Below are 72089 nucleotides of genomic sequence, written 5' to 3'. Positions count from 1 at the left end.
ATACTGTGGAGAGGAAGGACCACCAACGTACCCGTTGTGCAGTGTGAAGCAACACACGCTCGGCGCAAACGCCAACGGGAGGGGTAGACACAACAGGGCTACAAAGAACACAAATGGTCATGGTCAAGTTCAAGACCAAGTTCAAGACCATACACTACGCAGTATAAGACAATAGCATAAACAGCAAGACGGAGAGACATACCTGCGCTGATGCGCGATGCAGACACACAGCCGAGCCCAACAGGCCAGCCTGGCATGAATAGTGTGACCAGGTGGAGACAGACAGACAGCTAACTGTGTTTGGAGGTGCGTTGCTTTAATACTGTTGCCAATCAGCCCACTGATGAGTGGGCGGAGGATAGGCCGTGAGCAGAGTGGGAACCAACGCCCATCCTGCTACACATAGCGTGTGTCGCATCGGTCTCACACTGTAAAGAAGTTCCACACCGTGGACATTTTCAAACCTGCGTGCAGCAGAGCAGTGCAGCGAGATCATAACAAACACTTCTTCCTTCTTTTAAGGCGGCTGTTATTCAGCCAGCGTTTCACCGCCACCTTCGGATCCGGAGTGATATCTAACTCTTGACATATATAAGTCATGATCGGATCGGTTAATTGACCTATTTATCGGAATGACCGATCAAATTATTTTCATTGATATCGGGCCTATCCGATCCATGGCCGATTGATCGGACAATCTCTAATTTGCTTTGGTTAAAATAAGTGTTAAATAGCTCTATATTGTGATAGTACTCATTGCTATAGAGTGTTTGTTCAGTATTAGGAGTCTCCTTGTATCTCCACCTCTTTATTAAACAGAAAATGCATTTTCTTTTCAGATTAATTTCCAATTTTATCCAACCAGGACAGAGAACTCAATCAGGATATAGATTAAAAAAGTGAAATTGGAAGTGATGACACTAAGAAATGAGCAGACAAAATTGGAACTGGAACACTATACAAATTAAGCTTAAAAATTGGTACTTTCTCCTGATTGGCTGAGATTTTGACACCTACCGAAAAATGTATTTTCTGTTTATTAAAGAGCTGGAGAGACAGGGAGACTCCTGTTACTGAACAAACACTCTATAGCAATGATTACTATCAGAATATAGAATTTTAACCTTTTACAAAATACTTTTTGTTTTAACCAAAAAATATCACTTACCCTACCTTTAAACTTTCAGGACAGCCTAAGTACAAATATAATTTAAAAGTAACCTTTTCATAAATGATATTTGTACTTAGGCTGTCCTGAAAGTTTATAATATTTAGAGAAGTTTAAAGTTTCAAATACAAAAGTAGTAGTAGTAGACAAGAATTAGCAAACTGGACATTTAGACTGAATGTTTCCCTTCTATAGCAATGATAACTATCAGCATATAGAGCTTTAACCTTTGAACAAAAAACGTTTAGTTTTAACCAGAACACATACCTTACCTTTATTAATAAGGACTTTGATGTGATGAAGGTTGAATATGAAACAGAGGGAACAGAGGTTGTGAACAAGTGAGACTGGACAGTGAAACCAGAAGTCTTTTTACCAGTACGTCACTTCATTAATGCTGGACAATATGGACTGCATTTGATATCAATATCTTTATGTTAATGTTGACATACCTGTGGACTACACCAGGTACAATTACTTTTTTTTTTTGCTGCTATCCCTCATGGAGCTACTTGCGGATTATACCAGGGTCAGTCCACCTTCAGGGACACGCACTGACCTTTTGCACCTTAATCCCATGTATAACGCACTGACTTTTTGTCTTTTTTATTGTGCTCTTTTTTTTTTCTCTCTAAGCACCTTAACGTCCATAAGTATATCATGCACAGTATACATACATTGCTGCTATGCTCAGGCACCTTAGTTTGTTTCTTATCTCAGGTACTTTTGTAAATGTGTAGAAAACTTGTTTGGCCTTTCTGTTGTTCTCTTGTTTGATCTCCTTCCCACTTACCCCCCCCCCCCCCCCCCTCTTCTTCTCCCCCCCCCCCCTCTTCTTTCGATGGAAATTAACGTTGTGATGGGAATGATTTAAAAAAACGAATTTGACCACTTTTTTTACCTTGTAAACCTGTGATGTGACAATAAACCTGATTCTGATTCTGTTCATATTTATTGTCTCTGCTTAGCTTAACACATTGGTTCTCAAAGTGGGGTCCGGGGACCCCCAGGGGTACTTGAGGGGGTTCCAGGGTGTCCCCAGTTAAATGATGGATAGGAACCAAATGGGTATACTGATGGGTATACCCATCAGTATATAAATGGGTATATGAGAGTGTACACATGGAACCAAATGGACCCGTTAGGGTCCATTTGGTTCCATTTGTACACTCTCAGAGTTAAGTTTACATTGATTTTACAACATGAATTGGGGTCCCAGAGATAGAAATGCCATTAAATGGGGGTCCGTAGCCCTAATGCATGTCAAACTGGGGGTCCTTAAAATGTATCTTTTCAAATGGGGATCCACGGGCTAATAAGTGTCCATTTGGGGGTCCTTGACATGAAAAAGTTTGAGAACCACTTAACTGGCTTAACACACACACACACACACACACACACACACACACACACACACACACACACACACACACACACACACACACACACACACACACACACACACACACACACACACACACACACACACACACACACACACACACACAGCTCGTGTTGAATAGAATGTGTTTACCAACCTGCAGTGTAAGGATGGATGTCCATATCAAAGTCAACGTCCAGCAGTTTGTTTTGTGTCTCCAGCAGAGTTTCTAGTGTCTCTATCTCTCTCTGGAAGAGGTTGCACATGAACTCTGCAGCCGCACTGAGGCGCTCCAACACAAACACTCTGACATTAAGCTTCACACTACAAAAATCAACACCACGCTGTTTTTCCAAAACACGCGATATCTCCTCTCCCACCACTGACGTCATGTGTTCATGTATCTTCAGCCGTACAGACTCCATTTGACTCGTTTTACCTCCTTTATCTTTATGAGACATTTTCAACAAGCTCTCTATAAGTCTATTCCTACGTTGAGGATCCCAAACAAATGAAACGATGACGATAGCTCGCGCTGCTGAAAATAAACGACACGCGTTTACTTCCGGGTCAACGACTTCACAAGCACGAGTAGCAAAGGATCCAGACACTGTTGCCTTTCGCCACCTGGTGGAGGGATCCCAATAAGAGAAGATTTTTACGGCTCTATAGCAGTGATTCTCAACCATTTTAATTTCAAGGACCCCCAGTTTGACATGCATTAGGGCTACGGACCCCCATTTAATGTCATTTATACCTCTGGGACCCCAATTCACATTGTAAAATCAATGTTAATGTAACTCTGAGAGTGTACAAATGGAACCAAATGGACCGGTCCATTTGGTTCCATTTGTACACTCTCAGAGTTACAGACCCACAAGGGTCCATTTGGTTCCTGTCCATCATTTAGCTGGGGACCCCCTGGAACCCCCTCAAGTACCCCTGGGGGTCCCCGGACCCCACTTTGAGAACCAATGGAGTAAAGGACAGATGGATGGATGGAGGGACTGCCTTCCACTTTCTTTTGAATAACATGAATGTTATACAAAAATGATACTAATATATCATTTACATATAGACGCAAAGTGAGGTTATTATATTCTTAATTAAAATGTTGATATTATCAAAAACAAGTACCAAACATATGTACGTGTCTACATATTTTGACGGCTTCAGTTACTAGTTATTATTGTGGAAATGTAACATTTCCTCTGTGAGAGAATGAATGAGTTTATACTAATATGCATATTCCCGTCCGTGTCACCATTATGTGAGAAATGTGAGTCCGGGGAGGAGACTCTGGCACACAGCTATATGCTATGTCCCATAATTCTAACATATTGGACTACTGTCTTCAATACCATCTCTACAATACTTACATTGCATATTACCCCAGACCCCGAAACTATCATTTTTAACAACTCTGTGATCTTGAGTGGCCTCCCCCCGGCCAATAGATGTTTTTTGAACTTTTGTCTTATGTCTGCAAAGAAATGCATCCTATTATGTTGGAAGGGTAAGGAAGGGTTAGTGTTAAAATGTGGCTGGCCGACCTTGTAAATTCACTCGAGGTAGAGAGGATCCGGTATCTTAGAATGGATCAGACAGATAGGTTTGACCTTATATGGCAACCTTTGGTCCAACACCTGGGGGAAAACGCCAATGTCAATAACCAATACAGAGCGTTCGAAAGTCTTCCCCCCCCCCCCCCCCCCCCCCCCCCGCCGCCGCCGCCCCCACCCCAGGAGCCCCGGGTTTGGTTTTGGTTTTTGTTTTCTTTTGTATATTTCAGTTTTATCCTGTACCTTATTTTTCCGTTGTTTTTCTTGATTTCCATTTATTATTTTTTTTTCACTTTCTGTATGTTTTTTGTCCTGTTTAATGTGTGGTGCCTTATTCGCTCCTACTGCTAATAATATGGTGGGAGAGCACATCGTGGCTCTGAGCATAAACAATTCTGCCAGTATGCTAAATTCACTACCGAATTGTGTAATGTGTAGTACTGTACACCCCCATGCTCCCTTCCAGTCCTTCTTCTTCTTCTTCACCATATGTCGTGTCATTTATGTATAAAAAAGAAAAAAAAAACAAGGTGTATTACAATAAATGTCACATAAAATATTCAATGTAAATGAGATGTAAAGCTGTAAAGTATATCACCTTAATAAAAAGAATACTAAAAAAAAAATACTACTATGCATTTTAGGAGATTGTTTCAATACAAAAGATGACAATAATATGACAATAATTATGTAATATAATAATGGGAAATATTATAATGAGAAAATGAGAGTAAAGAATAGAAAGGGAAAAGGAAAAGTGAAGAAAATGGAAGAAGAAAAGGTGGACAGGGTCCTGTTGTCTTGGAAAGCAACGGGAGTCTGACATCGATCTGGATGTTGGGGTTGGGGCAGCTTAAATACAGATTCTACAAGGATACATACACATTGTAATGATATTTATGATAATCTGGATGTTGGGGCAGCTTAAATACAGATTCTACACATTGTTATATTTCTGAGGACTGACATTCCTCTGTGTGACTAAAAGATGCGTCCTCAGCACCCACTCTGTTTACTTTGACTTGAATGAAACACAGTGTTGATTTGTTTAATTGAAAAGGTCTATTCCAGTCTAAGATTCAACTAGTATTATTACATTATTATGTCCAGTAATTTATCTTAAGGACATCCAGACAAACAGCGCCTCCAACTGGAGCTAAGTGGGGTGGTAGAAGTGAAACGTTATCTTATTGCTGCAGCCAATCGGTACTTTGAACCAGGACTCTGTGGCAGCAAATCAATGAAGGAACCCTTAAAAGCCCCCAACTCCCCATTGGCAGTTCTCTTTGTTCAGAAGGACAACAGAGGCAACAACCTGTATGTGTTATAGAGGCCATGGAACCATGGAACCATCTGGAAGATGATCTTTCTACAACATCACTTCCTTCAACGTAATGAAGCTGTTTTCTCCATCCTTGGTCTCTCTGCTCACTAAAAGGCCCTGTTCAGACTGGCAGCCCAAATCACATTGTTGTCCTATCCAGATTGGAACTAGATGAATTTGATCAGGTCTGAACAGCATAAAACCACATGGAAACTGATTCTTGTTTGAAATGTGATTCAAATCTGATTTCTAAAGATGTGTCTCAGTCTGGATATTCTGACACTGAAGCAGAGTATTTTCATACTTTGTTGTACAACGAGCAAGTGTCCCTTGCCGAAAATAGACGATATACAAGTTCACAATGTGACACGTTGTGAACTTGTAGATTGGCTGTTTTTGAGTGCACAAATCTGAGCTGATTCACTTGCAAATAACAGTGTGAACAGTCAGTCCTAAAGATCAGATTTGAGAAACAAATCAACAAAGGCCTTACTTTATTGTCAGGCCTGCCTCCATTCCCCCTGAGCTGCCACAACAAATAGCATGTTAAACCCTTAACACACAGCCTGTTGAACACTTACTGATTTAACCACTTGAACCCCAGCGTCCATATTCTAGGGGGAAACATTAGCCAAAATAGCAGATCTACAAGTTAACAATGCCTCACGTTTGCGAAACATTGTGATCTTGTAGATCTGCTATTTGTGGCGAAGATATTTGGAGTAGATGCTTACTCTATCCAGTTCTCTAATACTACAGGTGTTTAAGTGGTTAAAATCAACAAACCTTGTATTGGCCCATCATCACCTTTGAGTGTAATTGATCATAGTATGTTGTATAGCCTACATGTAGGTAGTGATCATAGTATGTTGTATAGCCTACATGTAGGTAGTGATCATAGTATGTTGTATAGCCTACATGTAGGTAGTGATCATAGTATGGTGTATAGCCTACATGTAGGTAGTGATCATAGTATGTTGTATAGCCTACATGTAGGTTGTGATCATAGTATGTTGTATAGCCTACATGTAGGTAGTGATCATAGTATGTTGTATAGCCCACATGTAGGTTGCAACGTGGATTTGTTTCTGAAAAGCTGAAGTGCTTATAGAATGTGTTATGAATCCAGAATGTTATTTAAAGGGGATACACCATGATTTTTTTTTTAACATTCAGTCATTCATTCTCATTTCAGAGATTTTCAGAATGGGCGTGTCTGAACAGGCCACCTCAGAATGGCATGGTTGCTCACATCACGAACCATTTCTGCCCATGTATTTTGACAGACAGAATTGCTCAGTAGCACCCCTCTGCCCAACAGGACGTTTTGGTATTGCAGCTGAAAGTGCTTTATAAGCCAGAGAGAAATTAGTTGGAATGAGTATATCTGGGCCTTGATTTAGGCTCAAACGTTTTGAAAAACGTTTGATGGACATACACCATATGATATTAAATATTATTATTTTTTAAATTCATGGTGTAGTCCCTTTAATTATCAAAACTGAACATGTGAATTAAAACAGAGATGTTGGTGCTTCATAATAACGGTGCCAGACCAGTGAATGTCTGAGCTGACAGCGGCTGCGCTAGGCTGAAATGTTAGGCATGTTTGTCCCCATTAGGGTAAAACTTGCTATGGATTCTTTGTCTATAAAGCTTTATAAATATACTTATAATACTGTATAATTATAAGAACCCATAAATACTAATGCTTAATAACAATAATCGTAACACATTATAAAGCATTCAGACCACAAGGTCATGGGTTCGATCCCGGGCACCGCCAACTCAGTGCATGAGTAGCACGGCTAGGGTGCGGTAAGTCGTGCGGTAAGTACTGGGAGCTGAGGATAGGTGTGGCGCTCCACCACCTCAGCAATCCATCTCCCAGGGGTCTAGCTCATTGTAACGGGGACAGACTCCTGCGTGTTACTCGGCTGATACCGAAAATAAGCCACCTCCCGACCTACTTATTTATAATGTATAAGGTCAAGTATCACACAGCTTCATAATTAAAGGTCACTCACAGACTTTTTATTTAGGCCACAATCTTGATTCATAATAATTCTCATAGTTGTAATACATTATAATAATTATACAATGCATTATCACTGCTCATTAATCGTAAATAATCGAGGCAAAAGCCATAAATAATGGTGATAGATCATATGTTTGTTTGATTTCATTTATTAACTCAGATTGATCCTTTGAAAAAAAAAAACAATTGTTTCCGTTTAACAAACGGCTTCTCTGTGTATGAATCTATGTGCATTTGGACCAAAGTGTTTGTCACAAACTGCAGCTAAAGGTTTTTCCTCCCTGTATGAGTCCTCCTCATGTGTGTTTTTAGATTACCGTTGCGACTAAAGCCTTTGTTACAGACTGCACAAGTAAATGGCTTTTCCCCTGTATGAGTCCTCAAGTGTCTTTCTAGATCACTGTTGTGACAAAAGCCTTTGCTACAAACAGTACAAGTGATTTTTTTCCCCCCTGTATGAGTCCTCATGTGTCTTTTTAGAGCACTGTTGTAACAAAAGCCTTTGCTACAAACATTACAAGTGAATGGCTTTTCCCCTGTATGAGTCCTCATGTGCGTCTTAAGATGTCCCTTACGATCAAACATTTTGCAACACACTGTACAACTAAATATTTTCTTCCCTGTGTGACTCAGCATGGAGTGAGTTTCTTTCGATAATTTCAGGTCCTGGGACATCTTGTTGCTCAAAGACAATCTCTGTCCTTCCACATGTTGTGTCTTGTGTGACTTCAGTGTGTTTAAAGGTGACTGATCTACACTGGGCTCCCACTCATCACTGTCTTCAGTGATGTCAGATTCAGAACAGTGTGAAGAGAGGAGCTGGTCATCACTAGTTGGATGTGATGTTCCACAGTCCTCTACATCAGCTTGTGTTTTCATGTGTTCAGTTGAGGTGCTGGCTACAGGCTCTGTGTCTCTGTTTTCACCATCATCACCTTCACTTTTCACTGCTAGTAACGTCAGCATTGGCCTATCAACCTCTTCTGGTCTTTGAAGAAGCTCCTCCTGCTCCTCTTTAATGTGTGGAGGCTCTGGTTCCTCCTGGACCAGACTGGGGCTCCTCTCATCATCAGGGGAAACCTCCTCTTTACACACAGGGAGGTGCAGGACGTCTGGGGAAAATATGCAATGAGAGACCGGTAAAGATTTGAACTTTAAGAGTAACAGTTTATCTTTGTCAAGCCTGGTGTTTTATTTTCATTTCTTAGGTATTTATATTTATATTGTTTTCGTATTGTTTTGTACAGTCCTCCCCTCACGTGTATTCCTCAGGTAACTACCCCTTACCTCCGAGTGGAAGGCACACCCACACTTTTCCCACAAGGGCATTTTCTTGCACCTATGGGTACTTGGACTGACATGCACAAGCGTGCACTTGAGTGGTCTAATAATATGCATGTACATCACATTATATTGATAACTCAATGGACACATTTAGGGTTTGTCTATTGACAATGTAACGTGAACGTGGCCACATTGTGCCAGCTGGAAAATAGGGCCTTAGGTCTCGTTAGAATAGAACTAATAAAGCAGAGATGCTCATAGGCCTGCGTCCTGCGTCGCTGACGCACAATATTGTGAAAGGACGCATTCATGACACCCTCGTGGCGTCCATGGGAAGCACTAGAGTTGTCACCAACAGAGAAAAATATAAAAATAATTTGTGGTAAAATTATTAGTGCACGATAAGTATCGCCCCGATAATTATTGGTCTGATATCAGGAATTATGACATCTTCCCGATAAAACCGATAACATTAATAATAGCTCCGATAATATATATATTTGTCAGCTGTGAATCAGCTGCATGGACTCTCTCGGTTAGACACCGTTGTTTGGAGAAGTATAACTCTCGGTTAGACACCGCTGTGTGGAGACTCGCACACGTTGTAGCAGCAGCAGCACCCCCCCCCCCCCCTCACACACACACACACACACACACACTGTTAGGCTACGCTACACATACGCTACACACAGAGAGAGAGAGAGAGAGAGAGAGAGCGAGAGAGACAGAGAGAGAGTGAGACGGCATGAGACCTGTATGAGACGTGTTAAAAGGTCTTGGATAGACCACTGTCTGGAATAATAACTGATCATTATACATACAGGTCTACTACTAACCTTTGTTGCTATTGTAATCTTAAATTGACCAGCCAAAGTAAAATCCCCGATTTTAGAGTGTTCTCCAACCTGCTTGGAGATCTGTGGTGGATGCATTTAACGCATGTTGCCAATCAGCTGTGTAAGATTAGCAGGTTAACGATGGCTCGTTGAGCCTATGCATTTGACCCTGATTTGACCACAAAGGCAATCAAAAGCACTAATTAATGGCAGCTGTAAGTAACCGGTTGTCTATCGTCTGTGTCTTGTGTATGTTTAATAGCCAACTGAATGTTTTCTGTAGCCTAGAGATATCATATCAAGTAATTCCTTGAAGAGGGTAGACTAGACCCTCTCCCTCATGCTAAACTTAAAGTGACTTATAAGGTTCCACTTCTCCTCAAAAAGACAACTTTATTTTCTCAATAACAAGCCTAATATTGTTATAATTGCATTTTGGCTTTGTGCAATAACTGCAAGCCAATGTTCATAGGCATTGTCAGTATTTGTCTTCATTATTTCTTGAATTCCTATTTCTTTATTTGCCAATAATTCCACTGTAAGCCAATGTTTTCAGTCTTTTATTGCTACACAATAAATAGTAAAAATAAAATTCTACATTAATAAATAATACAAAATAAAATAATAATAATGACTAAAAGATTCTATGATTAAATGTATTCTATTGGTCGAAGCTATGTTAAATCCACCTGTTGCCCACTACTAGTATTTCTTACCATAAGGTGTGCTAATACTACAGATTCATATACATTTGAAAAAATATATTTATGATTTTTTAATACATGTATATATATTTGTATTATCGGTATCGGTCTTGAGAAGCAGGAGCAGGTCCACACTGAACCCCCCCCCCCTTGACAAAACCGTCCTGGGGGGCACCGAACGGGTCCAAGCACCGTGACCAGGCACCACGTAGGGTGTGAATTTTTGTGGGACTCATAAAATGTCCCTGGGACCCATCTAAAAGACCACCCTTGGGTCCCAGGACCCATTACATTGAAAACCTAGCAACATCACTGATAAAGTGATTTTTCTTTTTGAGCGGTGCAACCGCTCCTATAAGAGGGTTTAGGACCCATCCGTGGTGAAAGCTTTTCTTTCCGTCGTGAAAATGTGTCTTTCGCTGTGGCGCCATGCTGTGGAAAACACGCCCATAGGCTAAGCTTTGCAGGACGTGCTGTGATTGGCTAGCGAGACACATGATGAAATTAACTTCAAACTTTGCAGACGCGCTGTGATTGGCTAGCGAGACGCATGATGAAATTAATAATAATGTAAAAAATGTAAGCACGTCACTTCGCAGGACATGCTGTGATTGGCTACCGAGATGCATGGTGAAATTAATTCATCTCATAAATAGCACCGCTCACTTCACACTGGGTGTGATTTTTCATTTTTACCTGAGAGTGTGTTACACCTGGTCTGCCCATGTAGTAATCTCCATGTTGACACATCAGCCTCTTCCTGTTCCTGTTTAATCTGTGGAGGTTGTGGTTCCTCCTGGACCAGACTGGGGCTCCTCTTCTCCTCATGTTCAGATGAAACCTCTTTACACACAGACAGAAGGAGGACAGAAGAGGTAGAATCAGCACGGCAACTCTGTGAAAACTGTGTTTTTTTTTTTCTTGGATGAGATTTATTCTCCTATTTATTGTTTTGTCAGTGTTTTTATATTGTGTCCCTCTTGTATGACAACAAGGGTCCTAGAAGGAGCACGCCGTCTAGAAGAGGGTCTGTCTCTCTGTGTGAGGGTGTATGTGCAATTCGGCTTTTGCTGAATTGACGCCATTGGAATCATTCTGAACGTAATGTAATGTAATGTAATGCATTGGTTCTCAAAGTGGGGTCCGGGGACCCCCAGGGGTACTTCAGGGGGTTCCAGGGGGTCCCCAGCTAAATGATGGATAGGAACCAAATGGACCCTTATGGGTCTGTAACTCTGAGAGTGTACAAATGGACACCATTTGTACACTCTCAGAGTTAAATTAACATTGATTTTACAATATGAATTGGGGTCCCAGAGATAGAAATGCCATTAAATGGGGGTCCGTAGCCTAATGTATGTCAAACTGGGGGTCCTTGAAATTAAAATGGTTGAGAATCACTTGCTAGAGCCGTAAAAATCTTCTCTTATGGGGAGTCCCTGGTTTATCTTTTCAAATGGGGGTCCGCGGGCTAATAAGTGTCAATTTGGGGGTCCTTGACATGAAAAAGTTTGAGAACCACTGATGTAATGTAATGTTATTCTGAACGAATCATTCACGTCTCTACTCCAAATGTAAAATCATCGTTCATGTGAATGTGCAATTCAGCTTTTGCTGAATTGACGCCATTGGAAGTCTCTACTCGTCTCTACTCCATATGTAAAATTGTAGGTCATGTGCACCAGCACAAATACAGGAGCACCGATATGTAATCAAACTTTTAATTAATGAATTAAAAGTCAACAACAACAATATAACAGCACAGTTTAACATACAATGGTGAAAGTAGCCTTACAAAACGCATGGTAGCCTACCACTGGGGCTTTATGCGATAATCTGGGGCCAGGATTTAACATGTAGCGTCCTGGCTGTCTGTCCCTCATCCATTCAGTTGCAAATTGTACCCCCTCAGTTTATGTTCTATAAAGTCTTATGAAAATAACAAAAATAATGGCTGAATATTATAACCATCATAGATATTACAATAACAGTATTGAAACACAGACTTTTCCCCTATAGGGCCTCTATAATATAATTATCTGAAGCTTGCTCCAGTGAGTCTAATTTACAATCACCTGCCGACCCAACGCAGAACGCACCGAGCGCAGTAGCGCTGTTATTTCAGCACCATGGACAGAGCAGCTGTTTAGTGATTTGACCCTAAACTCTTGCTGTTCCCGCGAGGGAAGTGGAAAAGGGCACAAAACAAATCAAAACAAAACAAAGTTTGCTCCGTTCCTAGCGTTATCATGTGCCATAGCTTGTAGAATGGACATCAGAAAGTGGTTTGGTAGTAAAAAAATGAAGAACACACTGTGACTACCCGTGCGGAGGCACGTAGCCCCAGTAGCGATGACAACAACACAGAGCCCGACCCTGACTCAGAGACCGAAGATCTGCCGTCTCCGCGGAAGAGCCCTGGACCTCGGCCGCGGTGAGGCCACCACACCCATGTCCTGATGGGTCTCCGCCGGTTGATCTAGGGACAGAGTAAGCCAGCCCAGGTGCGGCTACAATCCCACCCAACTCGGATCATATACAAAAAAACACGCTCGTTTAGCAGAAGCTGGTTTAATGAACGTGAGTGGCTGGAATATTCAGTTGTTGCTGATGCTGCCTTTTGCTTTCCATGTCGGAAATTTAGTATTGGTTCTGGCGCTAATGCCGACAAAGCCTTCACTGAAACTGGCTTAACTAACTGGAAAACAGCAACTGAGAAAAACCAAGGTTTAAGAAGACAGCGAGGAACATATGAACTGCACTTCCCTCTGGAAGGAATACAGTGCTTGTAGAGCAACAGGTGCAGAGGTCTCCGCGGTTATAAACGACCGCTTGTATATGAGCGCGATCGTGGACGTCATTGAGTTCCTTGTGACACACCAGCGACCGCTGAGAGGGACCTTATACACTTTGGAGTCAAAAGTGGAGGGGGGAAGAGGACTGTTTTTGTCTATGATGGATTACACGATAAGGAAAGACACAAAACTAGCGAAGGTATTTAACAACATCACCCAAAATGACACCTACACTTCACACAAAATTCACTAAATAATAGCTCTCATGAGTAACAATGTGGCCAGTGAAATAGTGGAAGAAATAGGGAATAGCTGGTACACGTCTATTGTTTTCTAAACGTGAATAATGAGGTGCGTGAGAGGTTGTTGGTAATGGCCACTACAAAGCACCGTGATGCGTTAAGTGTGACAAACCTGGTCCTTTCAGAGCTGAATAAAGCAGGCCTGGGCACAGGTAAGATCCTCAGTCAATGCTATGATGGTGGAAGCGTAATGTCTGGGAAAAGAGGGGACGTGCAGTCCCCTCCCCTGTGAGGCAATGTGTGCCCTTGACCCAGCCAGTGACCAGACTGACCACTTTTTGGATGTTATATACAGAAGGTAAAACCACTGTTGGAGCTCACCAACACAGCTTTGGTGGGGTCTCAATTTGATGTAGATCGAGTTTTTAAAATCTAAAATGGCCTCCTCTGCCTCTACCAAAGACAAATTGACCCCCAGCGGTGTCATCCTACAGCGCTATTCTGAGCCTCTCGCCGCCATGCCAAGCGTGCTTACTGCACTGAAACATGGGATTACGTTTGGAGCATCCTCAGCCACCTGTGAGAACACGCTCTCAATGTTAACCAACGTCTTCAGTCAGCACAAAGATAGCATGCTTCACCCAAGAGATGCCAACTTGATCCAATTGGCGTTTGAAGGGGACCTTACAAAGCGATTTCGGAACGACGACTGGAAGGATCGCTTACTCAGGAAGTTCAACAATGATATGAAGAGGCTGCAGCTCTACTGACTGGGTCAGTCGGAATTTAGCTGGCTTGTTTTTGTCTCCGCCGGGCCGAAAGGCATGGCCTAGACTATGTTTTGTTTCTGCTGGTTTTGTTGGGAGAGAGAGACAGACCTGCGTGACCCACAAGAGACTGAAGTATTTACTGTGTGGACACACCGTGGACGTGGAAGAGCGCTAGCCCTCAGATTTTATTTAATTTAAATTTTTATCCCACTATTTTGTAACCCCGTTTTTTACACCCAGTGCCAATTGTCTATGTAATCCTGGGCACTACCTTCCCTCTGCCAACCTAGGGAGGCCAGGGCCGAGCTCATGCCTCCTTCAATGCATGAGAGCCAACTGACCTTCTTATCACCTGACAGGGGAGAGTTTCCCTGGTTGGACGTAGCGCGTGGAAGGAAAACGTTATTCCAACCAGTTCCTTTCCCCTCCATCAGGCGCCCCGGCTGGCCAGGGAAAGGCGGTATAGTGACCAGGATTACTGCATGTTTTTGTGAGGGTATCTACCCTAGGAGACACGGGGAGAACATGCAAACTCCACACAGAGAGGCCGTTTCGCCAACCCCACCTAGGGTTTGGGCACTGATGACACGGAGGAGAGAACACGCCCCCAGCGCCCACAGCGTCCCCTGCGGGAATCGAACCCAGGACCTTCTAGCTGTGAGGCGACAGCGCTACCGACTGCTCCACCGTGCTAGCTGAGGGCTAGCGCTCTCACTAAGCGCTAGCCCTTAGTGAGAGTGCAGAACATAGAGAGAGAATCCGAGGGTGATAAGGTTTCTCCTGAGTCTTTTATTTGTAGACCAGGAACATCAAAAATGGTAACTGCAAAGGGTCCAGGAAATAGCAGCACCCAGCATCTCACATAAGTACACACATGTACAGGGGAGACTCAAAAAGCACTCCAAGTTTCAAAGCTCCTCCTACTCCTAATTTCAACCAATCAAGAGCTGATCCATCGTGGCCCGAGTGTACAGCGTGTCCTGTTCCATTTAGAACACACATTTGCATGGGAATAACTCTGACAATAACATCTGCTTTCAGGACCAAACCATGTTTCACAACGAAGTTTCGATGTGAGATTATTACTTTGCTCATTATACACTGTTATCAATTATTGATTAAATACATGATCTATAGGGATCAATATGTACCAATATGGACTAAAATATACTGCCCTGCCAAGGCAGAGTGCAGTAACTACGAAAAAAAAAATCACTGAAAAATGGGTTTAAAAGGGATTCAACTGGTCAGCCAAATGAGATATCTGCATATAAGTGATATTACACTAATTGTACATCTGTTCTTGAGGTAATTGTTTTATCCCCCAACATCACAAAGGATAATTTGACCTTTGGGATACCCAAATAAGACGGTGTGTCCAAAAACGTAGTTACTGCTCTTTGGCTTGGCAGGGCAGTATACATTAATGAGAATACGGGGTCAGTAAAGCTGACCCCTCACCCACTCTACCGCTCGGCCCAAGTTACAAGTCATAGCACACCTGGAGCTATTTAAAGACTCATTGCATCATGCCATTGACCACTACAGTAATAAGAGAAAAAACTGACCACACGAGTTGAAGTGCATGACTTGTGACACAGCACAAAATAGATTTGGACATAGGACATCCCAGCAAAGCCTAGACAACAACTAAAGGCAACAAAACTACTTTTAGAAGAGAACTGGCAAGATGAGACAGGGTTTCCCTGCTTGACCATTGATTGTGACATAGACTTGGAGAGGTCAAAACTCTCAAATGGGTAACCCGTTCTGCTAATAACGTTAATGAATGTACTTGGATTACACTGTGACGACATTCATCTCATGTATAAAGACACCCTGAATCCTGTAAAATCCTTAGCAGACCTGCTTGCGTTATTGGCTTATGCATGGCTGACTATTGGAATAAACTGACATAACACATCGTTGTTCTGTCGTAACTTGATTAATAAGTTAACAACACTTTAGAATGATACTAAAAATCATTCATCTGTAAACAATAGTTAATCCAATGAGGCTTTCAATGACACCGAAATCAGTTCAGAGTGAATACTTTTTCCTCACATGGCTTTTACTTTAGTTATAAAGACTTTGTTCATTTTAACGTTTTTACCAAAAGATAATACCATCTTTAAAAGTAACTTTGTGTTGTAACCCAATGATTTAAATAAGCTTGTATCTTGTGGAAAGTTTACACAACTACAGTCAAACCTGTTTTGCAGCTGTCTTAGAGAGGGGGTTGTGGAGTCAATGTCTGACACTCTGTTCCCCATGGGGCCAAGCTTCAAACAGACTGAATACAATAGGACAGGGGTCTTCAACGTTTTCAGGCCAAGGACCCCCTCGCTGAGAGAGAGATGAAGCAGGGACCCCCTCTATATTGTATAAAATTGTGTTTCAGATAAACTTTTGCTGCTCTTTTTTCCCTCTACACCTATAACTCTTTGCCAAAAATAGCAGATCTACACTGTGAGAAAAGGGATACTAGGGTTCAAGTGGTTAATGTAAAAACAAATAATCATATCACACAAAGATTTGGCGGACCCCCTGTAATAACTCTGAGGACCCCCTAGGGGTCCCGGACCCCTGTTGAAGACCCCTGCAATAGACTTCTTTGGTTAATCAAATCAAGGTGTTTTACCTGTGCTTTCCCATACCCCCACTATGTAGCTGTTACCAACCTTCCAGACCAAAAGGCCCGCTTTTCCTAGCAGGCCTGTATGGCCTATGTTTTATATCTTAGTTTTCATATATGACTGTCTGGGAGATACTTCAAGACAATAGTGATCTAAAAAATATTTTTGTTTTGCCTGGCTTCAGCCAAATGAACCCAGATACAGGATGTTATAATGTTGAATGATTTATGTTGGTTTAGAACATATTGTGTCCTGCAGTTCAGACACTCAGGTTTTTTGATTGAATGTTTACTTTAAAGGAGGAGTTCACCCAAAAATGATTTATTATCAATTGCACACCCTATGAAGCCTTGAATCCATGGATTCTTTTTTGTTTTGTGGCATTCCTAAGCTAATAATTTGATTCCCGTCTCCTACCGGCTAATGTATCCGGTAGGAGACACAAAGTAGATTATTTGTGTCTCCTACTGGAAATACACATGGTCATCAAATTATTGTCTTAGGAATGCCACAAAAACAAAAATAAATCCATGAAATCAAGGCTTCATGGGGTGTGTAATTGATAGAAAATAAGTCATTTTTTGGGTGAACTCCTCCTTTAAGTTTGCAGATTGTACACTTTAAGCTCCTATTTCATGGAATACCTTACAACTCAAGCTAAAAATTAACACCCCAATTTCCTACAGACAATTTAATAACTCACTCTTAAATCTACCTACCTCAACGCGTGATTATTTTTAAATTACACATTTACTATTAGGTCTTATCTTGTTGTTTCTGTGTTTTGTTGAATGGTAGAATGTACAGTTGATTTCTCGTGTGTGTAATCTTAATCTTGTTCTGTAATCTCGACAGCCTTGCATATGAGGGTGAACCTCAATGCTCATTTCGAGAATAAATAAAGGTTTCAATTCAATCAAAAATAAATGCTGCGCAGAGTGGGTGCAGTTCAGACACTCAGGTTTATGATTTATTGATTGAATTATTCATTAAGAGATTGCATATTGTACACTTAAGTTAAATAAATGCTATTTAGCGGCAGTATTATTTTATATCAGCTATTGCGAATTGTTGTTAAATCAATCAACATAATATGGCATAACAGGATAATAACCTACTGTTCACTTTTACTATATACATTTTTTTTGCACCCTCGTAATTTTCAACCGCACCCTTAGTCATTTCATCCTGGAGTCAGTCAGTCAGTCAGTCAGTCAGTCAGTCAGTCAGACAGACAGACAGACAGACAGACAGACAGACAGACAGACAGACAGACAGACAGACAGACAGACAGACAGACAGACAGACAGACAGACAGACAGACAGACACACACACACACACACACACACACACACACACACACACACACACACACACACACACACACACACACACACACACACACACACACACACACAGCTCGTGTTGAATAGAATGTGTTTACCAACCTGCAGTGTAAGGATGGATGTCCATATCAAAGTCAACGTCCAGCAGTTTGTTTTGTGTCTCCAGCAGAGTTTCTAGTGTCTCTATCTCTCTCTGGAAGAGGTTGCACATGAACTCTGCAGCCGCACTGAGGCGCTCCAACACAAACACTCTGACATTAAGCTTCACACTACAAACATCAACACCACGCTGTTTTTCCAAAACACACGATATCTCCTCTCCCACTGACGTCATGTGTTCATTTATCTTCAGCCGTACAGACTCCATTTGACTCATTTTACCTCCTTTATCTTTATGAGACATTTGCACCAAGCTCTCTATAAGTCTATTCCTACGTTGAGGATCCCAAACAAATGAAACGATAAGGATAGCCGCGCTCCTGAAAATAAACAACACGCATTTACTTCCGGGTCAACGTTTTACAAGCACGAGCAGCAAAGGATCCAGGCACTGTTGCCTTTCGCCACCTGGTGGACGAGGTGTGTAACTGAGTAAAGGACGGATGGATGGATGGACGGAGGGACTGCCTTCCACTTTCTTTTGAATAACATGAATGTTATACAAAAATGATACTAATATATCATTTACATATAGACGCAAAGTGTGGTTATTATATTCTTAATTAAAATGTTGATATTATCAAAAACAAGTAACAAACATATGTACGTGTCTACATATTTTGACAGCTTCAGTTACTAGTTATTATTGTGGAAATGTAACGTTTCCTCTGTGAGAGAATGAATGAGTTTATACTAATACGCATTTTAGGAGATTGTTTCAATACAAAATATGACAATAATATGACAATAATGATGTAATATAATAATGGGAAATATTATAATGAGAAAATGAGAGTAAAGAATAGAAAGGGAAAAGGAAAAGTGAAGAAAATGGAAGAAGAAAAGGTGGACAGGGTCCTGTTGTCTTGGAAGGCAACGGGAGTCTGACATCGATCTGGATGTTGGGGTTGGGGCAGCTAAAAATACAGATTCTACAAGGATACATACACATTGTAATGATATTTATGATAATCTGGATGTTGGGGTTGGGGCAGCTTAAATACAGATTCTACAAGGATACATACACATTGTTATATTTATGATAATCTGGACGTTGGGGCAGCTTAAATACAGTTTCTACACATTGTTATATTTCTGAGGACTGACATTCCTCTGTGTGACTAAAAGATGCGTCCTCAGCACCCACTCTGTTTACGTTGACTTGAATGAAACACAGTGTTAATTTGTTTAATTGAAAAGGTCTATTCCAGTCTAAGATTAAACTAGTATTATGACATTATGTCCAGTAATTTATCTTAAGGACATCCAGACAAACAGCGCCCCCAACTGGAGCTAGGTGGGGTGGTAGAAGTGAAACGTTATCTTATTGCTGCAGCCAATCGGTACTTCGAACCAGGACTCACCTGTGGCAGCAAATCAATGAAGGAACCCTTAAAAGCCCCCAACTCCCCACTGGCAGTTCTCTTTGTTCAGAAGGACAACAGAGGCAACAACCTGTATGTGTTGTAGAGGCAAGGAACCATGGAACCATCTGGAAGATGATCTTTCTACAACATCACTTCCTTCAACGTAATGAAGCTGTTCTGTTTTCTCCATCCTTGGTCTCTCTGCTCACTAAAAGGCCCTGTTCAGACTGGCAGCCCAAATCACATTGTTGTCCTATCCAGATTGGAACTAGATGTATTTGATCAGGTCTGAACAGCATAAAACCACATGGAAACTGATTCTTGTTTGAAATGTGATTCAAATCTGATTTCTAAAGATGTGTCTCAGGCTGGACATTCTGACACTGAAGCAGAGTATTTTCATACTTTGTTGTACAACGAGCAAGTGTCCCTTGCCGAAAATAGACGATATACAAGTTCACAATGTGACACGTTGTGAACTTGTAGATTGGCTGTTTTTGAGTGCACAAATCTGATCTGATTCACTTGCAAATAACAGTGTGAACAGTCAGTCCTAAAGATCAGATTTGAGAAACAAATCAACAAAGGCCTTACTTTATTGTCAGGCCTGCCTCCATTCCCCCTGAGCTGCCACAACAAATAGCATCTTTAACCCTTAACACACAGCCTGTTAAACACTTACTGATTTAACCACTTGAAACCCAGCGTCCATATTCCAGGGGGAAACAAACAGCCAAAATAGCAGATCTACAAGTTAACAATGCCTCACGTTTGCGACACATTGTGAACTTGTAGATCTGCTATTTGTGGCGAAGAGATTTGGAGTAGACGCTAACTCAATCCACTACAGGCGTTTAAGTGGTTAAAAACAACAAATCTTGTATTGGCCCATCATCGCCTTTGAGTGTAATTGATCATAGTATGTTGTATAGCCTAAATGTAGGTACTGATCATAGTACTGTATGTTGTATAGCCTACATGTAGGTAGTGATCATAATGTTGTGTATATATAGCCTACATGTACTGTAGGTCGTGATCATAGTATGTTGTATAGTCTACGTGTAGGTAGTGATCATAGTATGTTGTATAGTTGTATAGTCTACGTGTATAGTCTACGTGTAGGTAGTGATCATAGTATGTTGTATAGTCTACATGTAGGTAGTGATCATAGTATGTTGTATAGTCTACGTGTAGGTAGTGATCATAGTATGTTGTATAGTCTACGTGTAGGTAGTGATCATAGTATGTTGTATAGCCTACATGTAGGTAGTGATCATAGTATGTTGTATAGTCTACATGTAGATAGTGATCATAGTATGTTGTATAGTCTACATGTAGGTAGTGATCATAGTATGTTGTATAGCCTACATGTAGGTAGTGATCATAGTATGTTGTATAGACTACATGTAGGTAGTGATCATAGTATGTTGTATAGCCTACATGTAGGTAGTGATCATAGTATGTTGTATATCCTACATGTAGGTAGTGATCATAGTATGTTGTATAGCCTACATGTAGGTAGTGATCATAGTATGTTGTATAGACTACATGTAGGTAGTGATCATAGTATGTTGTATAGACTACATGTAGGTAGTGATCATAGTATGTTGTATATCCTACATGTAGGTAGTGATCATAGTATGTTGTATAGCCTACATGTAGGTAGTGATCATAGTATGTTGTATAGCCTACATGTAGGTAGTGATCATAGTAGTATAGCCTACATGTAGGTAGTGATCATAGTATGTTGTATAGCCTACATGTAGGTAGTGATCATAGTAGTATAGCCTACATGTAGGTAGCAACGTGGTGTTGTTTCTGAAAAGATGAGTGCTTAGAGAATTTGTTACGAATGCAGAATGTTATTTAATTATCAAAACTGAGCATGTGAATAACAACAGAGATGTTGGTGCTTCATAATAACGGTGCCAGACCAGTGAATGGCTGAGTTGACAGCGGCTGTGCTCAGCTGAAATGTTAGGCATGTTTGTCCCCACACTGTATAATTATAAGAACCCATAAATATGAATGCTTAATAACAATAATCATAACACAATATAAAGCCATTCATAATTTATAAGGTCAAGTATCACAGAGCTTCATAATTACAGGTCACTCACAGACTTTTTATTTTGGCCAGGATATTGTTTCATAATAATTATCATAGTTGTAATACATTACAATTATCATAAATATCACTGTTCATTAAACGTCCTAGATCATAGATCATACGTTTGTCTGATGTCATTCATCAACTCAGATTGATCCCTTGAAAAAAACATTTGTTTCTGTTTAACTAACAGCTTCTCTGCATATGAATCTATGTGTATTTGGACCAAAGCGTTTGTCACAAACTGCAGCTAAAGGTTTCCCCCCCTGTATGAGTCCTCATGTGTCTTTTTAGATTACTGATGTCACAAAAGCCTTCGTTACAAACTGTACAAGTCAATGGCTTTTCCCCTGTATGAGTCCTCATGTGTCTTTTGTGGTTAAAAACAACAAATCTTGTATTGGCCCATCATCGCCTTTGAGTGTAATTGATCATAGTATGTTGTATAGCCTAAATGTAGGTACTGATCATAGTACTGTATGTTGTATAGCCTACATGTAGGTAGTGATCATAATGTTGTGTATATATAGCCTACATGTACTGTAGGTCGTGATCATAGTATGTTGTATAGTCTACGTGTAGGTAGTGATCATAGTATGTTGTATAGTCTACGTGTAGGTAGTGATCATAGTATGTTGTATAGTCTACATGTAGGTAGTGATCATAGTATGTTGTATAGTCTACGTGTAGGTAGTGATCATAGTATGTTGTATAGTCTACGTGTAGGTAGTGATCATAGTATGTTGTATAGCCTACATGTAGGTAGTGATCATAGTATGTTGTATAGTCTACATGTAGATAGTGATCATAGTATGTTGTATAGTCTACATGTAGGTAGTGATCATAGTATGTTGTATAGCCTACATGTAGGTAGTGATCATAGTATGTTGTATAGACTACATGTAGGTAGTGATCATAGTATGTTGTATAGCCTACATGTAGGTAGTGATCATAGTATGTTGTATATCCTACATGTAGGTAGTGATCATAGTATGTTGTATAGCCTACATGTAGGTAGTGATCATAGTATGTTGTATAGACTACATGTAGGTAGTGATCATAGTATGTTGTATATCCTACATGTAGGTAGTGATCATAGTATGTTGTATAGCCTACATGTAGGTAGTGATCATAGTATGTTGTATAGCCTACATGTAGGTAGTGATCATAGTATGTTGTATAGCCTACATGTAGGTAGTGATCATAGTATGTTGTATAGCCTACATGTAGGTAGTGATCATAGTATGTTGTATAGCCTACATGTAGGTAGTGATCATAGTATGTTGTATAGCCTACATGTAGGTAGTGATCATAGTATGTTGTATAGCCTACATGTAGGTAGTGATCATAGTATGTTGTATATCCTACATGTAGGTAGTGATCATAGTATGTTGTATAGCCTACATGTAGGTAGTGATCATAGTATGTTGTATAGCCTACATGTAGGTAGTGATCATAGTATGTTGTATAGTCTACGTGTAGGTAGTGATCATAGTATGTTGTATAGTCTACATGTAGGTAGTGATCATAGTATGTTGTATAGTCTACGTGTAGGTAGTGATCATAGTATGTTGTATAGTCTACGTGTAGGTAGTGATCATAGTATGTTGTATAGCCTACATGTAGGTAGTGATCATAGTATGTTGTATAGTCTACATGTAGATAGTGATCATAGTATGTTGTATAGTCTACATGTAGGTAGTGATCATAGTATGTTGTATAGCCTACATGTAGGTAGTGATCATAGTATGTTGTATAGACTACATGTAGGTAGTGATCATAGTATGTTGTATAGCCTACATGTAGGTAGTGATCATAGTATGTTGTATATCCTACATGTAGGTAGTGATCATAGTATGTTGTATAGCCTACATGTAGGTAGTGATCATAGTATGTTGTATAGACTACATGTAGGTAGTGATCATAGTATGTTGTATATCCTACATGTAGGTAGTGATCATAGTATGTTGTATAGCCTACATGTAGGTAGTGATCATAGTATGTTGTATAGCCTACATGTAGGTAGTGATCATAGTATGTTGTATAGCCTACATGTAGGTAGTGATCATAGTATGTTGTATAGCCTACATGTAGGTAGTGATCATAGTATGTTGTATAGCCTACATGTAGGTAGTGATCATAGTATGTTGTATAGCCTACATGTAGGTAGTGATCATAGTATGTTGTATAGCCTACATGTAGGTAGTGATCATAGTATGTTGTATATCCTACATGTAGGTAGTGATCATAGTATGTTGTATAGCCTACATGTAGGTAGTGATCATAGTATGTTGTATAGCCTACATGTAGGTAGTGATCATAGTAGTATAGCCTACATGTAGGTAGTGATCATAGTATGTTGTATAGCCTACATGTAGGTAGTGATCATAGTAGTATAGCCTACATGTAGGTAGCAACGTGGTGTTGTTTCTGAAAAGATGAGTGCTTAGAGAATTTGTTACGAATGCAGAATGTTATTTAATTATCAAAACTGAGCATGTGAATAACAACAGAGATGTTGGTGCTTCATAATAACGGTGCCAGACCAGTGAATGGCTGAGTTGACAGCGGCTGTGCTCAGCTGAAATGTTAGGCATGTTTGTCCCCACACTGTATAATTATAAGAACCCATAAATATGAATGCTTAATAACAATAATCATAACACAATATAAAGCCATTCATAATTTATAAGGTCAAGTATCACAGAGCTTCATAATTACAGGTCACTCACAGACTTTTTATTTTGGCCAGGATATTGTTTCATAATAATTATCATAGTTGTAATACATTACAATTATCATAAATATCACTGTTCATTAAACGTCCTAGATCATAGATCATACGTTTGTCTGATGTCATTCATCAACTCAGATTGATCCCTTGAAAAAAACATTTGTTTCTGTTTAACTAACAGCTTCTCTGCATATGAATCTATGTGTATTTGGACCAAAGCGTTTGTCACAAACTGCAGCTAAAGGTTTCCCCCCCTGTATGAGTCCTCATGTGTCTTTTTAGATTACTGATGTCACAAAAGCCTTCGTTACAAACTGTACAAGTCAATGGCTTTTCCCCTGTATGAGTCCTCATGTGTCTTTTTAGTTCACTGTTGTCACGAAAGCCTTTGTTACAAACTGAACAAGTGAATGGCTTTTCCCCTGTATGAGTCATCATGTGTCTTTTTAGATCACCGTTGTGACGAAAGCCTTTGTTACAAACTGAACAAGTGACCGGCTTTTCCCCTGTATGCGTCATCATGTGTCTTTTTAGATCACCGCTGTCAGAAAAGCCTTTGTTACAAACTTTACAAGCAAATGGCTTTTCCCTTGTATGAGTCCTCATGTGTCTTTTTAGATCATCGTTGCGACCAAAGCCTTTGTTACAAACTGTACAAGTGAACGGCTTTTCTCCTGTACGTATATATTTTGTTTCTTTCGATGATTTCAGGTCCTGGGACATCTTGTTGCTCAAAGACAATCTCTGTCCTTCCACATGTTGTGTCTTGTGTGACTTCAGTGTGTTTAAAGGTAACTGATCTACACTGGGCTCCCACTCATCACTGTCTTCAGTGATGTCAGATTCAGAACAGTGTGAAGAGAGGAGCTGGTCATCACTAGTTGGATGTGATGTTCCACAGTCCTCTACATCAGCTTGTGTTTTCATGTGTTCAGTTGAGGTGCTGGCTACAGGCTCTGTGTCTCTGTTTTCACCATCATCACCTTCATTTTTCACTGCTAGTAATGTCAGCATTGGCCTATCAACCTCTTCTGGTCTATGAAGTAGCTCCTCCTGCTCCTCTTTAATGTGTGGAGGTTCTGGTTCCTCCTGGACCAGACTGGAGCTCCTCTCCTCTTCAGGGGAAACCTCCTCTTTACACACAGGGAGGCGCAGGACGTCTAGGAAAAAGATACAATGAGAGACCAGTAAAGGTTTGAACATTATTTTCATGCAGTGTTTCCTCTGTTTAATGAAAAGCTAGTGCACACACATCCACTTCAGTGCCCAGGTTGCAGTTCTCAACATAGGAAAATTAAGTAAACACATCTGTCGAAAAAGCTCTGCTGTTTTTATTGCGCTCTCAATTTCCTGATGAAGATCTGACACAGATTGATGTAATCACATTGTTAACGGGGAACAGAAGTATGATCTCCCCGATTCTTACCTCCTTATACTGGCTCCCTGTTCATTACAGGATTCAGTTGAAGAATTTAATGGTTGTCTTTAAGTCTTTAAATTGGTTGGCACAATTGTACATATCGGCGCTTCTACCTCCCAATAACTCTACAAGGGCCTTGAGGTCTACCGACCAGTCACTTCTTAAGGTCCCACCAACAAAACTGAAGACCCGGCGTAGCGTCCAAACTGTGGAACGAGCTTCCACCCCATGTTAGAGCGTCTCAAACTCTTCCTGTGTTTAAATCACATTTGAAAACTCACTTGTACTCCTTGGCGTTCGAACATTCTGACAGAGTTGCTGTTTCCACTAGGCATTGTCTATTGTTTTGCTCTTGTATATTTTAGTATTTTTTTGTTAGAGTGTGCAGCACTTTGGTTCAACACTGTTGTAAAGGGCTTGAAACTTACTGAGATCTATTTGGTCTTCAGGTTCCTGTTTAAGGTGGTCTTCAGGTTCCTGTTTGATAGAAACAGTCATGGCTGGAGAACTCATCTTCACCTGCAGACTGGACTCAACACACTGATCTGGAATGAAGGAATAGAAGAAAGGACTTTAACAATAAGGACTTTGATGTGACATGAATAAGGACTTCATATGATGTGACATGACTAATGACTTAAATAATAAGGATTTTGATGTGAAATGAATAAGGACTTTAAAAGGTAGGGTAAGTGATTTTCTTTGGTTAAAATAAGTGTTAAATAGCTCTATGAGTAGGAATATCAGCTGGACTTAACTGAGAGAAGCAGCTGCTGTATACTTCTCCATTCAACAGTGTTTTAACAATCGGATTGTGCTGTTTGTGTATTTCTTCTAAAGATTCGGTAATATTTATTCGGCCTGAAAATCATTTCGGCCGAAAACCGAATATGCATTTTGTTGCCTTATTCGGCCAAATGTATTCGGTGTATCCCTAGTTTAAACCACAGTAAATAAAATAATACAAAACTATCCTGTACAACTTTACAACAGGTTTACACCACAGTAAATAAAACACTACATACCTATTCTGTACAACTTTATTACAGGTTTAAACCACAGTAAATAAAACACCACATACCTATCCTGTACAACTTTATTACAGGTTTAAACCACAGTAAATAAAACACTACATACCTATCCTGTACAACTTTATTACAGGTTGCATCCTTGCATCAAACAGTCCACGTCTCTCGTCCGTCTCTCGCTGTTCCTCTGACGACGTTGAATATCTTTTGGAGGCCATCTCTCTAGATACTGTAGACCTCTCCCTGTGGCCTGTGGAAATCACCAGTAGAAACAACTTAGCAACCTTACATACAGAAGACATCAGTCCTGTTTTATTTGATTTTTACATACAGTAAATATCTTCTGTTGTCTGCTTGATATTCTGCCTCAAGTGTGTGTGTGTGTGTGTGTGTGTGTGTGTGTGTGTGTGTGTGTGTGTGTGTGTGTGTGTGTGTGTGTGTGTGTGTGTGTGGTGTGTGTGTGTGTGTGTGTGTGTGTGTGTGTGTGTGTGTGTGTGTGTGTGTGTGTGTGTGTGTTCGTGCAGATGTGTTTGCGTTCGGAGCATACAATGTGCGTTCCACTCACAACTAATCAAACAGGTAAATTCAAGCTTTCTCACCAGGAGAGAGTCTTAAACGAGTGAGTGACTAGTGACTAACCCTAACTAGTGCATCCAGAAACCAAATCATGGAAAAGAAGCAGAGGTTAAAATGTAATTTAGATAGCATGTTATTTAGATAGATGGCATAGGTCTGGCATTATAATGTCAGCCTATGGCTTTTCACCATCGAAGACAAATCTGTCAAATCAGAGTTGTAGGTGGGGGTGGTCTAACGACAAGCCAATCAGCGAATATCTGCTAAAACAAGCTGTGCGATGACGGCAGATGTAGGCGGATCCATCGATCTCTTGTGATTGGTTTAGGGCGATTTCAATCCCCTCCCCCTGGTAACGCGGACAATGCAGCCAATTTCAGACTGAAGCTCCACGCAGCTTCAGGCTGATAATCAGGCTAGTTTTACCTATGACCCTAGATTACTGAGGCACTACACTAGGCCCGACCTCGACTAAGTCGAATAGTCGACTAGTTAGTCGCGGGGGGTCTGAGTCGACTGCGTGTCTCTAAGTCGAATCTAGTCAAAAATGTTTTTAATATTTTTTTGGCCAAGTGTACACCTGCAACCACACGAAACTTCCACTTCATTCTTCTTATTCCTCGTCTTTGTATTGGTATTGTTTGTGTTGGAGCGCCTCACTGCGGCTGCAGAGTTCATGTGCAACCTCTTCCAGAGAGAGATAGACACTAGAAACTCTGCTGGAAATAAAACAAACTGTGTAGACTTGGCCCTTTGAAATAAAATGTATTTTTGCATTAGTCGACTGCCAGTCGACTATTGGCAATTAGTCGCCAATTAGATTCGACTAAACAAATCCTTAGTCGGGGACAGGCCTACACTACACTGTCTCTATACATTTGATGAATGTGTTTACCATGATTACTTTAAAGGATCTACACTATGCATTTAAAATATATATATTTAATATTTACTATCATATTGTTTATGTCCCTCAAACGTTTTTCAAAAGGTTTGATCCTAAATTGGCGCTATTGAGACAGTTTGTATGCATGTTATCTCCTGGTTCTGTGTGGAAAAAGTCAAACAAAAAAGTAATAAAAAAAGAAAAAAGGAACTGAAAAACGGGAGGGATTGTATCACTTGTGATGTCACGTGCGGGGGCAAATCAGTTTGGCCTGTTTTGAGACCAATTTACATGAAACCGAAGATATGCTGTGAAAGCCTGAGTGCTCAAACTGGGGTATTTTTGGGATGGAAGAGAGGTAGGGGAGAACAAAAACACACACAAAAATGGAAAAAGTGCTCCTCGGAGCATAGGTCTCCGCCAGGTCAGGTACGTTATTCTGGTGGCGCTATAATAGGCCAACGTGAAAAGGGTGCCATTTATTCTTAGGTCTTTCACGGCAATCAGACACTGCATTCGTGATTTGAGACATTTTGTTCCAAAAATGTGTTTTGCTAAATTATACCTGCTGGTGGCGCTATAACAGGCCAATGTGAAAAGGGTGGCATTTCTTTCTCGGCCTAGTGGGAATGTGCGTGTGAAATTTCACGGAAATCGCAAGCTGCGTGCATAGTTTGAGGCTTTTTGTTCAAAACGGACCAAGCCTATAAACTTTGGAAGCCAACCATAGGCAATGAGGATGGAATATGGGAAATTGGACAGATCCGGGTTGATCACATGACTATAGAGATACTGTGTACCGATTTGCATGACGTTTGGATAAAATCTGTAGGACTAATGTAAAAAAAATGGGTTTTGCACAAATTGGCCTCCTGGTGGCGCTATAACAGACCCATGTGAAAAAATTGGGGCAGAGGTTCTGAATTGGCATCCAGGGAGTGTGTGTGTACAGTTTCGGAGCGACCGGACCAACGGTGCCGGAGATTAGCTGGTAACACACAGACAGGACGGACGGACACACACACACACGGACGGACACACACACGGACGGACGGACGGAGGGTAAAACATACTCTCTCGCCATGCCTTCGGCCTGGCGGAGACAATAAGGAAAACTTCAAATTCATGGTGTAGTCCCTTTAAGTTGCTCTGGATAAAGTGCGTCTGCTAAATGCCTAAATAGAAAATTTAGAGCTTGAAACCTACTGAGATCCATGTGGTCTTCAGGTTCCTGTTTAAGGTGGTCTTCAGGTTCCTGTTCATTAGAAACAGTCCTGGCTGGAGAACTCATCTTCACCTGCAGACTGGACTCCACAAACTGGTCTGGAATGAAGGAATAGAATAAGGACTTTAACAATAAGGACTTTGATGTGACATGAATAAGGACTTTATATGATGTGACATGAATAATAACTTAAATAATAAGGACTTTGATGTGACATGAAAAAGGACTTTATATGATGTGACACGAATAATAACTTAAATAATAAGGACTTTGATGTGACATGAAAAAGGACTTTATATGATGTGACATGAATAATAACTTAAATAATAAGGACTTTGATGTGACATGAATAATGTGAATGGGGGAAGTCCATTTAGCTGACCGCACAGTATAGCACAACACTAGGCTATGATTCACTTGTATTTTTAATGCCACTAAATGAATTGTTTTTAGTGTTTTTTGCATTGTAGCACAACCGGGAGCAGTACTGGCAGCGGGCGAAGGGGGGTTTTCCGGGTTGAATGGGAAACATGGCCACAGGCTGACTAAATAAGCCATTTAAACGGGTTGTATCGTCCCCGACCTAAAATATTATGTGCCCAACCAAACCTTAAACATCCGTACGCTTTGGAATCTACCATTAGTTTTTGGATACGATGTGGCGAAAAGGGTAAACAGCGGACCCTTTGCGGCCGTTCAACCGATTCTGGGAGACCTCGGAGTCGGCATAGGACCTCATCTCGGAGCTGTATAGCGGAGTGAGAGGTTCTTAATGGGACTATCTATAGCAATGATACCTATCAGCATATAGAGCTTTAAAAGGTAGGGTAAGTGATTCTCTTTGGTTAAAATAAGTGTTAAATAGCTCTATATTGTGATAGTACTCATTGCTATAGAGTGTTTGTTCAGTAAAGGGAGTCTCCTTGTATCTCCAGCTCTTTATAAAACAGAAAGTGCATTTTCGTTTCAGTTTCATTTCCAATTTTATCCAATCAGGACAGAGAACTCAATCAAGATATAGATTAAACAAGTGAAATTGGAAGTAATGACACTAAGAAATGAGCAGGCAAAATTGGAACTGGAACACTATATAAATGAAGCTTAAAATGGGTACTTTCTCCTGATTGGCTGAGATTTTGACACCTACCGGAATGTATGTATGTTCTGTTTATTAAAGAGCTGGAGAGACGGGGAGACTCCTGTTACTGAACAAACACTATATAGCAATGATTACTATCAGAATATAGAGCTTTAACCTTTTAACAAAATACTTTTTGTTTTAACCAAAAAATATCACTTACCCTACGTTTAACCTTTTAACAGTTTTTTAATAGTTTTAACCAAAACACATCACGAACGGTACCTTACCTTTATTAATAAGGACTTTATGTGACATGGGTAAAGGTTGAATATGGAACAGAGGTTATGAATAAGTGAGACTGGACAATGAAACCAGATGTCTTTTAACCAGTACGTCACTTCACTTCATTAATTCTGGACAATAAGGACTGCATTTGATATCAATATCTTTATTTCAATATTTATTGTCTCTGCTTAGCTTAATAAGTGTTGTTAACTGTATAAAACAATACACATTATAACTGTTAAGTGGTGTGAAATAGGAGGAAACTGGCAAAGATAGGCGTCTCTACGCCTGCACGGACGGACGGACGGACGGGCGGACGGACGGACGCGCACGCACGCACACGCACACGCACACGCACACACACACACACACACACACACACACACACACACACACACACACACACACACACACACACACAGCTCGTGTTGAATAGAATGTGTTTACCAACCTGCAGTGTAAGGATGGATGTCCATATCAAAGTCAACGTCCAGCAGTTTGTTTTGTGTCTCCAGCAGAGTTTCTAGTGTCTCTATCTCTCTCTGGAAGAGGTTGCACATGAACTCTGCAGCCGCACTGAGGCGCTCCAACACAAACACTCTGACATTAAGCTTCACACTACAAACATCAACACGCTGTTTTTCCAAAACACACAATATCTCCTCTCCCACCACTGACGTCATGTGTTCATTTATCTTCAGCCGCACAGACTCCATTTGACTAATTTTACCTCCTTTAACTTTATGAGACATTTTCACCAAGCTCTCTATAAGTCTATTCCTACGTTGAGGATCCCAAACAAATGAAACGATAACGATAGCCGGGCTCCTGAAAATAAACAACACGCATTTACTTCCGGGTCAACGTTTTACAAGCAGCAAAGGATCCAGACACTGTTGCCTTTCGCCACCTGGTGGAGGAGGTGTGTAACTGAGTAAAGGACAGATGGATGGAAGGACTGCCTTCCACTTTCTTTTGAATAACATGAATGTTTTACAAAAATGACATTAATATATAATTTACATATAGACGCAAAGTGAGGTTATTATATTCTTAATTAAAATGTTGATATTATCGAAAACAAGTACCAAACATATGTACAAAACAAATAAAAGATGAGTGTTAAAATGTTTTAATTTGCTGCTTTCTATAGTTTTTGCATTCTGTCCGGTGGCTAAATATGCCTTTTTTTTTTACACAATAACCCGGTGTATTCTTTATTATTTACAGTAGCTCGTCTAGCCATCAATAACTCACATCTGGCCATCAAAGACCACAGGACCATCTTTTATTGTGTAAAAAAAGCATATTTAGCCACCGGACAGAATGCCCCCGCCCACAGTAAAAAATATTGCGAAAATTGCTAAAACTATAGAAAGCAGCAAATGCAAAAAAAACAAGGAGTGGATGGAGCTGTAAACTGTGATTCTATGAGTTGTGTGTCTTAATCTGAGTATGAAATAGAATCATGATGTTGACTTGATTTGTGTCTTAATCTGAGTATGAAATAGAATCATGATGTTGACTTGATTTGTGTCTTAATCTGAGTATGAAATAGATTCATGATGTTGACTTGATTTGTGTCTTAATCTGAGTATGAAATAGATTCATGATGTTGACTTGATTTGTGTCTTAATCTGAGTATGAAATAGATTCATGATGTTGACTTGATTTGTGTCTTAATCTGAGTATGAAATAGAATCATGATGTTGACTTGATTTGTGTCTTAATCTGAGTATGAAATAGAATCATGATGTTGACTTGATTTGTGTCTTAATCTGAGTATGAAATAGATTCATGATGTTGACTTGATTTGTGTCTTAATCTGAGTATGAAATAGAATCATGATGTTGACTGGATTTGTGTCTTAATCTGAGTATGAAATAGATTCATGATGTTGACTTGATTTGCTGAGGAATCTGCACACTTTAAAAACACTGAAAGTAAAGTGTTCCAGGTTAAGATGAAACATGGCTAAACCATTATAGAACGACATTTGACACAAGAGTGCCCTCTAGTGGAGTAAAGATGCTGTTAAAACGTGTGCTATCACAGAGGACAGAGTACAGCAACTTGCAATGGGCCTGGTCTGCAAGATACACTACACCACAAAGACTCCCTATAGAGTTATAATATATCGAGACACCCATGTACCTGTCAACAGAGGTGTAAAGTAACTAAGTACATTTACTCAAGTACTGTACTTAAGCACAATTTTGTGGTATTTTTTACTTTATTGGAGTATTTCCAATTTTCAGCACTTTTACTTCTACTCCACTACATCTAAGAGGAAAATATTGTACTTTTATTCCATTACAATAGTTACTTTGTAGATTTTGATTATTATTACAAAACATACATGTAATCACTTCAAGCCCTATACATTTCAGCCTTCTGAAAATAGCCGATCTACAAGCTCACAATGCGTCGAGATGCGACACATTGTGTGTGAGCTTGTAGATCGGCTATTTTCAAAAGATTTGTATACATATGAAAACTTTAAATGGGACATTCTGCATGATGAGTACTTTCTACTTTTGGTACGAGTACATTTTGATACCAATACTTTTGTACTTTTACTCAAGTACATTTTGAATTCCGGACTTTTACTTGTTTTTCTTGAATTGTGTACAGTATTTCTACATTGCAGTATTGATACTTTTACTTAAGTACAAAAGGTGAGTACTTTTTCCACTACTGCCTGTCTACTACTCCAAAAAACAGTCCACAAAGTCAACATGTCAACACCAGAGGGAGCTCCACAAATGTCGTTCAACTCAGATTCCCTGCCTTGTCTACTTGTTGTAGTTGTATGAGCTCTTGTTTTATTGGATCTTGTTTATTCGATACACTTATTTGTTTTAGCTCTTGCTCATTTGATTTTCCTATTTGTCTCATCTGTTTATGAAAGTAACTAGCTGATATATTGCACTTTTACCTTAGCTCTAGCCTAGAGCTAAGGTAAAAGTGCAATATATCAGCTACCTAGAGGCAGATGTGACTTATAAGCAGAACGCATTCCAAAGCTTATAAGTCACATCTGCTACCTAGAGCCTCTTGGTATACTCTTAAGGCCGGTACACACTATACGACCTTAAAGTGGTCGGGGAGTCATCTGATCGTTAAGCATAACACACTGCAGGAGTTTATTTCTTGAAATCGGCTGTCATAATGTCGTTGTGGTCTTCACAACATGATTGAGCCCCGACAAGGGCTGACACACTATAGGATAGTTCACTAGGATGCTATCTCCAGAGTCAGACCCAATACATACGTTTGTGTTTATTCCAATTCATTTTAATCGACGTATCCCGTGATATGCCTCTCTCTCTCTATCTCGCTCGCTCTCGCTCTCTCGCTCTCTCTCTCTCTCTCTCTCTGCAAGTGCGTTGATTCCGCTGTGACCGAGTTGCCATGTCCGCTTATTATAAGCGACTTTGGGATTGTTTTTCTGTAAAGTTGCTTGAAAGTGTAGTTTCTTTTTTGGCCTTGTTTCCTAATGTTGTTTGAACCAGTTGTTCTCAAACATTTTCATGGCAAGGACCCCCAAATTAATATTTGTCCGCAGAGACCTCCCCCTTCTGAAAATATATTGTGCCATAAACCCCCATACAAGATCTGTGAGGATTTGGAAAATACTCCACAAGCCGTAGAGGATCTGTCGGGGGAGCCTCTGGGTGGGCATGCGGATTACATGCCCCACCCAGCACAGATGTCTTTGCGCAAGGAACACTTGAATGCTGGGTGTTTGGGTCCGCCATAGATGTCCACATATGGGACCCTGTCCTCCCAGGTCACATGCACACACACACACACTCCCCACCATGAATCTCGCACAGGTGCAAGATCTCTATGATGAGCTGAGGGGTTGCCTATGCCAGGTGTCAATCATTGTCAATTAAGAGTCAAGGCAGTCACAACAGCACCCTGCCTCCACCAGACCTCACACTACAACAGAACCCTGCCTCCACCAGGCCTCACACTACAACAGCACCCTGCCTCCACCAGGCCTCACACTACAACAGCACCCTGCCTCCACCAGACCTCACACTACAACAGCACCCTGCCTCCACCAGGCCTCACACTACAACAGCACCCTGCCTCTACCAGACCTCACACTACAACAACACCCTGCCTCTACCAGACCTCACACTACAACAGCACCCTGCCTCTACCAGACCTCACACTACAACAGCACCCTGCCTCTACCAGACCTCACACTACAACATCACCCTGTCTCTACCAGGCCTCACACTACAACAGCACCCTGCCTCTACCAGACCTCACACTACAACATCACCCTGTCTCTACCAGACCTCACACTACAACATCACCCTGCCTCTACCAGACCTCACACTACAACAGCACCCTGCCTCCACCAGACCTCACACTACAACAGCACCCTGCCTCTACCAGACCTCACACTACAACAACACCCTGTCTCCACCAGACCTCACACTACAACATCACCCTGCCTCTACCAGACCTCACACTACAACAACATCCTGTCTCCACCAGACCTCACACTACAACAACACCCTGCCTCTACCAGACCTCACACTACAACAACACCCTGCCTCCACCAGACCTCACACTACAACAGCACCCTGCCTCTACCAGACCTCACACTACAACAACACCCTGTCTCCACCAGACCTCACACTACAACATCACCCTGCCTCTACCAGACCTCACACTACAACAACACCCTGTCTCCACCAGACCTCACACTACAACAACACCCTGCCTCTACCAGACCTCACACTACAACAACACCCTGCCTCCACCAGGCCTCACACTACAACAGCACCCTGCCTCCACCAGGCCTCCACCAGGCCTCACACTACAACAGCACCCACACCACAAACATATTAGTTAAAGACCACTTCCCTGTCTCTGTGTCTGCTTTTGGGTACCCACCCTGTCAGCTATGACAGATCACTTTTTGCCACTCACCTTGGAATGCATATGGCCCCACTGCTATATACCTGGCGCGTTATTATGATTCCCACACCGCGTCGTGGCAAACCCGCTGAGCGGGCGCTGTGATTGGTCAGTAGTCGCTGTGATTGACAGTTCTCGTTTTTGCTACTATGCCTATACCTAACCTTAACCCTAACCCTAACCTCAGTAAAACTATGCCTAAACCTAACCCTAACCCTAACCCTAACCTCAGTAAGACTATGCCTAAACCTAACCCTAACCCTAACCCTAACCTCAGTAAAACTATGCCTGCCGGGGAGCCAATCAGACACGTAAGGCGGGTCTAAATCCAGGACGCGGCGTGGGATTCATAATAACGCATACCTGGCACCACTTAACACCTGTGTGTGATCTGCTTCCAGTGGTGCTGTTCAGTAGCCTTCAAATGTATGTACAGGGATTTAACATTGTTTCTCTAGTTCATATATAACCCAATTAAATAAGCTCATCAAAGGCACCGCTTCCTTCACACAGGGTGTGATTTATTGTTTGCAAACTGCTCATAAAGTATTCAATCAATCAATAAAAGATATTAAAAAATAGGATCTAAGAGTTGCTTGCGGCTGGTAAACAATAAGGTAACCAGAACGATTTTAAATACATGTATTCATTTTATATTTTACATTCGATTTTATGTTTGCATTTAAGGCCAAATAGTTCTACAAATGCTACAAAACCTGTGAATCCATCCAGTCATTTTGAGACATGAACAAGAAGCTGCAGGATAAATATCGACCTGCTAATGATGTACCGTGCCTGTTCACATCATATTTATTTATTTCACACTGTTGTGACGATTTCAAACAAACATTTGGCCACTCGGCCGGGCGCAGTGCTACCAATGGGGTAGCACTTTACAATAATGACCCGTTATAAAGCATTTATAAACGTTTATAAGCAGTTTTTAGACTATTAACAAATCATTAACAACCTGTTTGTTGACATTTGTAAATTATTACTAAAGCCTTTATAACTACGGTTACAAATCATCTATAAAGGTATTAGTAAGTAGTAAAACTATTCTTGAATAAGCCATGTACATCTGTAAATGATTATTAAATCATTTGTAACTTATGTTACATAATATATACAAGCTATTGGTAGCTTGTTCATGTTTAACATGCTTTATTAAACATTCCTAAAGTATCTATAAATCCTTAGTACATGTTATTATGTGCCCTATAGTAAAGTGAAGACAGTTCATCATTTACAAATGTCTGTTAATGTGTTTGTTCATCTTTAACATATGCTTTGTAAAACATTCCTAAAGTATCTATAAATCCTTTGTACATGTTATTATGTGCCCTATAGTAAAGTGAAGACAGTTCATCATTTACAAATGTCTGTTAATGTGTTTGTTCATCTTTAACATATGCTTTGTAAAACATTCCTAAAGTATCTATAAATCCTTAGTACATGTTATTATGTGCCCTATAGTAAAGTGAAGACAGTTCATCCTTTACAACTGTCTGTTAATGTGACTTTCTCCTTACCTGTTGCAAACTACCTGGCTTTCATGAATGCAGACACCAAACAATTAGAATTATCTTTCATGTTTAATATATGTTCGTAAGACATTCGTAATGTTCACCATTTGCAAACGTTATCATGTGCCTTGTTGTAAAGTGAAGACTATGCATTATTATTTCATGTTTAACAATGATTAGTAAAACTTGTGACATCAAAAAGTGGCAGAAGTAACGTTATAGAGTATAAAAGTGTAAAACAATGTATTAAGATATAAAATGTAACAACTCTTGGACACAGCACACACACTGACATTTAAACAAAGAAATGAATCACAACAGAATCACAGAGTAGCAGCTTGGAGCCTCTGCAGTCACCACCTCCCAGTGCAAGTTAGCTTTAGCTGCTAAGCTAAACTGCTAAGCATGGAGCATATTACTAGCCTACACATCAAAACAAACATTGTGGATACAAACAGCCACCATCAAAATACCCCCTGGTCATAATGCTACTTCATGTGTGTAAGATTAGCCATTTTATGTTAGCTCGATCACCTGCAACAAGACAGTTAAAACACATAAAACATGAATTAGACATATTTCTGTCCAGTCTGCAACTGCATCACTGTTCATTTCCTCCCTAGTAAGCTACTGCAGCTGTAATGCAGGTAATCAGTGTGTTGCCAGATTTTGCAAAATAAACAAGCGGACAGGTCTATGAAAACAAGCCCAAAAGAAACAACTAGGCTCAGGCCCATGATAACGTCTGCAAATGGTTTACATACTCTTTACGAATGTCTTACGCATCATTTGCTTAACATGAAAGATAATTCAAGTAATTGTTTGGTGTCTGCATTCATGAAAGCCAGGTAGTTTGCAACAGGTAAGGAGAAAGTCCACATTAACAGACAGTCATAAATGATGAACTGTCTTCACTTTACTATAGGGTACATAATAACATGTACAAAGGATTTATAGATATTTTAGGAATGTTTTACAAAGCATATGTAAACATGAACAAACACATTAACAGACAGTCATAAATGATGAACTGTCTTCACTTTACTATAGGGCACATAATAACATGTACAAAGGATTTATAGATACTTTAGGAATATTATTATATAACATATATATTATGTAACATCAGTTACAAATGATTTAATAATTATTTACAGATGTATTATACATGGCTTATTCATGAATATTTTTTACTACTTACTAATACCTTTATAGATGATTTGTAACCGTAGTTATAAAGGTTTTAGTAATCATTTACAAATGTCAATAAATAGGTTGTTAATGATTTGTTAATAGTCTACAAACTGCTTATAAACGTTTATAAATGCTATAGAATGGCATCTCCCCAGTGTGCCCATACCGTGCCATCATTAACCCTTAAGACCTGGAATGCATCTGTGTCACTTTTTGTTTTGAGCTACAAAGCATTATTTTACACTTTGGCTGTTAAAAAATAGCCGATCTACAAGTATGAGTAAAACATATGAAAATGTGTGCAAATCTTTGAATATGTTTTGTTTTAAACATTTTTAACTAAAATCTTTGCTTCTGGGGGGTCCCTGGAACCGGCTTCTGGGGGCTCGTCCTGTTGGCCTGGACACACACACACACACACAGCCACTGACCGCCCCGGACCCACCACGGACCAGCCACTTATACTAATTAAGCACGTGGTCTGCTCTTTTTTTCTCCTCTACACCGATATCTCTCTGCCAAAAATAGCCGATCTACAAGCTCACAACGCGCTGCGAGGCGGTTTGAGCTTGTAGATCGGCTATTTTTGGTGTGAGTGAATGTGCTCCGACGGCCTGGGTCTGTCTAAAGTCTGCGGCCGTAACACACACACACACACACACACACACACACACACACACACACACACACACACACACACACACACACACACACACACACACACACACACACACACACACACACACACACACACACACACACACACACACACACACACACACACACACACACACACACACACACACAAGTGGCAGCGGTGGCCTAGTGGTTAGAGGGGCGGCCTTGATACCGGAAGGTCCCTAGTTCGATTCCCCAATTCATCACATCAATCATGAATCACCGCTGAATAGCCCTTGAGCAAGGCTTCCATGCAGGGTCCGGCTGGAAACAAGCTTCGTGCTTAGTCCGACACCCTGGGTAAACAACAAACTTTGCTTTACACACACACACACACACACACACACACACACACACGCCCAACACCGATCGCCACCTGCCGATTGCTATGCCCCCCCCCCCCCCCCCCCCCCCCAACTGGCCCAAAGGCACACAGGCAGAATGACTCCTTCACACACCATTTTCTAATGGAACTGGTAAGTGTACTTTTGGCTCCGCCCCCTCAGCCAAAAGTACACCTTGCGTATGTGATCACATGATCTCAATCATTGTGGTATTCCCCTTTAAGCCATATACACTTCATTCAGAGAGAACAGTGGAGGCCTGAGGGAGAAAACATACCTTCATTATTATAATTGTACTGGAACACAATGCTGATGGCTGCTGCATGCCCAAGAAAACTAACCTATGTATTTCATCAAGCTGTCATCTTAGGTTGATTTATTAACACATTCCCTGCCAGAGGGTTTTCTAGAACAGGCTGCTGTCACTGCCAGGAATTTTGACCATTCTGACTTAACTGTATAAAACAATATATTATAACTGTTGTTAACTGTATAAAACAATATATTATAACTATTGTTAACTGTATAAAGCAATATATTACAACTGTTGTTAACTGTATAAAACAATATATTATAACTGTTTTAACCGTATAAAACAATATATTATAACTGTTGTTAACTGTAGAAAACAATATATTATACCTGTTGTTAACTGTAGAAAACAATATATTGTTTTAGCCGTTGCATGTGCTTTGTGCAAGCATGTTTGCGTTTATACTTCACTGTACCGTGAAACTAATAAACCGGTTTCTGCACATATCTAGGATGTATGCAGCACTCCTTACATTCTGCCGGCGCGGCACGGGAGAGGAGGGGCTGCGGGGGCTAACCGGCCCTTCTCATCAAGAGCTCTCCGGGTTTGGATTCCGGGCTTGCCGGTACCTCACGAGAGGGGGTGCAGGGTCTGGTACCCCACGAGAGGGGGTGCAGGGTCTGGTACCCCACGAGAGGGGGTGCAGGGTCTGGTACCCCACGAGAGGGGGTGCAGGGTCAGGTACCTCACGAGAGGGGGTGCAGGGTCAGGTACCCCACGAGAGGGGGTGCAGGGTCAGGTACCCAACGAGAGGGGGTGCAGGGTCAGGTACCTCACGAGAGGGGGTGCAGGGTCCGGTACCCCACGAGAGGGGGTGCAGGGTCCGGTACCCCACGAGAGGGGGTGCAGGGTCAGGTACCTCACGAGAGGGGGTGCAGGGTCAGGTACCTCACGAGAGGGGGTGCAGGGTCTGGTACCCCACGAGAGGGGGTGCAGGGTCAGGTACCCCACGAGAGGGGGTGCAGGGTCAGGTACCTCACGAGAGGGGGTGCAGGGTCTGGCGGGTTCCTCTCAACAAGAGGACATGTTGTAACTAGTTCATTGCCACGTTCACAACTAAGTCCCCACAGTGGAGCGTTGTTGTGAAAGGACCCAAAAAGCAGAGCCAGTGCGACCCGAACCCCACAACAAGCAAGAACCCTAACCCTGCCGAGGTACACCTGCAGCTCTCTGTGTGTGTGTGTGTGTGTGTGTGTGTGTGTGTGTGTGTGTGTGTGTGTGTGTGTGTGTGTGTGTGTGTGTGTGTGTGTGTGTGTGTGTGTGTGTGTGTGTGTGTGTGTGTGTGTAATGTATAATATAATATAATGGTAAATGATGATATGAATGATAAACAAGTCACACTCTGTGTTCTTTGATCAGAGAGAACAGTGGAGGCCTGAGGGATTATTATAATTGTACTGGAACACAATGCTGATGCTGGCTGCATGCCAAAGAAAACTAACCTATGTATTTCATCAAGCACACACACACACACACACACACACACACACACACACACACACACACACACACACACACACACACACACACACACACACACACACACACACACCTATCTATATATATATATATATATATATATATATATATATATATATATATATATATATATATATATATATATATGTATCTGTCAATTCATCTATCATCTATATATCACAGGGGTCTTTAACGTTTTCAGCCCAAGGACCCCCTAGCTATTTTTGGCGTGGTCTTTTTGTGGGGATCGTATGTAGGCTATTGTATAAAATGTATAAAAATCCTTTGAAAATAGCCGATCTACAAGCTCACTTTGAAAGCTCACTTTGAAAGCTCACATAAAAGGGTAATTTTGTAGCTGCGCAGTGTAGAGAGTCAGGTATGACATTGGAGTTGTGTTAAGAGAGATAGAGTCAGGTATGACATTGGAGTTGTGTTAACACATTGACTGCCAAGATCGAATTAATTCGATATTAGCATCCCATCGCTTGCGTGCCTAGATCGAATTAACTCGATATTAGGTCTTTTCATTGGTATACGGTAGATTGCAATCTTCCACAACCTGTGTATTAATATTAAGCTTCTACGACAAAATAAAAGTCACATGATCGCAAAAGTCACATGATCTGAGCAAAACACAACAAATCCGGGTGCAGAACCACAGTCCCTGTGGCATTCTAAACAAACAGTGAGCAGAGACGGACGGACAGGGAAATAGAGTGAGAGAGAGCGAGAGACAGCGACTGAGAGACAGAGAAAGAGCAAGCGATCGTTAGTTAGTTAGTTAGTTTGGTAAAGTTAGGAGAGGTGCAAGATATATATATATAGGTGAGAGTAAGACGTTTATATAGTATAGTAGTACATAGATATATAGGTGAGAGTTAGGTGTACATATTTATAGGTGGGAGTCGGACTCGGGAGTATAGTTTTTAGGCGAGATGCGAAGAAAAAGCAAGGCCAAATGGCCTCGGAGAGACCCGACCCAAAGAACTATTTTGGAGACAATGTCCTTCACTGCTCCCCCGGGACCACCATCACCACCGGGACCACCATCACGACCTGTGGAGGAACCACCACGACCTGAGAAGAAGCCGTCGGCGGTGGCGTCTTTCACCGCTCCCCCGCGACCACCTTCGCCACTAGCTGGGGGCTCCAAGGAGGTGAAGCAGGCGGCGTCTCTCACTACCCCCGAGGGATCTGTTGACGTGAAGCCATCTCTATCGGTGAAAGATACCTATGTCTTCACGTCAGCAGAACCCTCGTGGCGACCACCTCCGCCGCGACCACCTCCGCCATTGGAGGGATCCGAGGAGGCGAAGACTGCTCCCCAGGGATCTGAGGAGACATCGGTGTCTTCGACCGTCCCCCGGCGCGGGCGGCGACGACCACGGAGGCCTAAGAAGCAACCACCCCCCCCACCACCTCCCCCACCACCTGCGGAGGTATCTGAGCCTGAGGAGGACACGAACCCACCGGTACCAGACCCCGATCCCGGGCACCGATTGCGTCGTAGCAAAAGACCGACTCCGAGGACCGTGTCATATCGCCCAGAACCAGACACTACTGACGGTGAAGAGAGCTCCGATTCGGATTGTTCTGGCAGCTGGGAGCCAAGCGAGCCAAGCCCAAGGAAAAGATGTCTGGATCCGTTTACCAGTGGTAAGAATATATATATATATATATATATATATTTTTTTTTTATCATATTTTACCTTTTGGTTGTACTCTGAAAATAGCAGATCTACAAGCTCACAACGCCTCGCGCTGCGACGCGTTGTGAGATTGTAAATTGGCTATGTTTTACCTCATATTTGTATAAAGTCTGTGGGGCACTACTTACTTATATCAACATATAAAATGGCACCAAACCATTCAATCGCATCACAACGTAGTGCTTTTATCTTGTTATGATCATTGAATGGTGCCATTTTATATTTTGATGAATTGAATACCTATGAATGGTTTCATCCTTTTTAGACAAATTGTTTGACTGGGCCTCTAACAACTGGAGGTGTGTGTAACACCTTATTTATATATGGACAATGTAGAAGCCCGGTGTGGATTTCTAGGATATTGCACTCTGGGTCAGCCAGTTATAAAATATGTATTTATTTTATTCTGTATCTATTTATATGCATGTGATTTATTTGAATATGTTGACGATGTAGCCTATGAATTTGTTGACTTGTAGATCTGGGTTTTTTTTTGGGGGGGGGGGGTGGCATACTTCAAAGGGAAGAGGTCATGTCATGTCATGACAACAAATGTTTTGATTTTGTTGTGGGTCGACATGAGGCCATGTCAACAAAGACTTTTGTAGTGTTGTGGGTCGACATGAGGACATGTCAACAATGATTTTCAAATCCCTTTGATGGCTTTAGTTTTTGGGGTGGAGGCCAGGTGCAGCGAGGCCCCCACCATCATAATACAATTCATCAAAGGGGACTAAGGTCACCTTATGTCCACAACATCAACAGTGTTTGATCTTGTTTACTTTCAGACGACGAATATGCGTCTGATGATGCAATGGAGTCGTCATCTCATCACACACAGTCTGCTAGTTGTAGGAAAGGTAAGACTTGTAGGACTACTTAGGTAGACAAGACACTTGTCTTGTGTGTGTGACATTACTGGCAGAAATAAGTAAGAACGATGCCAGCTATGATGTAAAAGCAATCAAATCTTGAAAATGTTTGAATGTTAGTTAGAATGTCAGTCCCCCATAAACTCTTGAGTGTGCGTCGCATCGTGACATGTTGTGATCTTGTAGATCTGCTATGTACAATGTGTACAAATGGAACCAAATGGTCCATTTGGTTCCATTTGCACACACTCAAGAGTTTATGGGGGACAGGGGGACTGACATTCAGTATTGCTTTTACATCATAGCTGGCATCGTTCTTACTTATTTCTGCCAGTAATGTCACACACACAATGATATGTTGTGCCATTTTGTACTTATTTGATGTATATACTATTATTGCATTCAGCTTTGCCACAGTAATAGAAAATGTCTAAAACCCCAATCTGCTATGATAAATGTCATTCATTCTAAGTTCCACAAAGTAATGCACCACCTGCGTGACACATGCTGGTAGTAAAAATAAATGTACATCTTATTTAGCAAAATATTTTATGTTTTACTGTGATTTCAGACATGATGGATTTGGAGGAGGAAGCAGGTCCATCGCGTTCAACTGTACCACCTGTCCGCCGTGAAAGAGGTAAGACCGTTTTCTGTTTATCACAGCTGTACCACACATGATTTTGACAGCACATTTTGATTCAGTCATAGTCTGTTGAATAAAATTCCATTTAGTTTTAGTCACACATAATGTAGTGTCACACATAGTGTGTTATTTCTGCCAGTAATGTCTGTCACACAATGATATGTTGTGCCATTTTGTACTTATTTGATGTATATACTATTATTGCATTCAGCTTTGCCACAGTAATAGAAAATGTCTAAAACCCCAATCTGCTATGATAAATGTCATTCATTCTAAGTTCCACAAAGTAATGCACCACCAGCATGACACATGCTGGTAGTGAAAATAAATGTACATCTTATTTACCAAACTATTTTATGTTTTACTGTGATTTCAGACATGATGGATTTGGAGGAGGAAGCAGGTCCATCGCGTTCAACCGCAGTACCACCTGTCAGCCGTAAAAGAAGTAAGAGCGTTTTCACAGCTGTACCACACATGATTCTGACAGCACATTTTGATTCAGTTTTAGTCATAGTCTGTTGAATACAATTCCATTTAGTTTTAGTCATATTTTCATATAAATCAACACTGCCACACAAATAAAAAAATATGTATTTTATGGTAATTGTGTATTTCTGTAATTCACAGAACGTGGTGGAAAGCCCCCGGCTGTCTGGAAGGACACAGATTGGGAACCTAGGACGGACATACCATTCACTGCTAGTCCGGGTCCACGCAATGCTGCGGCTGAAATACAGTCTACACTTCCTGTTGACTTTCTGGCGCTGTTCGTGACTGATGAGCTGCTAGAGATGATCGTTCAGGAAAGCAACATCTATGCTGCAGCGTTCATCGCGGCCAGGAGTGAGGAGGAAGTGGCACAGCATCCACATAGCAGAGTGAATGAATGGAAAGCCGTTACAGTGGGAGAACTGAAAAACTTTTTCGCCCTGTTGTTCCTGACTGGCCTTGTGCGAAAGCCTGAACTACAGTACTATTGGTCGACTGATGACCCTGTGCTTACACCGTTCTTTGGCCAAAACATGTCGCGCAACAGGTTCCAGATTATCTGGCGGTTTATACATTTCACAAACAATGAGGCTGATGCTGCTGCTGCTGCAGCCGCCGCTGCTGCCGCCGAGGCTGCTGGTGAAGTCTTTGTCCCGGACAGGCTGTGCAAAATCAACCCGGTTTTGCTCTACCTCACAGAAAAATTCAAGGAGATGTTTGTTCCAAGTCGCAACATCAGCATCGATGAGGGGATGCTTCTGTGGAGGGGACGCCTATCCTTCAGAGTGTACAACCCACAGAAGCCCACCAAGTACGGAATAAAGTCATACATTCTGTGTGATTCTGGAACGGGGTACTGTTACAGCATGAAGCCATATGCTGGACAGTACTCTTCCCTACCAGACACAGTCACTTTTCTGTTGCAGGGTCTTACAGGGTACGGGTTTTCTTTGTTTATGGACAATTACTATAACTCAGTGGGGCTGTATGAACTCCTCCTTGATAACAACACACATGCCTGTGGTACTATGAGGCTAAAAAGAGGTGAACCACAAGCCATGAGGGATGTGACGGTGTCCAGCCTGAGAGTGGGAGAGAGAAAGATGCTCCACAATGGCAAAGTAATGTTATTGGCTTGGCGAGACAAACGCATCGTTCGATTGATCACAACTCGGCACAAGGATGAGATGGCGACCAAGATGGTGAGACAGAAACACCACAGAGACAAAGTGCCACAGGAGAAGCCAGTTTGTGTCCTTGAATACAATAAGAGCATGAATGCAGTGGACCGGCTTGATCAAAACCTAAGCTACTACCCCTTCATCCGAAAGACAGCCAAGTGGAGCAACAAGTTTGTGGTCTACCTACTCCAAATCAGCATGTATAATGCATTCGTACTCTACAAAGCAAGGAATCCAGGTGGCGACTGTAAATGCATGTATGACTTCATCCTCAGTGTTGTCAAGGCCTGGACCGCTGTGAGATATGCCCCAGTGGAAGCAGATTATGTCCCTCCACAAGATGTCCCAGCAGACCCGCCTGGCCCCCCCCCGGCCGCCTGTCAGCAGCAACCTCACCAGCAGCAGCCTCATCCTGCCCGCCCCCGCCGTCCCCCGCCCTCTCCGCCCCCCCCTGCCCCCCGGCGTCCTTATGCACCAAGAAGTCGCGAACCTCGTGACCGATTGAGTGGCGATATGAATGTCCATGTGCTTGTCACTATCCCCCGCACCGCCAAAAAAAAGGGCCCAACGAAATGGTGCAGAGTTTGTACCAGGAGGGGAAAGCGGAGTGAGACGAGGCTACAGTGCAAAAGCTGTTTGGTACCCCTCCATGCTAGTGAATGCTACCATGATTACCACAATATGGAGAAGTATTATTGAATCATTTTGATTGTATTTGTTTGTTTTAGCCATCTCTGCCTTATTTCGATTATGCTAAAATGCACTTTTGTTTTATTTTCATTTTGTATTTATTTTGACTTTGATTTATGATTTATTATGCTCTGAGACAGCCAACACACTGCCCCGGGGGATCTGAGTACGTGAAGCCATCTTTGTCGGTGAAAGACATCTATGCCCTCATGTCCTCAGAACCCTCACGGGGACCACCTCCGCCCTGAAGGATCTGAGGAGACATTGATGTGCTGGCCAGGCAAAACACACAATGATGATATATTGTGTCATTTTGTACTCCATTTTGTATTTGAAAGGTACTTGTACTTGAAAAAGTTGTACTTGTAAAAAGCCAAATATATATATGTGAAAGCCATATAAAGAGTGTTCAAATGTGTCTGCCTGAGTCGTTTCAAACTTTTTCTGTAGACTGTTGGTTTTATATCATAGATGTACAATTGCAAACTAGCAGTTATGTAACTCTTGTGTGTACAAATGGAACCAGTGAAATCAGTATCCTAATCTGAAGAAAACCTGGACATAGAATATATACATACATACACCCTATTTGACCATTACTGTGAGTTATGGGGGACTCACATTCAGTAATTGGGTGTCGTGATCAAAATAAGGCTGTATATAACTGTTTCACGCTATAAAAAGTCAAACATTTTCTGATTTGATTGGTTTATGTCATAGATGCTATCTGGATCTCAGTGCTTGTCTGCATGGCATTCACAGAAAATAATTCCTCCTCACTTACCTTGCATACAGTCTATATGTCTATATGGTTTCTATCAGGGGTCATCAATATGTCTGTATTGGATGGATGGATGTGTCCTATATAAAAGTATATTCAAAGCACTTTCTCAGTGTTGTTAGTTTGAAAACAACAACTGTGCAGATGTCTGATGTCAGTAATGTGTCACTGAAGGTGAAAATATAAGGGTCTAATCACTGTTCTGCCTGAGAGAGAGAGTTTCACAAAAGCCTCATTATCTCAGCTTTTTGATCCAGATAGCTGATTTTGGTGAAACCAAGCTATATTCAACTGCCAATAGCTAAAGAACAGAACATGCTAGGAACTCACTTTTAGGACGTACTGTTTCACTCTATAAAAAGTCAAACTGATTTGATTTCTGATTTGATTGGTTTATGTCATAGATGCTATCTGGATCTCAGTGCTTGTCTGCATGGCATTCACAGAAAATAATTCCTCCTCACTTACCTTGCATACAGTCTATATGTCTATATGGTTTCTATCAGGGGTCATCAATATGTCTGTATTGGATGGATGGATGTGTCACAATGTAGGGATTTATTTTGACCACCAGAGGGGGACAGTGCAAAATCTCTCCCTGTGTGTGCGTGTGTGTGTGTGTGTGTGTGTGTGTGTGTGTGTGTGTGTGTGTGTGTGTGTGTGTGTGTGTGTGTGTGTGTGTGTGTGTGTGTGTGTGTGTGTGTGTGTGTGTGTGTGTGAAATTATAATGGTGTGTAAAACAAACTCAAACAATTGGCACAGATAATGCCAAGTCTTGACACACACACACACACACACACACACACACACACACACACACACACACACACACACACACACACACACACACACACACACTTCTTTTGATCTTATAACTTTGAAAAGAAAAACGTTGAAATGAGCTTGAGATTTGTTTATCAACAAGACACACGTTGATAAACGTTGATGTGAAAAAGCTATATAAAAGTATATTCAAAAGCACTTTCTCAGTGTTGTTAGTTTGAAAACAACAACTGTGCAGATGTCTGATGTCAGTAATGTGTCACTGAAGGTGAAAATATAAGGGTCTAATCACTGTTCTGCCTGAGAGAGAATGTTTCACAAAAGCCTCATTATCTCAGCTTCTAGATCCAGATAGCTGATTTTGGTGAAACCAAGCTATATTCAACTGCCAATAGCTAAAGAACAGAACATGCTAGGAACTCACTTTTTTTCCTGGCGAAAGTAGAGATTCTGATCTTTGTTTTGAGGTATTCCATGTGTTCATAGGCCTAGCACAAAATGTTCTGTGGGCCTAGATAGACTGGCCAGAAAGCTCAAAAATGGCTGGCACAGGGAGCTATGGCTGGGGTTTTACCTCTGGCAGTCAATGTGTTAAGTGAGATGGAGTCAGGTATGACATTGGAGTTGTGTTAAGCGAGATGGAGTCAGGTATGACATTGGAGTTGTGTTAAGCGAGATGGAGTCAGGTATGACATTGGAGTTGTGTTAAGCGAGATGGAGTCAGGTATGACATTGGAGTTGTGTTAAGCGAGATAGCTGCCTTATCCATCCACAAAAAAAAAAAGAATAAAAATAGCAGATCTACAAGCTAGCTGATGAAGCAGGGACCCCCTCTATATTTTTTAAAATTGTGTTTCAGATGCAACTTTTTTAGTTCACGTGGTCTGCTCTTTTTTCCCTCTACACCGATAGCTCTTTTCCAAAAATAGCCGATCTACAAGCTCACAACGCCTTGCGCTGGCAGGAGTTATGAGCTTGTAGATCGGCTATTTTTGGTGTGAGTGAGTGTGCTCCGACGGCCTGGGTCTGTCTGTCTGTCTGTCTGTCTGTCTGTCTGTCTGTCAAAAGTCCGCGGCCGTAACACACACACACAAACACACACGCCCAACCCCGATCGCCACACGCCCCCCCCCCCCCCCCCCCCCAGGTGAATAAATAATAAGTTAAGAAATAATATATTATATTAAAATCCCTAAATCTATTTATCTATCTATCTATCTATCTATCTATCTATCTATCTATCTATCTATCTATCTATCTATCTATCTATCTATCTATCCAGGTTAGTCAGCTGTTAATTCTTGCACGATCTTCAAACGGCTGACCATTGGAAACCGTAGGTATCCAGAGGTATAGGAAAGAAAAAGGAAGCAGGCGGGGACTTTGGGAGCTGATCAACAAACACAACAGATCTTCAAGCTGCAATGCTCATGGGAGAGACGCGTTGTTAGCTTGTAGATCTGTTATGATTGGTCAATAAACCTGGTAGGTGGGGCTGAAAATATCTGATCTATGAACTCACAACTCAATGCATCCACACGTGTTGTGAGCTTGTAGTTCTAAATAAATTCATGACTGATGCATCAGAAAATATAAACTTGACAGATCACAGAAACATTCAAATTATAAGAATTAAAGTAAAATTGACAGAGATCTGGCCTAATGAAACCTCAACTGCTCTGTCTCAATGCGCAAAATATACCACAGATCAGTGGCGGTCCGTGGCTAACTCTGAGAACCCCCTGTGGGTCCCCAGGGCCCTCAAGAGTTAGTTGTAGTAACTCTTGAGGGCCCCCTAGGGGTCCCGAATCCCCTGTTTAAATGCCCTTGTACACTAACACTGTGTGCTCCCCATGCAGCGATAAGACTTGGTTTTAATGTTTAATAATGTTTTTAATTAATAACGTTTTGTAAATAACTGGACCTGTATGTGTGCCTCACGTGTGTGTGTGGGTGATGGCTTACATAAGATGAATCTGAGGGCGGAACACACACACGTTGCATGATGAACTATGATAAAAACTGGAGAATGTAAGGAGTGCTGCATACATCCTTAGATATGTGCAGAAACCGGTTTATTAGTTTCACGGTACAGCAAAGTATAACATGGCACGAAGATGCGTGCAATGCCACGTGATTAACGATGTGCCGTATAGCATATTAAGTTACATTTCTTTGATAAGGCTTTCAGAGGTCTCTCTCTCTCTCTCTCTCTCTCTCTCTCTCTCTCTCTCTCTCTCTCTCTCTCTCTCACACAATGGACTCCAGGGATTACAATATACTATATGCAGTGATGTTGCTAGATTTTAAATGTAAATGTAAGGGTTATACTTATAGCTACTGTACATGCATGTTGAAATTATCTGAACATTAAACAAAATGTGGCAATTTTTAAACTATTTGTCAAAGAAAGTGTGTGTGAGTACATTATATCCTAATACACTGGTTCTCAACTTTTTCAGGCTGCGCCCCCCTCCAAAATAATCATATTTGAACTGGGGGGCCCCCAAAGTAATCATATTTGAACTGGGGAGCCCCCAAAATAATCATATTCCCCCCCTCACCTGACAAGCACTTAAGGGGGTTGTGGCATTACGTTTAGTTTGACTTGGTTCCACAGATAAATATTGTGAGGCGTTGTGAGCTTGTAGATCTGCTATTTTCTTATATGATTTTAAATAAGAGCCTATTTAATGAATCATGCAGTGGCTATACACAAATGCGTGCTGCTTCGATACCAGAGTGTGTTGCGTGTAAACCACAGTACAGATTTGCATGGCATTGTAAACAGCTGTGCCTCTTACACACTTTGAGTTTCTAACTTGCGGTCACAGTCAGTGTGTGGTACTTTTAGATGGATCTTACTGTAACAGACAGATCCATCCACCATTCCAGCCAGGACATAGCAGATGGATCACAGACAATATATTATAACCATTATCACAGAAACATGACGGAGCCAGCTAGCCAGTAAACATTAGCCAAAGTCGGTGTTGCCAGATCTAGCAAAAGAAAGAAGCAGGAAGTCCATACAAAGAAGCCCAAAATAAGAAAATAGGGCAGGTCAGTCAAACTTTATTGTCTAATGTTGAGAGCAGTGATTTTAAAACAATGTCATGCCATGGACCCCCAATATGTACAAGCTACTTCACAGATAAAAAGAAGCCTAAAGTCGCTTATAATTAACAGATTTGGCAACGCTGGACTGTGCTCAGAGCAGCCAGTGCAGCCACAAACACAATTAACACACTACTAATTCAGTATTGTAGAATCCAGAAGAATTCTGACTCTACTGAAATAGGCCATTAACCAAGAAAACTGAAAATTATAAATGTTATTTTTAACATAATTTTTTTTTTTTTACCACAAACATGTTTTAACGTGAAATGTTAGTAATAACTAGTGCGTCCCAAGGACCCCACGACGGCCACTTGAATGCGTCCTTTCTCAATAATGTGCGTCAGCGACGCAGGACGCAGGCCTATGAGCATCTCTGATACTTTTGAGCATCAATAATAAAAGACGACAGCAATAAAAACAGCAAAGGGATCAAAGCTTGTTTCCATTGTAGTCCACTCCAAAACAATTCATAAGATAAGATAAAACACTTTAGAACAAATACAATAACATACTTTTGCCATCATGGCCACTGCCATCACATGCATCACGAATCGACTGTGGGGCAAACATTCAGAGAAAATAGCAGATCTACAAGATCACAGCATTTTACTTTGTGAGCGTGTAGATCGGCTATGTTCGGTGAAGAGATTTGGTGTAATGGAAAAGGGTAACGGACGTACGTAGCCCTAGAGGCTAGGGTACCCAGGTCAATGAAGCATAATGCATATAGGCTACCATCTGTTCTCTCTCTCTCTCTGTGTGTGTGTGTGTGTGTGTGTGTGTGTGTGTGTGTGTGTGTGTGTGTGTGTGTGTGTGTGTGCGTGCGTGCGTGCGTGCGTGCGTGCGTGCGTGCGTGCGTGCGTGCGTGCGTGCGTGCGTGCGTGCGTGCGTGCGTGCGCGCGCGTGTGCGTGCGTGCGTGCGTGCGCGCGCGTGTGCGTGCGTGCGTGCGTGCGTTGCATGTCTATCCAAGCCAGCAGAACAACATGAATGAATCAACCTACGATGATGAAATACATGAATTACTTTTCTTTCCTCCTACAGTATTGTGTTACAGTACAGTCTTCATATTCACTCTGCACGTCTCAACATTTAACAATTCATCAACAATACGATGACAGATTGACAGCTATACTGCTAAATGAGTTTGATTTCTTTAGTTTACTTCCTCATGTCTTCACTGTTCACATGCCACCAATGAACACAGGGTGTGACTTATTTATCTGTGCCAGTTTCCTTCTACGTGTGGCCGGGTGGGTAGCGTGGGGTGCGGACGAGTAGTGGGGGTGTGGCTCTGGCATCGGCGTGTATTTCAGCCTGGCATCTAAACAGTCTGGAACAAACACTTCCCAGTGGGGAGCGGGCAACGGTTCCCCTGTTACACCACGAGAGACAGTGTGGCGTGTAGATACTCGGTTGGCAACGTGTCCTGGTGAGTAACTTAACTGTAGTGTAAAGCGGAGCTTGCTTGTATTATCATGTCGCTAGGTTTGTGTGCACTGTTTAGTCGGTTGCAGCGTGAATTGGTCTTCCCTAGGGAAGGCGGTGTGTTTACGCCTTCGCTTCTTTTGTTTATGGTTTACACAAACATACATACACACACAGACTGTTTATTGTAAGTAGTAATCCAGACGACCTGTTATGATTTCCCTCAGGTTGGGGAAATAGGCGTACGGTTGTGGCCCGTGTGTGTGGCCTGTGTGTGTGGCCTGTGTGTGTGTGTGTGGCGTTTGCTACGCCGGGTGTGTTTCATTCATTCATTTAAAATATAAGTCTAGCTCTCTCTCGTTCGTTTTTATATCATTATATGACTGTATGTGATTGTTGCTAAATGGAACTATAAATGTCTGTCTTTTGTAGTGTGCAACAGTCAGCATTTCGTGTGGGAACTCACGTCTGTGTCCAAAGATTAGGGACAAACAGTCTGGTGTCTGCGGTGAGTCTTTGGCTCATATATAGGCTATGCACTTTGGAAATATAATAATGAATTGCTGCTATTATGCGTTGATATTCATTATGTTCCATTTCCATGTCATAACAGGTGGTGATCATCAGGTGGTCTCTGCTTTAGCCCACAGAGCTACTTCATGATAAGGGTTCAGTTGGTTAGGGTGAGCGTTCATATGAAGCTCAGTCTGTCTCTGTTTTTAATTAGCTAAATTGTGATAACTGTATTTGTAATAAAGACAATCTATTTCTATACCGCAATATTCATTAAAGATTATATATTTTAAATATAATTCTTTGGTCTATCTATTATGTACCTTTAGGCCTCTTGGTTACATATGTCCCACCAGTTAACAGCAGTTATAATGTATTATTTCATACTGGACCTGGTGAGACGAAGGAGGAGTCCGGCCAGGAGACAACCCACAGAGCCTACTGTCCCTCCACGTGCCAGAGCCGCCCCGGGTCCCGGCAGAGTAGTTCCAGAGAAGCGGACTGAGTCGCTCTGTCTTTCCCTATAGGACAGACGGTGGGTAGCTACTGGGACGTAAGTCGGGGCTTGATGAACCTCGGCTGGGTCCCCTGGGCGAGGGTGTATGTTGTTGCGAGACCCGAAACACCCTGTGACCCCAGGCTACAACACTGATGATACGTCCCAGGTGCATCCATGTGATGTTTTCTTTATAGGTACAGTTAACAGCAGTTCTAATGTATTATTGTATACAGTTAACAGTTCTAATGTATTATTGTATACAGTTAACAGCAGTTCTAATGTATTATTGTATACAGTTAACAGCAGTTCTAATGTATTATTGTATACAGTTAACAGCAGTTATAATGTAGTATTGTATACAGTTAACAGCAGTTCTAATGTATTATTGTATACAGTTAATAGCAGTTATAATATATTATGTATTTACACATGTGCCTGTGTCCAACCTGGTTCCTCGTCGGTTGCCCTCGCCGGCGCCCGTCCAGATGTCCTGTCGGCTGTCTCTGCTGACAGTCTGCCGGGACCCTTGTCCGTTTCCCCTGCTGATGCCCCCGTTGAACTTTCTGAACTGCCACTGGTTGTCACTGCTGAACCAAACCCAGCACTCCAGCCGTTGGCCGATACCCAAGTCGTTGGGCCTTGGGTCTGCACTCCAGCGGTTGGACCCCGGGCCGGCACTCCAGTTGCCGAGTGATGGGCTTGCGCTCCAGTCGCCGGACCCCGGGATCCAAGTGTCCCTTCAGCCACCAGACCCCTGTTCTGTCCTCCCAGTGTCCCTTCAGCCACCAGACCCTTGTTCTGTCCTCCCAGTGCCCCTTCAGCCACCAGACCAGTGCTCTCCTCTCCCTATGCCCCTGTCTCAGTGTCCTCTGCCCCGTCCCTGTGTCCTGACACCCTGGTGCAAATCTCTCCAACTCACTTTTATGAAGCTGCCTTTATTCCCCAAATGTTTAATCCTATATTGTGTCCTTTTGAAGTAGCTGCGTCATGTTTTTTTGCTCTATTTCTTGTTATCTGATGTGTTTTGATTATCTGTGAAGCACGTTTTTATTTTACTATTATTATTATTATTATTATTATTATTATTATTATTATTATTATTATTATTATTATGTGAAGTTCCTTGTCCCACTTTTGGGTGCTGAGCCACTGGTTGAGAAACGTGAGTTTTTAATCAGACAGCAAGCTGTCATTGCTGACATTCCTCATCTATCAGTGTGTGATTTGCCTGTGCATCAATCAGAATAGTTCAGTCATTGCGGTGTCCTTTTAAAGGCATCCTAGTAAAGGCAACGGCAGCCATGGAATTCCTGCCCTGGGTGGGTGTATTAAACTGTAAAAGCAAGTTGAATCCAGCTCCAAAGAAACAAATTGAGTTGTCATCCAAAGCTTAATTTATGACTCATTTGAAGTATGTATGCACATTTGCACATGCATGCATCAAAATAATACAGGTACACGTTGCCAGATGTTACCTAGAACTGGATAAATGATTGACGTCATGTGATCAGTGAGATACGTTAGTGTACTTTTGGCTCCGCCCCTTCAGCCAAAAGTACACCTTGCGTATGACACTGATCACATGATCTCAATCATTGCGGTATTCCCCTTTAAGCCATATACACTTCATTCAGAGAGAACAGTGGAGGCCTGAGGGAGAAAACATATCTTCATTATTATAATTGTACTGGAACACAATGCTGATGCTGGCTGCATGCCCAAGAAAACTAACCTCTGTATTCAAGATGTCATCTTAGGTTGATTTATTAATGCTGCTGTAGAAAACCCTGCTCGTCCTGTTGGCCTACACACACACACACACACACACACACACACACACACACACACACACACACACACACACACACACACACACACACACACACACACACACACACACACACACACACACACACACACACACACACACACACACACACAGTGATTAGCAGGGATACATTGGCCAGTCGGTCTTGACCAGTGATTGTTAACACAGTTCAACTGGACCCACATTTATGTTGGTGTTAAACAAGAAGTCTGGGCAAAAATAGCCGATCTACAAGACTCACGTCACAAATAAATCAAATCTAAGTGTTTAATGTAAGAGAGAGAGAGAGAGAGAGAGAGAGAGAGAGAGAGAGAGAGAGACTCTGAAAGTGTGTAAAAAACATGTAACTTAACGTTCTGTACGTTGTTAATCACGTCCTTAAATTATCTGGAATGCATCCTTCTAACAATACAGGTCGAGTTATTTGCATATTGAAACGGATTTGAAATGTCAAACATATCAAGCCTCTGACGTTTTTACATACAGTATAGTTCATCACGTGTGTGTGTTCCGCCCTCAGATTCATCTTATGGAGGCCATCACCCCTGCCCGCACACACGTGTTAAAGTCTATTTAAGTTCATGTAAATATATATTAAGTTCTAAATAAAAACGGGTTTCACTCCCACTTTATGGTATAAAAATACAATATCCATTCCAAGTTGTATTAGCCTTTGGTCATAAGGATAAACTGTAAACAAACTTCTTATTCTCTTCATTACACGAGAGAGTCGGCTATTTACTTTATAAACGTACACACATACAGGCAGACAGACATATATACAGACAGACAGGCAGGCAGGCAGGCAGACAGACAGACAGACAGACAGACAGACAGACAGACAGACAGACAGACAGACAGACAGACAGACATACATATATACAGACAGACAGACAGACAGACAGACAGGCAGGCAGACAGACAGACAGAGACGCACAAGCACACGCACACACTTAGGTCAACTCTCTTTTCCCCTTACACCAAACCTCTACTACTTAGGTCTACTCTTTTTTCCCCTTACACCAACCCTCTTGGCCAAAAATAGCCGATCTACAAGCTCACAACACATCACGCTGAAACGCGTTGTGAGCTTGTAGATCGGCTATTTTGGGTGAATGTTTCCCCCAGAATAGAGATACTAGGGTTCAAGTGGTTGATAATAAAAATCCTATCAAACAAACATTTGCCTTCCCCCTGTAGTAACTCTGAGGACCCCCTAGGGGTCCGTTACTACCTAACCCTGTAGTAACTCTGAGGACCCCCTAGGGGTCCGTTACTACCTATACCTAACCCTGTAGTAACTCTGAGGACCCCCTAGGGGTCCGTTACTACCTAACCCTGTAGGAACTCTGAGGACCCCCTAGGGGTCCGTTACTATACCTAACCCTGTAGTAACTCTGAGGATACCCTAGGGGTCCGTTACTATACCTAACCCTGTAGTAACTCTGAGGACCCCCTAGGGGTCCGTTACTATACCTAACCCTGTAGTAACTCTGAGGACCCCCTAGGGGTCCCCAGTGTTACTACCTAACCCTGTAGTAACTCTGAGGACCCCCTAGGGGTCCGTTACTATACCTAACCCTGTAGTAACTCTGAGGACCCCCTAGGGGTCCGTTACTATACCTAACCCTGTAGTAACACTGGGGACCCCCTAGGGGTCCCCAGTGTTACTACCTAACCCTGTAGTAACTCTGAGGATCCCCTAGGGGTCTGTTACTACCTAACCCTGTAGTAACTCTGAGGACCCCCTAGGGGTCCCAAATCCCGCGTTGAAAGTCCTTACATTTAACCATTAAATGTCCTTCTCTAATCCTTACCACTGTGTGCTCCCCACACCAATAAGACTTTAATAATGTTTTTAATTCATAATGTTTGGATAATAACTGGACACCTCATGTGTCCAAAACTGTTACTGTTCAGGATTCAAATTGTATAAAGTACAACATGTGTGTCTTCACACCACATCGCCTGCTTGTAGATCTGCTACATCTCCTGCTTGTAGATCTGCTACATCTCCTGCTTGTAGATCTGCTACATCTCCTGCTTGTAGATCTGCTACTTTTGATGCTTTTATGTGACGCTGTAATATGATCAAGTAGTATGTAGTATGATTATGTAGGGCATATATGGGCAACTGGCGGCCCGGGGGCCACATGCGCCCCCCGCCTTCACTTGATGCGGCCCGGGGGCCACATGCGGCCCCCGCCTTCACTTGATGCGGCCCCCGCCTTCACTTGATGCGGCCCACAGGTTAATATCAGAATAGTGATATATTATTGATACATGACCTGCTTTAATGACTTCAGTCTGTATTAGTAGCTTAATGACTAGTATTAAAATTATTTTGTCTGTTTTATGTCCAATGTATTTGTATTGAAGTTCATAATGTTAACATAAGTACATGCATTATATTGTCTGAATCAACTTTGTTTGCGTTCATTTTTGTGCTAAAAGAGTGACTTTGAGAGCAGTTTTACCGTACAATGTAAGTCAATGAGGAGGATATTTTGAATTATCAATTTCTAATCAATGGAGCAATTATTTTTTATTTCTTGTCCACCTTTGGAGTTACATCATGGCAAGGTAACTACACAACCCAAACCTCTACTAAAGTGGTCTTGCCCTTTAACATAGAGGCCCTCTGAATCATTAAACAGACAGTATATTTAATGTGGCCCTCTGGAGTCAGTGTGTTAATATAGAGGCCCTCTGCATCATTAAACAGACAGTATATTTAATGTGGCCCTCTGGAGTCAGTGTGTTAATATAGAGGCCCTCTGCATCATTAAACAGACAGTATATTTAATGTGGCCCTCTGGAGTGAGTGTGGAAATATAATGGCCCTCTGCATCATTAAACAGACAGTATATTTAATGTGGCCCTCTGGAGTGAGTGTGGAAATATAATGGCCCTCTCCATCATCAAAGTTGCATCACCCCTGATGTAGGGCATTACTTTACGAAAATTACAAAAACGTTACACTATGGAGATTTCTGCCTGACAGTGACTGACCATCTTTTGTGTGTGTGTGTGTGTGTGTGTGTGTGTGTGTGTGTGTGTGTGTGTGTGTGTGTGTGTGTGTGTGTGTGTGTGTGTGTGTGTGTGTGTGTGTGTGTGTGTGTGTGTGTGTGTGTGTGTGTGTGTGTTGCATGTCAGGGTTAGGTAACATACATTGGTATTTACATACATTGGTTAATTAGATCAGTGTCCACATTCCAATGACTCCGTGAAGGTAAGACTCATGGAATGTACGTCTGCATAACAGCGCCTCAGGCTACAGGTAGGTGTATATAAGATGCTGCATGCACAGCTTGATACAGTACATCGTTCCAGGATGAAGACTGCTGGTGTTTTTCTGATCTTCCTCTTCTGTCTGTGTTCAGCTGAGCCTGACCTTGAGCTCCAGCTGAGCCTCAACCATGATGAGAACCAAGGAACAGCGTTGGACCTGAGCCTCAACCATGATGAGAACCAAGGAACAGCGTTGGACCTGAGCCTCAACCATGATGAGAACCAAGGAACAGCGTTGGACCTGAGCCTCAGCACGGGTAAGGATGATGGAGATGCTGATTAAAGGGCAAGACCACTTTGGTAGAGGTTTGGGTTGTGTAGTTACCTTGCCATGACGTAACTCCAAAGGTAGACAAGAAATCAAAAAATATTGCTCCATTGATTAGAAATTGATAATTCAAAATATGCTCCTCATTGACTTACATCGTACGCTGAAACAGCTCTCAAAGTCAGTCTATTAGCAACGTAAACAAACACAAACTAAGCTGATTCAGACAGTATAGAACATCAACAAACCCATTACTGTTTATTTTTTATATAAAAATGTCAACATCCTGTTGATTTTACTATTTGAAGATCCGGATCCAGATCTGAGGATCCAGTCCGGGTTTTCTTCCTAATAAGAATAGCCAAATCACTGTACAGTGTAAGTCAATGAGGAGCATATTTTGAATTATCAATTTCTAATCAATGGAGCAATTATTTTTGATGTCTTGTCCACCTTTGGAGTTACATCATGGCAAGGTAACTACACAACCCAAACCTCTACCGAAGTGGTCTTGCCCTTTAAACCTCTTATCCAGCCTATATAGCGCCGCAAATGGCTGCTGTGGTGTTGGGGAGTGTTGTTTCTGTTGTAAACTGTGCTCCGCTGTACCAAATCTAATTCCTAACATGTTCACATGTCATGGCAATAAAGTCTTCTGATTATGATTCTTATATACTTCATACTGTATTATATTAGTATATATTGTGAAAATAGCTCACGACCAAGACAAAACTACGAGCTGAACAACCAAGGTTGTTATAGTTTTTAATTATCAATATCCTTTTTTGGTACTTTATTACTTTATTATGTCAGATTGAAAACAAGTTACATTGGGAGTGTTAACTACAATATTTGCATTTTGAATTTTAAACTAAAATAGAATTAAACGATTCATGAAGGGGTTCTTGTTTAATTTATATCATGATTTACTTAATCACAATAAAAACTTTTAGCATGCCAGTTTTGATCATACATCACTCACCGCGTTTTTGAAAAATACACTATAATTAAATATTCTAAACACTAATTTGTTTATTATTAGTATCACTGGCTGACCCATCTGAATAATAAGTGTGAAGATTGATTTTGGTGCATTATTACTTGTTGTATAATGTTAGATTGAACAAAACAGTTACGTTGGGAGTGTTAACTAATGTGAAAAATGTAATTTCCCTTTTCTGTGCAGCAAACTTCTTAAAGTTTTGTAAAAATTAAATCACAAAATAGTCAAATTTTAGCCCCTCCCCCATAAATACAAAGAGGTCTTGTACATTAATGTGATTCTCCATGTTAAATAAAGGTTAGAAAACATGTTAAATAAAGGTTTTCATGTTAAATAAAGGTTACAGACATGTTAAATAAAGGAGACATGTTAAATAAAAGTTACAAACTAAATGGGGGACATTTTGTGATTGACTTTATTTTTACACAACTGAATAAAGTTTGCTGCAGAGAAAAGGGAAATTACAGACAAAATATGTTTTCTCTTTCATTTAAAGGGGAAGGGGGGGTCAAAAAAATGGCAGGCTATGGTATAAATCTTGTAGTTAACACTCCCAACGTAACAAAAACACACTGTCAAAATACGGTGGATATGGATGAGATATATAAATACGTATAAAATATATAAATGTGTATTAAATGTATAAATGCATATGAGATATATAAAACAGTAGATATGGATGAAACTCATGAGTTTGGTCTCTCTGCTTGTTTGACACTATGTGATTGTGTGTATTTTTCAGAAACGGACAACACATCTAATTCCAGTAAGAATGAGGTGGAAGCACCAGGAGGAAGTTCTGTGAATGCAGGTAAGACAGAGACATTGGAAAATGACTTACTGTTGCTCAAATAATACATAATTAATTGTATGTATGTATGTATGTATGTATGTATGTATGTATGTATGTATGTATTAGGGCTGACCTTCGAATTATCATTTTGTAATCGCATTTTTGGCCAAAAAACGATCAAACTTCGAATAATCGACGGCCGGGCGGGGGGGGGGGGTAGTCGGGTCGCTAATCTGCCATGAGCGCGAGGCTGCGCTGGCCTGCGCTGTTGCCCTATCTCTGCAGTCTGCAGACAGCAAAATGAATACATTCTACATGCATTTCTAGGTTGGATTGGATATGCATATGCTACTTTTCTTAGTTGGATTAAACCCAAACAAGTGGCTCAATATTAGCCAATAGCCACATATTCTTGCTAGTCAAAATGATCTCCAAACTACAAAGCATCCATCCATAGTGATCTATCATAAACATCAGCTGTAGAATGCGGCTCCACGACCCACTGAATGTAACCCGACACCAGAGTGTTGGCCTCATCTATACTAGTTGTGTGTCGGTGTCGTGCGCAATGAATAGCAGATCTACAAGCTCACAACGCGTCACGAATAGGACGCGTTGTGAGCTTGTAGATCTGCTATTTATGGCATGCAACACCAAGTATGTTGTGCTCCGTTCCCCCTCTAATTAATGTATCACTTAAAGTAGCACGGATTTACCACTGTGAAGTTATGGAAGGTGGAGGGTTTCCAAAAGATGAAATCCCAGGAATAATGTTAGACACTGGAGTTTTAAATCGAAAGTGGATTACGCCACGTAGGATCGAATTATTTGTTGACATGGAAGGACCAGCAGTAATAGCCCCTTTCGGGACCCTGTTGTGTTTACCTTTGTTGTATTTGGTTTTGGGAAGGAGGTATCCAGGGTCCCTTGACGCTCTAATCACTCTCTCTCGTACTCGCGGCTACCACTGTCTGGTCTCGGGCAAATAGCTCGTCGCTTAGAAGTTGCAGAGATTTCTCAAATTACCCAGAAATGCAGTAGTAATGCGCAGAAAGCTGCATTGATCCGCACGGATCGGCGTTGCCGTTTAACATGTTTAATAAATTAGTAAAACTTAAACTGCTCTCTCATACTCTTCTCCACTGCCCATGTCCCGCCTCACCGCGTTGTGACTGTCATGCAAGCATGTAGGAGCTTGGCTAATCAGAGGCAGTAACGTAGGACGCGCAGCTTGTCAGTCACAACCCCCCCCAGTTCACCCTGGTATGTCACCAGTAAAGCCTGTATTTCTCCAAACATGTACAAATGCAAAATATAAGGTGCTTACCCGCTTGCCTCAAATGTTAACTAGGTGTCCGGAGTATTTGTGCAATATATTAGTCCAGGGGTCTTCAACAGGGGGTCCGGGACCCCTAGGGGTCCTCAGAGTTACTACAGGGGGTCCGCCAAATCTTTGTGTGATATGATTTTAACCACTTGAACCCTAGCATCCCTTTTTCTGAGGAGCACTTTAGCCAAAAATAGCCGATCTACAAGCTCACAACGCCTCGCGCTGCGAGCCGTTGTGAGCTTGTAGATCTGCTATTTTTTGGCAAAGAGGTATAGGTGTAGAGGGAAAAAAGAGCACACCAAGTAAACCAAAAAAAAGTTTAATTCCGAAACACAATTTTATACAATATATAGGAGGGGGTCCCTGCTTCATCTCTGTCTCAGCTAGGGGGTCCTTGGACTGAAAACGTTGAAGACCCCTGTATTAGTCCATATTTTTCAATTAAGAAGTGTTTAAGTTGGAAGTTTCCAATGGGCGGTACTGACGGGGCGCATCCGGTGAAAGCCGGAATTACACTCAATGTAAACAGGAATTAAACGTGGGGGGGAAATGACGTTCGTCCACAGACGGGATTAAAACACTTCTTTATTGAAAAATATGGACTAATACATTGCACAAATACTCCAGACACCTAGTTAACATTTGAGGCAAGCGGGTAAGCACCTTATATTTTGCATTTGTACATGTTTGAAGAAAAAAGAATCAAATTTAAAACACGTCCGATTACTCAATTTTCGAACGAAGCTTTAAATATTCAAGTTATTTGGGTCAGCCCTAGTGTGTGTGTGTGTGTGTGTGTGTGTGTGTGTGTGTGTGTGTGTGTGTGTGTGTGTGTGTGTGTGTGTGTGTGTGTGTATGTATGTATGTATGTATGTGGTTCCGTCACCATTGCCAAAAAGGTAACTGGGAACTAACCGGAGCTTTGGGCAAACCCCGCCCCCAGAGATCCGCTGGAATCCAAACCCAGACCCATAGAGAGAGAGAGTTATGACACGCTTTGATCTCCCCGCAGAGCGGGCTGCTATGGGCTGTAGTTCCAAACATTGGAACTTCCTCATGGAGATAGACAGAGCATTTCTGCATTCCATTCTTAAAATGGGAGTCATCAACAGCAACAGTTTGGCCGTCTGCATCTATTTATAAACTCTTTGAATAGTGTGAGCAGAGAAGCAATTATTAACCTATTTAACAGACTATCGTATTTTAAAGGGATAGTTCACCACCTAAATGATTTTTTTCCTATGGATTGGTCACCCTGTGGAGACTTGAAGTGTTTTGTTTTGTTTTTTTGTCTCATTCCTAAGCCAATAATTTGATGACCAGCGGACCGGTAGGAGACACAAAGGAGACTTTTTGTGTCTCCTACCGGAACTGCTATCATCAAATTATTGTCTTAGGAATGAGACAAAAACAAAAAAACATCCATGAATTCAAGTCTCCATGGGGTGACTAATACATAGGGGAAAAAACATTTTGGGGGTGAACTATCCCTTTAACAGCAGCAGTTGACAAACAGGTGTCCATTAGATATACATTGTATTGTGTAAACAGCCAGCCAGACGGTCGGGGGAGGGGTTTGCCCAAAGCTCCGGTTGGTTCCTTTTTCAGCCAGTCCCCCAGATTCTCAGCCACGCCCCCTAGATATATTTTATTTTATTTTGATGTGTAGTGTGGCCATTCAGCCACAGGGTGGCGCTTTCATAGTGAGCAGGGGAGTTTCTCTCTCCTCTGAGAGGTTCTGTTCTGCGTTGTGAGCCGCTGTCTTTGTTGCCAGGTCTGCTTATTATAAGCGATTTTGGGCAGATAACAGATCTGCAAGCTCACAACGTCTCGCGTTGCGACGCGTCGTGAGCTTGTAGATCTGCTATTTTCAAATAGCCGACATAGGTTTTAAAGTGCTCATGTGGCCTATTAGTTGTTTCTTTTGGGCTTGTTTTCATAGACCTGCTTGCTTGTTTCTCTCACAAAACCTGGCAACAATGACTGTCTGGGCTCAGTTAACTTTACAGGTTGCAGATCCGGTTTAGACCAGAAATGCAAACAGCCTTTGTACGTGCGTATTTGTGTCCGCAAATTACCGGATACAGTAGGCGGGCTCTACACAGGATTGGCTCACTGAGCAGTTAGACACACACATACACACACACACAGCTTCATCATAGACAGAGCCCTTTTCAGAGGGACACTTGTAGCTTGTAGATCTGCTATTTTCAAACGATTTGTATACATTTGGAATGGGACATTCTGCATAATGAGTACTTTTACTTTTGGTACTTTAAGTATATTTTGATGCAAACACTTTTATACTTTTACTAAAGTAAATTCTGAATACCAGACGTTTACTTGTAACAGAGTATTTCTACATTGTGGTATTGATATTGAACACCCAAAAGTATTTTTAAACACAATTTAAAGTATAATTACTGCTATAGTAGGCTTCTACAGTATATTGTTTCAATTCAATTCACAAAAATTACTTTAGCCAGCCAGTCAATAGTTGCTCGGCCCTGCCACCTAGTGTCCACCTACTGTATTACACAGTGGGGGACGCCCCCAAAGGCAATACTTTTTAATAATCAGAACTATAGTGCAGACTTCTACTTTGTGTTCCTTTCTCTTCTCTTTAATAATCAGAACTATAGTGCAGACTTCTACTTTGTGTTCCTTTCTCTTCTCTTTAATAATCAGAACTATAGTGCAGACTTCTACTTTGTGTTCCTTTCTCTTCTCTTTAATAATCAGAACTATAGTGCAGACTTCTACTTTGTGTTCCTTTCTCTTCTCTTGGTCGCTTGTCATCTATCTAAACAAGTTAATACGTTTGTGTTGCAGTGTTGCCATATTTTGTGAGAAATATGCAACCAGCTCTAGGAAAACAAGCAACTACACTACATCACAAGAGTGCTATTTGAGGGCGATGCGACGCATTGTGAGCTTGTAGATCTGCTATTTTCAAAAACTCTTGCAATAAAATGTGGAATATTTGCAATATTATTGGAAGCTTAGCTAGGCTAAGAGGAGAGGTGACAATTAGGGAGCAGCAGTATGGGTTTATGCCAAGGATTGATTGATTGATTGATTGATTGATTGAATATTTCATATTAGACAGAAATACAAAACAGCATGAGTACAGTCAAACACTTGGTCTAAAGGAATAATGGTTCACCCTGAGTGCTGATGGAGAAGTATAGAGAAGGACAGAAGGAGTTTATCGGAGGTTATCCACATAATACTTATTCATTATTAATAACCACTTATAACTTATTAGAAACCACTCTTATTGATGCATTTTAAATGAAACTATTTAGTATTTATGATTGACTGAATGTTAATGCTGATGCTCTTCTGTTTTCAGCCCTCCTTGCTAAACTGACGGCCATGGAAAAGAGACTGACTGCGAGTGAGGAACTGAACCGACAGAATGCAGGTATTATAACCTTTATGTTCTATAATGAACCGACATAATGCAGGTATTATAACCTTTATGTTCTATAATGAACAGACAGAATGCAGGTATTATAACCTTTATGTTCTATAATGAACCGACAGAATGCAGGTATTATAACCTTTATGTTCTATAATGAACAGACAGAATGCAGGTATTATAACCTTTATGTTCTATAATGAACCGACAGAATGCAGGTACTATAACCTTTATGTTCTATAATGAACAGACAGAATGCAGGTATTATAACCTTTATTGTTCTATAATGAACAGAATGCAGGTACATATTATATTCATTATAATGATTACTGTGCAGTGGTAATACTACATATTATATTCATTAGAAGGACAATATCAGTCACCAGAAGCAGAGACGTGTGTTTTCAATGAGTCTAACATGGTTGTAATGGAGTTTGAAGACACAATGGGTTCATATAGAAAGGGGGGCGTGTCTTAAAACATGAATATGAAATATGTTAATATTGAATCAAGGAACATTAAAACTGTCTGGGGTGAAACACAAAGCCAGAGTAGACGTTAAAATGACCCCAGAAGTGTTTAAACACTTGCATTACTGAGCTTTCTTGCCTACTTATACATACTGGCTGGATCAAAATGACCCTTCAGTGTGAAAAATAATGAATGCCTAAAATCTCTCATAATCTGGGCTCAAACTTAAACAAAATAGTTTAACATTTGATGTATTACCTTGTGATTTCTTTGCTTACTGTAAGTCGCTCTGAAATAAGATGCTAAATGCCTAGATTGTAAATTGTATTTATGCATTTAAAATGCTACACTGTATAACAAAATAAAAACGTTGTTTACTGCCAGATTTTATATACTGGTGTTTTAATCAAACTGCATTAGTATTAATGAGTGATTTAATGTTAATATTGTGATTATTTCAGCTCAGCTGTCCAGTGTCGAAACAAGGGTGAATGTAAGTGACGGTCAAATGGAGCAACTGAACAGAACCAATGCAGGTATTATAACTTCACATTTAGTTAACATTGTATGTACTATAATGCAGGGTTTCTCAAAGTGGGTGCTGTGATACAATACTTTAATATCTGGAATGATCAAAATCACTTCAGTTTAACCACTTTAACCATAACCCTCTATACTTGATTTGCTTGGTGCGCTCTTTATCCGTCTACACCAAATCTCTTCACCACAAATAGCAGATCTACAAACTCACAACACGTCACGCGTTGTGAGCTTGTAGATCGGCAATAGACCTTTCGCTCAGCCCCGCCCCTCTCCCATAAGCCCCGCCTCCTTCGGACACTTTCACAGCTGGCTCACTCACTTCAATGTTAATTTCATGGATCTTACACATTACATTTGGGAACCAGAGCTTCGAAATCTCTTCCAAATCCGTCAACAAGGCCTGCCGTATGCACTGGCAAAATATGTGCATGACTATTTAAAAAAACTGTGTTTTATCATACATGAAAAACAATAGGATATCAACATCAACTCAACTACCAGACAGGAGTTTTACAGCAGGGTAAAAACAAGAGTCAAGACTTCAAACAGTAGCCTACCAATTAATACATATAGCCTACCTACAAAGGGAATTTAACACTTGCAATATTTATTTTAATACATGCGGGGGGAGGGGAAAAATCTCGCCTGCCCTAAATGTAATTCCTGGGGACGCTACTGTTATATAATATGAATGTTGATTAGGGGTGTGCCGATATATCGTCCCGCGATATATCGCGATACGTTTTCGCGACGATATGTATCGTTTTGGAAAAAAGAAATATCGTTTTTGAAAAAAAAAAATCAGGCATGCAAACGGCCCCGAAGTGAAAAGAGTGACAACATGTTTTTTTTTCGGGTCAGGTGTCATACTATTTGGATTCAAAACGGCTATTGTAGCTGAAAAGCTACAAGTTTGCATGTCTGAATAATGCAAAAACAGAATTATTTGTTTGCATTTTCTTTTTTTCTCCTCCATATATTTTCATAATAAAAAAAGCGGTCAACAGAAATCTCTCCCTCACCCATATTTGATGCATAGAATTCATAAGCGAAGATTTTTAAATTCATATTTTATGTCATATCAGATTAACTGTAATGGGTTACAGTTAATCTGGTGTTTTAATCAACCTGCATGAGTATTAATGAATGATTTAATGTTAATATTTTGATGATTTCAGCCAACCTTGCTAAGCTGTCCAGCGTTGAAATGAGGGTCAATGTAAGTGAAGGTCAAATGGAGCAACTGAACAGACGCCAAGCAGGTATTATAACTTCACATTTAGCAAGCATTTTATGTACTATAATTGGCAAACCTCAAATAAAATATATATGTGCCCAACATTTGTCAACACATATATATAAAAAATAAAAAATAAATGTCAAACGATGTATTGCTTGTAGCCTATGCATAATATAGACATGATGTAGATTCCACCGCTTTTTATTTATTTTCTAGGCTATCGGTTCCATTTAGAGCTGAGCCAAAGTGTCACGTAATAATGAAAATAGGCTATAATTCCTTAATGAAACTGCGGAGGGACTGACGCACTAGTGTCCGTGCCGCGGTATGAATTTGTAGGCTAATAGCCTATTGTAGGCTACTCTACTGTATATTGATCACATGAACGCCACACACAACAGCCTAATAAATGTTACCATCTGATAGTGATGAAAGCTGTGTCCAGAAGATCCATTCCCCATTCAGACGTAGGACAGTGATATATTAATCAAAAATTAACAAATTTAATCAATAAGTAATCAATAAGCTCTGGTCCATAATCGTTCCACTTGTATGCCCTGGATTCATTTTCAACATCATCTTTTTACCTGGTAAACCTGAGCATGTTATATCCTTTCCAGGTTATTAGTCTATTATTTGCTGGCGGGGTTAAACCTTGTAAACATTACTCATTACGTTCAGCTGATCCATCGTGCAATAGTGGGACTCGCTTCCAGACAGGTCAGAATGATGTTCAAGTTCTCTGTCAGTGTCAAGGCATTGCGGCCGGGCCGACAGCTGTAAGTTTGGACGAGAAGTTAAACTCCGGTGTTGCCAGATTTTGTGAGAGAAATAAGCAACCAAGTCTATGAAAATAAGCCCAAAAGAAGCAACTGGCACTTAGGCCATTTATTATAAGCACTTTAATTAAACCGTTGTGAGCTTGTAGATCTGCTATATTTAAAAAATAATCTTGTAATAAAATGTGGAATATGTGGAATATTTTTTAAGCATTCTAACAACACAAATCTGCCTCCATGCAGCTGGCACAAAACATTTTCAGATGGGGCTTATAGGATAAATTAGCCTACATATTAACTTGGGGGTCCAAGACATAAAATATTTGAGAACCACCGGTTAAAATAATTGAACAATTGTGAAGCAAGCCCACATAAACAACTACACTTTAGAAACAAGCCCAAACCGCACCCCACTACCAATATTTACAAGCAACTTTACAGAAACATAAGCGCAAATTCGCTTATAATAAGCGGACATGGCAACACTGTGCCGTAAAGTGACGTTAAAGTTGGATGCTGTTGGATGCAGACTTCGAGATTAATCAGCTCCTACACCTGGTCATACGCACGTCTCTGTCATATACAAACCCCTTTATGAATTGCACGTCCGTTTGTGAGTACCAAAAATACGACCTCCTTTACGAACTTTATTTCTCTCAAGTTGTCCTTGTGACATACTGTATCCATAGGCGGGCAATGAAGGCTTGGGTAGGCTAAGGCTTCCCAAATGTTATTCTGGGGATTGTGCAAATTATATATCGTCGGTGTCCAGCCAGGACCAGCTAACTCCATTTTCAGTTTTTTTTTTTTTTTTCATAAATCAAGGCTATTGAACACCCTTTAGGTCTGTGTAAAAATATCAAAACATTTGAACCAATGAAAAGTATTAAAAAGCGCCTCTGACGAAAACTCCCAACTCCATTGGATCCTCAAACTGTCCGTCAAAAACAAACAACTCCCCCCTCTCCTCTACAGCGCTGCTTTTCAACAGCATGAGTAGAGCGCGTTGCGCAGTGAACGAGGAGGAGGACCACGTAAACAAGCTCCCCGTAGTCTGTTAAAACTATGCAGTGTACCTGTTTATCAAACTTAGCACTGACGCTAATGTTATGAAAACAAGTAATTATATTTCTAAAATCTATTAAGTGTTTAATGAGGAGAGCAATGTGACAAGAAGAAAGGCGTTCATAGCATTTCTGTCGCGCTATTCTACTACCTCTTTGCAGAAGTTATTGTAATATTTAAAGTCCTGTTTATTATTGTAGGCCTATATAATAAGTGGCATGAAGCATCAGGGCATCAATTCACACGTTGTTGTGATGCATTGTGAGCTTGGAGATCCATTGTTAGCTTTTGAGAATTTGTACACTTTTGAAACCTCTCCCTCAGCAGCGAGTGGAGTACTGTTGTTTGGACACCTAACTCCACTTCAGCTTGATTTCTGCTCGTCTGAAACTGCCAACTCCTCTTGCGCTGGGTAAAGTGTTGATTTACCCGCGATTTGGTTAAAGTGTTGATAATATAATGACACATGCAAGTATCTGACAATATATAAAGTCACTATACCAACTTTGATGAGGCAGTATTGCTTTGTTTTAAAAATATAAGGTTTTCTTCATTTCCTGAAAAACGTATATTTTGTTTTTGCGTTTCCTGAACAATGAGCGTTTTGGAGTTAGCAGTTTCTGGCTGGACAGCAGAGATATAATACATGTGCGCAGCATTATATAGACCAATTATTGGTCAATTGGTAAATATAGCCTTCCCAATTGTCAGGCTCACCCGTCGCCTATGATCTTAGGGGGAAAGAATTATATTTTTGATATAAATGACATAAATTTAAGGTGCCATAAAGTAACAATGTCATTCATGTCTTATGACATGAATATGAAATATGTAAATATTGAATCAAGCGACATAAAACATGTGTGGGGTGAAACACAAAGCCAGAGTAGACTTTAAAATGACCCCAGAGGTATTTTAACACTCGCTTGACTGAGCTTTCTTGCATATCTACTGGCTGGGTCAAAATGACCCTTCAGTGCGCAAAAGAATGAATGTCTAAAATATCTCATAATCTGGGCTCAAACTTAAACAAAATGGTTTAACATTTGATGTATTACCTCGTGTTTTCCTTGCTTACTGTAAGTTGCTCTGAATTAAGAGCATCTGCTAAAAGCCTAAATTGTAATTTATGTATTTAAAATGCTATAACGAAATAAAAACTTGGGTTGCAACCAGATTTTATATCTATAAGTATATGACCTCTAGGCCAAATTCAGGTTCAACAGAAATCTCTCCCTCACCCATATTTGATTCATAAGCGAATATTCTAAAATTCATATTTTTATGTCATATCAGATTAACTGTAATTACTGGTGGTGTTTTAATGAAACTGCATGAGTATTACTGAGTGATTTAATGTTAATATTGTGATGATTTCAGCCAACCTTGCTAAGCTGTCCAGCGTAGATATGAGGGTCAATGTAAGTGAAGGTCAAATGGAGCAACTGAACAAAAGCAATGCAGGTATTATAACTTCACATTTAGCAAACATTGTACGTACTATAATGGAGGGTTTCTCAAAGTGTGTGCTTTGACGCCTCAGGGTGCTGTAACACAAGTCCAGGGGTGCCGCAAAATACTTTGATAATATTTGAACTTATCAAAATCACTTCAGTTTAACCATAACCCTCTATACTTGAGATGCTTGGTGCGCTCTTCCATCTACACCAAAAATGACAGATCTACAAGCTCAAAACACGTCACAAAGTGACTTGATGTGAGCATGTAGATCTGCTATTGTTGGTGAACGTTATAGCACAAGAGTAGAGATGCTGGGGTTCAAGTGGATATTTTCAATCTGTCCTAATTGGAAACTGACATTCTCTCAAGTTGTCCTTGTGACATACTGTATTTTAGGTGAAAAGAATTACATTTTTACTTCCCGTAATATGACATAAATTTA

At 41.1% G+C, this 72089-nt stretch overlaps 2 protein-coding genes and 1 long non-coding RNA gene across 3 annotated transcripts in view; all 3 read left to right on the top strand.

Annotated features, from left to right (window-relative positions):
• Window positions 1-44499: 44499 nt before the first annotated feature.
• Window positions 44500-47277, top strand: LOC311054308 (piggyBac transposable element-derived protein 4-like; the record flags this gene model as incomplete). Its single annotated transcript, XM_084070182.1, has 4 exons — window positions 44500-44660; window positions 45043-45114; window positions 45297-46832; window positions 47249-47277. Exons 1-4 carry the CDS (start codon window positions 44594-44596, stop codon window positions 47275-47277), a joined length of 1704 nt encoding a protein of 567 aa, XP_083926308.1. The 5' UTR covers window positions 44500-44593.
• A 5791-nt stretch (window positions 47278-53068) lies between these two features.
• On the top strand, window positions 53069-53870 carry LOC311052970. Its single transcript, XR_014601586.1, has 3 exons — window positions 53069-53143; window positions 53572-53647; window positions 53753-53870. It is a non-coding gene; the product is annotated as an uncharacterized lncRNA (long non-coding RNA).
• A 5355-nt stretch (window positions 53871-59225) lies between these two features.
• LOC311054307 (uncharacterized protein) overlaps window positions 59226-72089 on the top strand; it is a gene marked incomplete at both ends in the record, with an annotated part of 85727 nt that continues 72863 nt past the window's right edge. Inside the window, 6 exons of the mRNA XM_084070181.1 lie at window positions 59226-59259; window positions 59363-59527; window positions 61284-61352; window positions 66020-66091; window positions 67021-67095; window positions 68281-68364. Coding sequence (XP_083926307.1) covers window positions 59226-59259; window positions 59363-59527; window positions 61284-61352; window positions 66020-66091; window positions 67021-67095; window positions 68281-68364 — 499 coding nt within the window. The remainder of the gene's footprint in view (window positions 59260-59362; window positions 59528-61283; window positions 61353-66019; window positions 66092-67020; window positions 67096-68280; window positions 68365-72089) is intronic.

Source organism: Gymnoscopelus microlampas (genome assembly GCF_963454915.1).
Source record: "Gymnoscopelus microlampas genome assembly, chromosome: 10".
In the NCBI taxonomy this organism is placed as follows: domain Eukaryota; kingdom Metazoa; phylum Chordata; class Actinopteri; order Myctophiformes; family Myctophidae; genus Gymnoscopelus; species Gymnoscopelus microlampas.
The sequence above is the reverse complement of the archived record's forward strand: the minus strand, read 5'-3'. Positions and strand labels throughout refer to the sequence as shown.